This window comes from Dromiciops gliroides, chromosome 3, assembly GCF_019393635.1.
Source record: "Dromiciops gliroides isolate mDroGli1 chromosome 3, mDroGli1.pri, whole genome shotgun sequence".
NCBI lineage: Eukaryota > Metazoa > Chordata > Mammalia > Microbiotheria > Microbiotheriidae > Dromiciops > Dromiciops gliroides.
This window is the reverse complement of record NC_057863.1, coordinates 669,854,846-669,907,209: the sequence shown is the minus strand read 5'-3', so window position 1 is coordinate 669,907,209 and position 52,364 is coordinate 669,854,846. Positions and strand designations below refer to the sequence as shown.

Genomic DNA, 52,364 nt, shown 5'->3' with positions numbered 1-52,364 from the left:
CAAATGGAAAATACGTGGATTTTGAATCCAGGCATTCACTGAACAGGAGAAGGATCATTTCTTTAACAGCCCCCTTCTCTCTTTAATTTTTTCAATTTTAATCCTCTCAAGTTTCTTTTTGCGTGTGATTTTGCTTATTTATTTAATATTTAACATTTTCTCCAATTACATGTAAAACATTTTCCTAGTATTCATTGTTGGTTTTGGTTGGGTTTTTTTTTTTGGTGGGGCAAGGAGGGTTAAGTGACTTGCCCAGGGTCACACAGCTAGTAAGTGTCAAGTGTCTGAGGCGGGATTGGAACTCAGGTACTCCTGAATCCAGGGCCAGCACTTTATCCTCTGAGCCACCTAGCTGCCCCAACAGCACTCTTCTCAAAAGCAAAGTTGCCCACTCCCAGGAGGAGCTAAGTCCTGCCTGGGCTGGCCAGCAGGGCTCAACCTGCAGCTCCACGAAACCCCTTTGCCTTGTGGGGAGGTGTGATGAGCCATTGCTGTTTCCTATTTGGCTCTTTGAGTCTTTTGTGTTTGATGCATTTTCTGTGATGGAAAATAGAGAGTTGTCTTGTACTTGACATCTCTGTTGTGCAAAGGCCACCAGGGAACCAGTGGAGAGAGTGCTGGACCAGGAGTCAGGAAGCCATGACGCAAAATCCTGCCCCAGACACAGCGCCTGAGATCTCGAGATGGGGCAGCTTGAGGAGTAGACGCATGTTCAAGTACAGGATGTTATTGAGAACCTCTGCGGCCCCTTCCCACTCAAAGAGTCTGTGATTCTGTGTGATATGCAGGGGGGAAGTGTTGGATTAAGCTGCATTATGGAAAGTGTAGTGACTGGTAGTAGGCGGCTGTGCAGGGGTAGCCCTGAAGGAAGAGCACCGAGAAACGGGGAATCCTACAGAGGAGAACAGGACGAGAAGGCGAAGGGCAGCAACAGCCCTCCACGTGAGACTCTTGGAGGAACTGTGGGTGATTAGTCTCCCAATACACTAGAGTCCTGGGTGAGAATCGCCCTCTCCAGTGTTACCAGTGGTCTCTCGACTGCCAGATCTAATGGACGTTTCCCTCCTCATCCTTTGGGGTCTCTCACAGACCAACACTGTTGATCACCTCTCTCCTGGATATTCTTTTCTCTTTGAGTTTTCATTACTTTGTTCTCTTGCTTCTCCCCACACCTGTCTGACCACTCCTCCTCAGTGTCCTTTTCAAGACCTGTCTTACCACCGGACTGATGACTCTGGAGGAGAGAGTGAGGCTGGTCACTTTGCACAGCCCTGCCTAACTTAATTGATTTTTCCCCAGTTATATGTAAAGGTAGTTTTCAACATTAATTTTTATAAAATTTAGAGTACCAAATTTTCCTCCCTCCCTCTCTTTCCTCTCCCCTCCACAAGACAGCAACCAATCTGATATAGGTTATATATGTACAATACACAAGTGCTCTTTTTTTTTTTTTAGTCTGTGTTCAATATCAGTTCTTTCTCTGGAGGTGGATAGTAGGCTTCATCATTAGCCTTTTGTAATTGTTTTGGATCATTGCATTGCTGAGAGTAGCTAAGTCATTCACAATTGCTCATAGAACACTACTGCTGTCACTGTGCACAATGTCCTCCTGGTTCTGCTCTCTTCACTATGCATCAGTTCATATGAGTCTTTCCAGTTTTTTCTGAAATCATCCTGCTTGTCATTTCTTAGAGCACAGTAATATTCCATTACAATCATATATCACAGCTTGCTTAGTCATTCCCCAATGAATGGACATTCCTTCGATGTCCAATTCTTAGCCACCACAAAGAGTTGCTATAAATATTTTTTGTACAATTTTTTTCCTTTTCTCTTTTTCATAATTCCTATGGTTAACTGTTTCCCTCCATCCTATTCCCTTCCTCATGATATTTACTCTATTATCTATCTTCTTTCACCCTATCCCTCCACAAAAGGGATTTGCTTCTGACTGCCCCTCCCCCAAAATGCCCTCCCTTCTTTTGCCCCTCCCTCCCTATCCCCTTCACCTCCTATTTTCCTACAAGCCTGGCCTCACTTAAATCCAATTCACTTGCAAGTCAAGACACCACCCCCCTGATGTCATTGGTCTTCTCTGAGATCGAAGGATAAACAACAACAGGAACAACAGACCTCCATCCCGCTCGTGCCAATTAACCACAAGTTCCAGACTCATTCCTGGACCCTTTTTTCTCCATATTGTCTCACTCGGTAATCTCCCTAGCTCCCACAAGTTCATCATCTTGATGCAGATTCCTGAATCTACATATATCCAAGGCTTTCACCTCTCCTGATCTCCAGTCCCACATTACTAACTGCCTTTTAGACATCTTGAACTAAATGTCCTACAGGGAAGGAGGAAAGTACTAGATCTATGATTGCATTAATATAAGGAACTCCGGGGTCGGCTAGGTGGCGCAGTGGATAAAGCACCGGCCCTGGATTCAGGAGTACCTGAGTTCAAATCCGGCCTCAGACACTTGACACTTACTAGCTGTGTGACCCTGGGCAAGTCACTTAACCCCCATTGCCCCGCAAAACAAAACAAAACAAAACAATATAAGGAACTCCAAGGTGAGGAAATTCCTTCTACCAAGTCAGGTTAGCACCTTCTTGGCATTTATATAGACTGAGAAATGAAATGATCTGCCTTGCTTGGGTCACACCGGCAAGCACAGGTGACCCAGTAGGCGTCAGAAGTGGGACTTCAAGCCAAGGCTTTGAGACTAGGCCTCTGTTCCCTGCCCCAAGCCAGCTGTCCCAGGCATGCCTTGTAGGTATCTTAAACTCAGCATCTCCACCTTCTCCTAAACTTCCCTCACTGTGAAGGACAGCACCATCCTCCCATTCAGGATCCCAGCCTCCATGCATCATGGTCCTCTCCTTTGTCCCACACAAACCAATCCACTTCCAAATCTTGTGGCTTTTATTTTCACAACACCTTTCCTAGGCACATAAGCCTCTCTACTCGTGTGGCCACTTTCCTAAGTGTGCTCCCCATTGCCTCCTTCCTGGACTGTTGCAGTAGCCTCCCAATTGGTCTCCTTGCCTCATCTTTCCTTACTTGAGCCCATCTTCCATACAGCCGTGAAAATTGTTTTCCTGAAAGAGAGGTCTGACCACATCATTCCCAACCCTCTTCCCTATAATGAGAAATGCAGCTGGAGGGAAATGAAAGGAGGGAAACGAAAGGAGGGCTGCCTCAGGTTCCCTCCCAAAATGGAGGTTGTGGGGGAAGTCCCTCACTCTCTAATCAGAGGGAGGGGCCCCAGGAGCAGAGGGTACTTCTTTAGGTTTGACTCAATGGCCAAGGAGATCCCTTCCAACCCTGAAATTTCGATTCTTGAGTCTAAGTATTCTACTTAACTCTCACCCTGCATAGGAATGAAACAAGAACTGGCCAATGAGTCATCTGGTGAATAAGCATTTATTAAGCACCTATCAAGTACCAGGTGCCGTGCTAAGTACTGGGTTTACAAAGGCAAAACCACGGATGCCTGCCCTCAGGGAGCTCACAGTCTAAAGGAGAAAGCATGCAAACGACTACAGACACAAATCAGACACAGACAGGACTGCTGCTGTTCCGACTCTTCATGGCCCCATGTGGGGTTTTCTTGGCGGAGACGTCGGAGGGCTTTCCAATCTCCTCCAGCTGAGCAGACAGGGTAAAGTGACTTGCCCAGGGTCACATGGCCAGTGTCTGAGGCTGGATAAGTTGGAGATAATCAACAGAGGGAAGCCACTAGCATTAAGGCTTCCTAGAAGAGGTGAGCTTTTAGCTGGGTCTTGAAGGAAGCAAGGGAAGGAGATGGAGATGAGGAAGGACAGAATTCTAAGGAGAGGATGGACAACCAGTGAAAATGCAGAGTCAGGAGATGGAGCGTCCTGACAAGGAACAGCAAGGAGGTCATCACTTCATCTAGTAGAACATGAAGGAGAATAAGGTGTAATTGGAATGGAAAGGGAGCTCCAGATTACGCAGAGCTTTACAAACCAAATAAAGAGTTTCCAATTTGATCTTGGAGACAATAAAAAGCCACTGGAGTTTGGGGTGGGGGTGACATGGTCAAACCTGCTCTTTAGGAAAATAACTTTGCAGGTTGAATGGAGGGTGGACAGGAGTGGGGGCAGACAAGGTAGGCAGAATAGTCCAGGCATGAGGTAATGGGGCTGCACCAGGGTGGGGCAACATCAGAGAAGAGAAGGGGGAGTATGAGAGATGCTCGAAGTGAAACTGAGAGGCCTTGGCAACAGATCAGATATGGGGGGGGGTAAGAGTAAGGTAGGATTGTTGTGGCCTCAACAGCAATAGGGAAGTCAGGAAGAGGGGAGGGTTTGGAGAGAAAGATGAGGAGTTCAGTTTTGGACAGGTTGACTTTAAGATGTCTATGGGACATCAGTTCAAGATATAGGATAGGCAGTTGGAGAGGTGAGACTGGAGATTAAGAGTGAGGTGAGAACTGGACAAGCAGATCTGAGAATCGTCTAAAAGAGATCATTGAATCCATGAGAGTTGAGATCACCAAGTGAAACAGGATAGAGGGAGAAGAGGGCTCAGGACAGGGCCCACAGTTAACAGTTTTGACTGGGATGAAGATAGAGCAAGGTAGATCAAGGAGGGGTCTGACAGGCAGGAGAACCAAGAAAGAACAGTGTCACAGAAACCAAGAGAAGACAGCATCAAGGAGAGGGTGATTGACAGAGGAGGTCAAAGGCTGCAGAGGTCAAGGATGAGGATTGAGAAAAGGCCACTGGATTTGGCCACAAAGAAAGCATTAACAGTTTTGGTGGAAGGATGAGGTCAGAAACCAGACTGCAGCCTTAAAAAATGAGAAGACGGAACTGGAGATTCCTACATACAGTAAGCATTTGGCCTTCGCAGGGAGTTTAGCCACAAAAGGAGGCTATGGGACAATGGTGAGTGGAGATGGAGGGAGTGTTTTGGGGGAATGTTTGTAAGCAGTAGGGAATCAGCCAGTGGGCAAGAGAAGTTGAAGATGAGTGAGAATAGGAATGACAAGGGGCGAAGACATCTGGACAAGAAAGGATGGAATGGGATCACTCACTGATGTGAAGGACCTGGCCTGGCAAGAAGGGTGGAGGAGATGGTGGCGGATGGCCTCTCTGCAATGTGAGATGGAAGGGTGGCCTACGGCCTGGTTTTTCAGTGAAATAGGAGATAAGGTTCTTAGCTGAGGCGGGCAGATCTGAGGGGTAAAAAGGCTGGGAAGATCTGCTGCGGTGTTGAGACAAGCTCATCAGGGAGGTGTAAATGGATTGTCTGCAGAACTCCAATCTGCAGTGGCCCCAGCCCCTCTTATCCTACTCCACCCTGGGAAAATGTCCATCGTCAGGAAGGTTTTCCTGAGAACAAACCTAAATCTGTCTCTTCCTACTTCTACTTCCACAGAGCTCGTTTTCTTCCCATAATCCTTTGGGCCATTCTGCTCTCTGGGTGCTTTCTTTGCCTTCCTGCGACAGTCTTCAGAGAGATTGCAGCAAGGGACCAGGGCTTTCATGTCCAAATGAATGGGAAAAGAAGCAATCACTGGGATATTCAACACACAAATGAGTAACTGGGGAACTCGGTGCTCTTCAGGTGGCAGCTGGCAGTCCCGCCCAGAATCATCATTCAGTCCATGCTTCGAGGCTCAGGATGATGTCACTGGCCCATTAGAGACAATTTGGAAGGCCCTACAAGGTTTGGGGAACCTCTCCTCATTACTTTTGTTCATTTGAAAATTCAGGGTGTCACAGTGAAGTTTATTAATTACATTTAACTAGAAGATTCTTTCTTTATTCCAAACTTAATAATCAATGAAAATACTCCAATACACATGAGCCAGTCCTCCCTACCATGTTCTTTACACTTCCATTATGTAACTTTGTTTTTTTCCTTTAAGTGTGCACCAAATTGAACAGTCATCACACACAAGTCATCTACTGCTTTTTTCGGGTTATTATTTGCAGTCAGCATACGTTACATTCTTCACTCCATCACTTTCTAGACATTTTCACGTCTGTCTGTATTTTTGCCGGGGCCATCATATCCCATCATCAGCCTCACCCATCACCATCTGCTCAAGAATCCCCTCCATCCTTGGATACTCCTAAGTTGTTGCTCTCCCTTCTCTAGCCTACCTTTCACAGAGCTGCCAGATAGTCCCAAAGTGCTGGGCTGATCATCTGCTCACCAGTAAGGCTTCAGTGGGTCCCTCAAAGGACAAAATGGCAACTCCTCTTTGGCATTTGAAGGCTCCCCCTGTACTTTTCCAGTAGATGACACGACTCCCTCCTCTATCTGCCCCCGCCACCATGTTCCAGCTAAGCTGGTCTAGTCACTGTTCTCTGAACATTCCATCTCCCCCTTCCTGACTCATCTCCCTCCTCACCTCTGTCTCTTTGAACTACTGACTCCCTCCAAAGCTCAGCTCAATGGCCACCTCCTTCCAGAAGTGGTTTTTCCTCATTTCCCAGTTGGGAGTGCCTCCCCGACCTGAGACCTTGTACTTGCTTCTCTGTGCACAGGTTGTAAAGCTACCTGAGGGCAAGGGTGCTAACACTTCTTCGCATGCCTCACCAGGGCCTGGCACACAGGAGCCTCAGAAGCCTGTAGACTGGCCCCTGTGCCCCTGAACAGGAATCCCCTTCACAGGGGCCTGACAAGTACTCCACAAGCTGTGCTTGAGGGTTCACTGCCACCACTGCTTCACGTGGTGGCCCACTGCACCTTGGGCCAGCTCTGACATTCAGCTGAAACTGGCCTCTTTGCTACTTCCCCTGCTATTCCTGCCCTCCAAGAGGCAGGCAAAGAGTGTAGTGTTTCTGAAATTAAAGGAGGAGAGTATCCCAAAGGACAGAGAGGGGGCAGCTAGGTGGGCAGTGGATAAAGCATTGGCCTTGGATTCAGGAGGACCTAAGTTCAAATCCGGCCTCAGACACTTGACACATATTAGCTGCGTGACCCTGGGCAAGTCACTTAACCCTCATTGCTCTGCAAAAAAATAAAATGATAAATAAAATCAGTGGACCAAAGGAAAGGGAAAACAACATTGCCAAGAACCTGATAAAGGTAAGGCAGGAATTAGACTGAATAAAAATCTCCTAGAGTGCATCCAAATGCCATCCTTTCAAACATATGGGAGACAGCAATCAGGAAGAGATGACACTTAATGCCAAGTCAGAGCTGGATTTAGAGGGATATTTGGGACTTCTAGTCCACTCCATCCCCATTTTATTTTATTTTTATAGTGACGCAATTGGGGTTAAGTGACTTGCCCAGGGTCACACAGCTAGTAAGTGTTAAGTGTCTGAGGCTGGATTTGAACTCAGGTACTCCTGACTCCAGGGCTGGTGCTCTATCCACTGCGCCATCTAGCTGCCCCAGACCATCCCCATTTTCAAAAGAGGAAACAGGCATACAGAAGATGACTTGCCCAATGAAACAGCTAGTAAGTGGAAAGGGGTGACTTGGTCCCTGTTCCTCTAATACCAATGAAGCCCTATCCACTGGGCCACACTGCTTTTCTACTTAAACCCTGGGAATGAGATCTCCAATGGAAGTGATCATAAAAAAGAAAAAAGTCAAGGGTAGGTCTTTGGAGAACACCCAGATTTCCCTCTCAGAGTTGGGAAAAGATCAAGGATCCAACCAAGGTGGTTGTTTGTCCTTCATTCTTGAAGAGGACCATGACAGATGTCATGACTTGCAATGAGTTAGATTTAAATGAGGCAGGGTTGTGCAAAGTCACCAGCCTCAATCTCTCCTCCTGAATCATCTGGGTCCAGTGGCAAGATATATTATCAGGACAACTGGAAATGGCCCTGGATGTTTGAGGCAATTGAGGTTTAGTGACTTGCCCAGGGTCACACAGCTAGTGTTTGAGGTCAGATTTGACCTTAGATCCTCCCAATTTCAGCACCAGAACTCTATCCATTGTGCCACCTAGATGGAGATAAAGAAGGAAAAATAAAGAAGGAAATACCAGCATGATATAGTGAAAAGAATGCCAGGCTGAGAGTCAGGAGACCTGGATTTGAATTCCACCTTAGCAGTAAATAGCTCCTGGACCACAGGCAAATCTTTCAATGCCTCCCCTGACCTCATCTACAAAATGGGGATGCTTGCCCCTACTTACCTTATAGGTTTGTTAGAAAGGGATTTGATGGGCCATGCTCTTTATTTATAATATTGTTTAGCTAAGAGAGCTAAGCTCAGCTTCTCATCCCTGAAGATGAGATTATCAAAATGGTGACCGTCACTGTCAAATACATGCTAAAGGCAAATGAGAATTTGGATTGAACAGCAATAAAGAGGTTCCCTAGTGAGCTCTGAGAGATCAGAGAGGGTGGGAAAGAAAGGAGACTGCAAGGCATTGAGATGCTGAAGATGTAACATTAATCTGGTTACCATGGACAAGTCATAATCTCCCTCCGCTTTGACTTCCTCGTCTACAAAGTGGCAATACTAACACCAGGAGATACAAAGATAAGGTATGGGTTGGTGTTGGATAGGCTGGAGTGCCAAGGATTAGGGTTTTTATTCATTTGATTAGTGGAGAGATTAGAGGAGGCATCTGGGAATGGTCTGGCACCTGATTCTGCCCTTGTCAGAGCCCATCTGGAGAACTCTGTTCAGTTTTGTTGTTGGGGAATCAGTGTAAAGACACTGGAAAGCTGGAGATCATGCAGAGAACAGGCAGGTCACTGGCTACTGGGTTGGGAGAGATAGAAAAGGATCAATACCTTCAAGTCCTTGAGCAATGGGAGAACATGACAGACATGGTCATGTATCTGAAAGACCCTGTTTGGCCCCCGAGGACAGAATCCAAAGGAACAGGAGGAAACTGCACAGCAATGGAGTGCATCAAGAGAAAATGCTCCCCACTCCAGCCCCCCAGAAGTCTTCTAGCAAAGCATAAATGGCCATTTCATTTTGTGGTAGTGGGTATTCTTGTTCAGGTAGAGGTTGGACCTCCAAGGCCCTTTACAGCTCTAACCATGGGACTCTGATAGGGAAAGTGTTTTCATCTTGTTGTATGTATTCTAGCTAAATCTTTTCTAAGGATAAAGACTGGACAAGATGACCAAAAGGGCATGTCTCTACTCAGCTGATTCTGTGACTTTCTGTCGCTATAAGGCCTAAGAGAAAGCAATGGACATTTTCAAGAACTGTACAGATGTGGAATTGGGGAAATCAGTTCAAGTTAGATAGACTTCATTGGTCATGGGGGAGAGGGGGAATGTGGCAAAGTCATCTAATGTAAGTGTAGACACTGGGGGAAAATGGATGGCTTGAGACTTAAGAAAGGAAATGATCTGGAATGGCCACTGTGGGAAGTGTGATATTGACTTGTTAATCTATAAGATTTCCTTTGGTATAAGTTCTCTACAATAAAGTATAGTGTGTACTCTGGCTGAAATCCTCATGTTTGTTACATTCATAACGTTTTTACCTCCCTAAGGCTTCTCTCCAATTTGTGTAGTGTACTGTTGAGTAAGCTGTTTATTCAAGCAGAGGGCATTCTCACAGACGTTGCACTCATAAGGTTTCTCTCCAGTGTGAATTCTCTGATGTCGAATAAGCTGTGAGCTCTGGCGAAAGGTCTTCCCACACACACTGCACCCATAAGGCTTCTCTCCAGTGTGAATCCTCTGGTGCTGTATAAGTCCTGCACTCTGGCGGAAGGCCTTCCCACACTCATTACATTCATAAGGCTTCTCTTCAGTGTGAATTCTCACATGTTCAGTAAGTCTTGTTCTTAGGCGGAAAGCTTTCCCACACTCATTACATTCGAAAGGTTTCCCTCCACTATGAATCGTCTGATGTCTGGTAAGTTCTATGCTCCGGCGAAAGGCCTTCCCACATTCATTGCATTCATAGGGTTTCTCTCCAGTATGAATTATCTCATGTCGAGTAAGGTGTTTGCTCTGTCGGAAAGCCTTCCCACACTGATTACATATATAAGGTTTCTCTCCAGTGTGAATTATCTGATGTCGAATAAGCTGAGATGTCTGGTGGAAAGTCTTCCCACAATCATGACATTCATAAGGTTTTTCTCTGGTATGAATTATCTGATGTTGAGTCAGCTGTGAGCTCCGGCGGAAGGCCTTTCCACATTCCTTACATCCATAAGGTTTCTCTCCAGTGTGAATTCTCTGATGGACAGTAAGCCAAGACTTCTGCAAGAACGTTTTCCCACATTCATTACATTCATAAGGTTTCTCTCCAGTGTGACTTCTCTGGTGTTGTGTAAGTCCTGTGCTTCGATGAAAAGCCTTCCCACATTCTTTACATTCATAAGGTTTCTCCCCTGTATGAATTCTCTGGTGTACAAGGAGTTGTGAGCTCTGGCGAAAGGCTTTCCCACAGTCATTACATTCATAAGGTTTCTCCCCAGTATGGATTCTCTGGTGTTGTGTGAGCCGTGAACTCCAGTGAAAGGCCTTCCCACATTCCTTACATACATATGGTTTCTCTCCAGTGTGAATTCTCTGATGTACAGTAAGCTGTGAGCTCTGATGAAAGGCCTTCCCACATTCATTACACTCATAAGGTTTCTCTCCCGTATGAATTTTCTGATGTTGCATGAGTCCTGCACTTTGGTGGAAGGCCTTCCCACATCCATGACATTCATAAGGCTTCTCTCCAGTGTGAATTCTCTTGTGTATAGTAAGCTGTGAACTTTGTCGGAAGTCTTTCCCACATTCGCTACATTTATATGGTTTCTCTCCGGTATGAATTCTCTGGTGTCCCGTAAGCTGTGAGCTCCGGCGGAAGGTTTTCCCACATTCATTACATTCAAAAGGTTTCTCTCCGGAATGAATTGCCTGATGCTGTGTAAGTCCTGCGCTCTGGTGGAAGGCCTTCCCACATTCATGACATTCATAAGGTTTCTCCCCAGTGTGAATTCTCTTATGTATGGTCAGTTGCGAGCTCTGGCGGAAGGCCTTCCCACAGTCATTACATTCATAAGGTTTTTCTCCAGTATGAATTCTCTGATGGACAGTAAGTTCCGTGCTCCAGCGGAAGCCTTTGCCACATTCATTACATTCAAAAGGTTTCTCTGCAGCATGAATTAACTGATAGTCAATAAGACCTGAATTATAATCAAAGGGTTTCCCACATTCATTGTACTTGGAAAATATCTTCTTTAAGCAGATTCGATGATATCGTCTTCGGCCCGGCTGGAGCCTGAAACCCTTTCTATGGTTATCACGTTTCTGAAGAGTCTGTTCCTTACTGTCCTGTTGCCCCTCTAACCTTGAAGCACAGGCTCCAGCTTTTCTGAAACTAGGGATACAGGGACCATCCTTTGTGAGTTGTTCAAAAGATGCTTCTTCCACAGAAAGGCCCAATTTTGGAGCTGACTCACTGGTTTCAGTCCTAGTGTGGCCATCTGAAAGAAAATGCAAAATATGAATATTCCCCATTCTTCCAGGGAGGTGTCCAAGGATTCACCTTGGACAACTGAGACAACTCTTGGACAACTCTTTCCAAGGGAAAGTGGGAGTAGAGTCACAGAAGAGGAGAAATTGTGCAGAGGCTTCTCCCTCATCTCTTCTCCCCCACCCAAATCCTGAGAAAAATTATTATTAAACTTTACAGGGTAGAATAAGTCATCATGCTTTTAGGGTGGCTATGAGGAACATTTCTCCCAAATAACCCTAACCCTAACCCTTCAAATTGCAAATATAAAAATTATTATTATAGACATAAACACCACTTTGCACAATAATTCAGTTAGCTTATAAAAGCTTTCACATTCAAAGTCTCCACACCTTGTGTGGTGGGCAGGTTTGTCATTCTCTTTTCCAAAGCAGAAATAAGCTCAGCTTCATTTAATGACTTGCCCAAGGCCATAATGATAATACACTTCAAAACTGAACTGAAAACCACATCTTTGGACTCCAGCCCCAGTGCCCTTTTGTCAGTCCAAATGGCTGATCCAGGAGAAGAGGCCAAAGATCCAGGGAGACTACTCAAATTCAAGGTGAAGAATGAATATTTGATCATTAGGACCAAAGATTTAAAGGCAGTAAGGGATTCTGAGGTCACCTAGTCCAATCCCTTCATTTTACAGATAGAAAAACTGAGAATGCCCAGTGAGGCCGGAGCTTCATCAGTGTATATATTTCTATGCATGGAAACTCCCTTAACAATGCAGAAGGGTAACTGCACTCCATTGCACAGTCTGAGAATGGCCTGGACATACTGAGAAGTCACATAATTTGCCCAGAGTCACATAGGCAATTAGTCACAGGCCAGGACTTGAAAACCCAGGTCTTTCCAATGACAAGGCTAGCTTCACACTGCATTTCTGAATTATAATTAGGGCCATGGACATATGGAAAATAATCTTGTCCTTTTAAAATATCTCCAGTGCTTAACAGAATGCCTGGCACATAGTAGGTGCTTTATAAACAAATGCTTGTTGACTAATTTGTAAGTGCTGAAATGAAAATATGAGAATGATCCCCCCAGAATGTGACTAAACTGGCCCTGTGACCTAGCACTCTCATTACAGGGCCTATGCCACCAAGGGAGTCAAACACAGAAAGAATGGTCGCACATATACCAAGACACACATTGCAATTTCTTCTGTGTCTTAGCCAAGAACTGGTGCCCATGGAGTGGCAAACAGGGACACATGTTGTGGTATGTGAACATAATAGGACGACGCCTTAAGAATGAACAAAGGAAGGGGGCAGCTAGGTGGCGCAGTGGATAAAGCACTGGCCCTGGATTCAGGAGGACCTGAGTTCAAATCCGGCCTCAGACACTTGACACTTACTAGCTGTGTGACCCTGGGCAAATCACTTAACCCCCATTGCCCCGCCCCCCCCAAAAAGAATGAACAAAGAAGGGGCAGCTAGGTGGCACAGTGGATAAAGCACTGGCCCTGGATTCAGGAGGACCTGAGTTCAAATCCGGCCTCAGATACTTGACATTTAATAGCTGTGTGACCCCAGGGAAGTCACTTAACCCCAATTGCCTCACCAAAAAAAAAAACAAAAACCCAAGAAAAATAAAGAAGAAGAAGAACAAAGAAGCATGAGAAGCTTTGTATGAATGAAGAGTGAATAGAACCAGGAAAACAATTTCGCTGTTCTCCAGGGAAATGGACAACCGCGTAAGAGAAAGGCCTAGGGAAAGATAAGGAAGCGCGCCACCTTTCACCAGGAATGCTGAGCAGACCCTCAGATGCAGTAGACGAGTTGGTTTTAAGAGTACTTAAGAAGGAAGAGTGTTTCCAGAATTAAATGATAAAATTTTAAATATTAATAAATTTTTTAAATAACCTTACAAAATACCACCTATATTGGCACCTGCCTGGGGGTTTATGTACAAGTGGATGGCCCATAGGCACACCAAATTTAACATGTCTAAAACAGATCCCCAGGACTTCTGGTGAGGAAGGACCTACTGTCTCTCAAGCAACCTAGTTTCACTTTGAGAATATTCTAAGTTAGGCATTAATGACTTAGATCAAGCCCCAATGTTCCTTTTGAAACTTCCAACCATCCCTCGGGTTCCTGTCTTCTGAGGCCAAGCAGTATTGTCTAATACCAATTGCTTTAAGAAACAGAAGAGTCCTATCCTGCAAAAAGTCTTCTCTTCTCCACACTCATGCACTGGAGTTCTGCTAACGAATACTCAAGGAGCATGACCTCAAAGACCATGGCCATCCCAGCTGTCTCAACTACCTCATGTCATGGGCCAAATGCCTAGTGAGTCCTTCCTGGATACTGGGCCTCCTTACCTGCAGCAGTCCGAAGCCATATTCTCATTGCACCCTGTTCATTTCTGGTCAGATTCTGGTCTTGAAAGTCCTCAGAGCCAAGTGGCCTTGGCTTCTCTGCAGGACGACACTGCCGGAGGAGGCCTCGAGGTGTCCCCAGTCTCCATCACTATGCTGTCATCCGTGTTCTGTCCTGTTTGTGGGCATCCCCTAAGGCTCAGTGTTTTGAGTTCTCTCTTTTCTCTGGATTATCAGCTCCGGTGTATGCTGGTGATCCTGAATTCTACATGTCTAGCCCTTACCCCTCTCTTAAGAAGTACCCCTACATCACTACCTGCCTGGGGTGATCTGCTCCTGGACGCCCACAGGTGTATCAGACTCGGCATGTCTAAAATGTATCCCTCCCCTTTCCACCGCACCCCACCCCACCCTCTTGCTAACCTCCCCTCTCCCTCATCTTTCACATCCAATCTATTGCTAAGCCCTGTCAAGCCTACTTTGCTCTACCCTCTCTTCATTCAAATGGCTACCACCCTGAGCACAGGACCATGTCACCTCTCACCTGCCTGCTGTAGCAGCCTCCTCAATGGTGTCCCCAAGGAGAGGTGAAGGTTTATACAAAGCAATCACAATCACTCCCCTCTCAGTGTGGTCTGGGGCCACACTGGCCTCCGGGATAAACCGCAAACTCGGCGTAATTCGGCTGATCCACCTTTCTAGGCTCATGCACAGGTCGATCTCCGTGAACCTGGACAGGCTGTCCCCAGATCTGGCACGGACTCCGACCCCCCTGCCTCCATCACCTACACGAGGCCTTGTGTGATGCCGCTCCTCCCCAGTCAGCAAATTAAGTCAACGAGCCTTTGTTAAGGCCCTACCATGTGCAGGCTCCCAGAGAAGCACTGGTGATACACAACTGTTCGAACGAGCCCTAGACAGGACAAACTGGAGACTCCGTCACACGGGAAGAGGGGGAGGCTTCCTGCACAACGTGGCAGTCTAGCTGGAGCTTGAACCGCTGCAGGGAAACCCTCAGGTGGCAATGTGGAAGATGCTGGGGGTACAGGAGCCACTGACGATGCCCTGTGTGCTGTGGCAGGAGCAGCCAGGAGCACAGCCTCCCTGGAGGGCAGGATGGCCCAAGAAGACTGCTGGGCTTTGAGGCCACCAGGATTTTGTATCTGAGCCTGGAAGGGAAGGGGAGATGGGGGGAGAGTGACATGGCCAGACCTGTGCTTCAGAAGGGTCATGGGATGGAGGCTGGGCTTCCCACAGCTGCCGTGACAGTCCAGATGCCACTCACGGATGGGCAAGGCAACCGAGCCCGAGAGACCAGCAGCAGCACGTGTCAGGCAAGTCAAACCACCCCCTCCCACCCCCCCACCCCCCGCCGACCACCATCTCCCCTCAGACCCCGAGCCCAAGAGCCTTGTGAACGGCCAGGCATCCAGCCATCATCCTGGGAGGCAGCCCTTGGGGAGAGGTGGCCTGGGGATGGACCGCTCCTGAGGGGGGCTGGAGCCACAGCGACGAAGAACCCAGGAAGGAAAGTCCTGGCCGCCGCCGTCCTTGGCTGTGTCCAGTGATTCCACAGCAGGAATGCCAGGAGGAAGGGGCCTGCCCATCTGCTGTTCTGCTCTGCCCTGAGGCCCAGGGGACCTCTCCCTCCTACTTGTGGCTGGAGCCTTCCCTGGGTGTCATCACCCCATCGGAACAGGAGGGTCTATCTAACTGTTGTTTGTGTCCTCAGTGCTTGGCATACAGTAAGTACTTAATTGATGCTTTTTTCACTCCAGACACAAAGTGCCAGGGGCCAGCACCGGCCTGGTAACAGTGTCTGAGGAGAGAAGGGGCCTATTGAGAGATGTAACAACAGGACTCGGCCACAGAATGAGAGCCTGTTGCTTCCTCTGTGTCCCCAGTGCTGGTGGGGTCTCGCACACAGCTGGTGCTGGATAAATGCTTACTGGGCTGATGAGAAGTCAGATGAGGTAAAGTGAGTCCAGCTTTCCTTCAATGCCTCGAATGTGTCAAAGCCCAATATCTAGATGGCCTTGGAGGAGAAGCAAGGATTAAGCACCTACTATGTGCCAGGCACTGCACTAAGCACTTTACAGATGTCCCTTGATCCTCACCATAGCCCTGCCAGGTGGGTGCTGCCATTATCCCCCTTTGACAGCTGGGAACACTGAGGCAGGCAGTGGTGACATGACTTGCCCAGGGTCACCCAGAGAGGGTCCTCCTGAGTCTAGCACTGGGGTGGCCCTGGACAAGATCTTCTACCCTCCTTCCGAAAGGGGCCTCCCGATGCTCTCCCTACCCCCCTCGCAGCCCCGACCAGACTGCCTGAGCCGCTGGGCTGGGATGTCAGAGCAGGCAGAAAATGCATTTCTGCTCAAGAGCAGACACTCAGGCGGCAGCCAAAGCAACTCTTCTAAGTGACGGACCCCCCTTCAGCTCCCACCCTCTGAGACCAGCCCCGGGTGGGAGCTGAGAATCCTTAGGAAGCTATCTGCCCTTTGACCTGCAACAAAAGAAATGCCTCCCAGCTGGCAGCTGCTTGGAGCTGTAGGGAGAGGAGGGTAGACCTGTGTCTACTTGCAGGTGACCCCAAGCAGAGGCATAACTGCAGAGAAAAGCCAGAGAACATAGAATGACTGACTGACTGAACAAATGCATGCATGAATGAATGAATAAATGAATGAATGCATGTTTGAATGCCCAGTGCAAACCCTGGGGAGGTGAACAGAAAATACAGCAGCTCCTGCGGTCACCATGACAGAGGAGGCAGGCCCTTGGCCCAATCCAGGCCTGGTCATGGCAGTCTCTGGATGTGGGGGTGGGAAGGGGGAAGGCGTGGCAGCAGGAGCAGTAACAATGGGAGAAGCAGCCCAGCACCCCAACAGGCCTTCCCTCTCTACCTCGTGCCCCCACCAGCCAGGCCAGGTTCGCGCCCTGCCCTGGCTGGATGCCCACCCTATTTCTTGGACATCCATCGGAGTCTGGGAAGCACCTCTCCCCTTTAATCTGACCACCTGCCAACCCGACACCTTGGGCCAGAGTTGAGCAGGACCTCATAAAACCGCACCCTTGCCCTCCACCCTGGCAGAGGCTCCTGGAGGTTTTGTCTTCTTTTGTTATTATTTAATCTGGAAGCAGAAAGATGCGGATTCTGGCAAAGTGTCTTTCCCCTCCCAACTCTCCTCCCATCAGCCGTCAAAGTGATTTTCCCTCCTCAATACACTCCGGGGTCTCCCTCCCAGCCCCAGGGCCCAAAGTCCTTCCTAGTGCCCCCACGCGCCAGGCCTGGAGCCTGGAACACTCTCCCTCCTCTGCTCCCTGCCTTCCCTTAAGTCCCGTGACGGAAGTGCTTTACAAACATGATTTCATCCTCACAACCCTAAAAGGCAGATGCTGTTAGAATCCCCATCTTATAGAGGAGGAAAGGGAGGTTGAGGGAGGGTTAAGGCCTTGCCCAGGGTCTCCCCACTACTGTCTGAGAAGGGATTCGAATTCAAGTCTTCCTGACTCCAGGTGCAGAGCTCTGTGCACCGTGACCCTCCCTAGATGCCGACTATTCAAAATCTATAATGAATTGACACCATGAGGGGAAGATAGAGTTCTTGAGTGTGACAACTGGAGTGACACCCCCTGCTGGAGAGATACTGTAGGAAAGCTTTGCCAGGAGAAGGCGCCATGCGGCTTGGAAGGTCAGCTCCTTGGCGTCAGGAAGTGACGTTTGATGTTTCTGGTTTAGACAGGAGGCTTGTGGGACAAAGAAGGGGTGAAGCTCTCTCTCATTCTCTCTCTCTCTCTCTCTCATTCTCTCTCTCTCTCTCTCTCTCTCTCTCTCATTCTCTTTCATCAGGACCTCATGGGGAATGGAGCTAGAAATGCGTGCTCCCTGAGATAGATAGATGTAGGCATCTAGGCCTCTTTCTCTCTCTTCACCAAATTCTTATTCTCATTAATAAATGCTTAGAAGTCTAAACTCTTGCTAAAGCTTCTAATTTACTGGCGACCACTCATTAGAATTTTAGACAGACTAGCTAGAATTTTAGTCCCTTACATGAGAGACTGGTTGAGACAGGACACAGCCCCTGCAGGACTGCAGAAGAAGAGCCCCAGATCAATCCCAGAAGCATCTCCAGGGGGTCATTTGCCCAGCCCAGGGAGGTGGACTTGGTGGGGAGAGGTGATGGGTTGCCATACTGCCCCATGGGGCCATCACAGATAGGGAGCTGTGTCAGAAGCCACCTACAGTTGTCTTGTTCTGACCCTGCTCATGGGCTTGGGCAGAAACCTGTGGCCAACAAGCCATGGATGGGGGGCTCCCGGATCCAGCAAAGACCTGGCCTGAAACCGTGTTCTGGGCAAGAAGCGGCAGCCATGTGGCTCTGACTTCAGAGGGCGGTCCCCAATTTGGTCCCAGGTCCGGTCTGCAGCTGAGTGACCGAGGGAGCTCGGACCACAGGTGAGCTGGCCACTCTGGCTCTGAGCCTGCAGTGTCTTCCAGCTGGCTGACAGAAGGGGCACAGCAGCAGTCTCTTGGAGCTCCAAGCAAGGGAAAGCCTGTGGTTGTAATGCCCAGACCTAGGCTCAGATCAGGGGGCAGCAACCCAGCTTGGCCCTCTATTACACTGCTTAGGGCACAGTGCAAATCCACGTCCCCAACCCAAGCCAGCCAGAAGAACCCAACGCTAAAGGCCCAGAGAAAGCTGCAGCGCACGGGCCCAAACAAGGTCCTGACCCAGACCCGACGTAAACCCCCATTTCAGGAATAAGGCCAGAAGCAGGAGCTGTTACGGTTCCAGAAATTCCTGAGACACAAACCCAGAAAGAGAAAAGCTTCAAAACATCTCTAAGAAGCAAAGAAATGAAGGATGTAACATGATTTTATAGAAGAGAATCAGAGTAACTAAAAGCATCAGAGCTGAGCAAAGACTGAAATATAAGCACTGAGAGCCACTGGTAAGTGTGGGCTGGCTGGGACCACACCAGCCGGACCTGTCTGCGCTCCACTCAGGGAGGTCACCGGGAGCAGCTCTGTCAGGAGAGGACGACCTTCGGCAGGGAAGGGCAGAGCGGGGCACGGCGAGTGAAGGCAGAGCTGGCCGAGGGGACAGGGCAGGGACCTCACCTTCATCTGAATCCGCCCAGAGAGAGGGCCACCCCGCCACGCACTGAACTCCAAAGGGAAACAAGAGCGGCTGGGGAGAGGGGGAGATTCCGGGAACGTTAGGGGCAAGCCAAACAGACTTCCCCTGAGAAGAAAACAGGGAGAAGGCAAGAAGCTATGACTGGGTCAGGGCTAGGGAAGATGACAGGCATGGGGAGCAGAAGCAGAATGCCTCCAGTTTATATAACGGAGGGGGGATGAGGATCCTCCTGTCTCACTGGCAGCCGGGGGCGCCACAGTGCACAGAGTCAGCACGACTCATCTCCCTGAGTTCAAATCCGGCCTCAGACTCTTGCTAGCTGGGTGACCCTGGGCCAGTCGCCTCACCTCTGTTTGCCCATGTCCTCATCTGTAGAGCAGTACCTACCTCACAGGACTGTTGTGAGGATCCAATGAGAAGAGGTCAGTAGAAAGCACTTTGGCCAGTGCCTGGCACATAGTAGGCACTATACAAATTGCTCATCTCCTTGCCCTTCACTTTATACTGTTCTTTGTCACCAGGGAGACAAGGGGTAAAGAGAAAGTCGAAGAAAACAGGATGGAGGCAAATATCTGATTCACACTCACAACTGTGAATCTGAATATGATGGCTGTTTTTGTCTTGCAATGAACAGGATTGAAGGGAGGGGGGCTGTGCAGGGTCAGCAGCCTCACTCTCTCCTCCAGAGCCCCCTGGGTCCAAGGGCAGGATACATATCAGGGTGACTGGAGATGGCCTCAGATGTTTAAGGCAATTGGGGTTAAGTGACTTGCCCAGGGTCACACAGCTAGTGCATGTCTGAAGTAAGATTTGAACTCAGGTCCTCCCAACTTCAGGGTTGTGCTCTACCCACTGTTCCACCTGTCTGCCCCATCTGAATGTGATAAAATGAAAGGATGGCAGAAGGTATTAGAAATTAGACTCCAACAAGATGCTATTTACAGGAAAGATGCTTGAAAGATAATGACTCATACAGCATAAAAAGAAGGGGAAGGAGTACATCTGTCATGCTTCAGAAGAACTCAAAACAAGCAGGAGCAGCAGCCGTGACCTCAAGGTGACAGCAAAAACAGACGACTAAAAGAAGTCAACAGGGAAAGAATAGCTTGTGGAAGGACAATGGACATTCACTAAACATATACTTCTTCTTTTTTTTTTTAGTGAGGCAATTGGGGTTAAGAGACTTGTCCAGGGTCACACAGCTGGTAAGTGTTAAGTGTCTGAGGCCGGATTTGAACTCAGGTACTCCTGACTCCAGGGCTGGTGCTCTATCCACTGCACCGCCTAGCTGCCTGGTACATGCTTCTTTAAAAGGTTAAATGAGACAATGTAAAATTCTAATGGTAAGGGCTGTAAATTCACCCCTTTCAGCCCTAGACAAATCTAAGAAAAAATGAATAAGTTCAGAACTGGAACAGAATTCTAAAAAAGTCAGAGTAGATCTATGACAATTCAGTCATTTCAATTGTGTCCGTTTCTTCGCAACTCAATGTGGAGTTTTCTTGGCAAAGAAACTGGAGTGTTTTGCCATTCCTTTTCCAGCTCACTTTTTACAGATGAAGAAACTGAGGCAAACAGGGTGAATGAAGTGACTTGCCCAGGGTCACCCAGCTAGAAAGAGTTTGAGACCAGATTTGAACTCAGGGAGATGAGTCTCTCTGACTTCGGGCCTGGCACTCTATCTACTGCACCACCAAGCTGTAAATGACTGAATGGGAAAAGAGAAAGTCAGAGGGAATAAGCATTTATGAAGCATCTACTATATGTTAAGCACTCTACAAATATTATCCCATCTGATTCTCAAAATAATCCTGTGAGGTAGGTGCTATTATTATCCCCATGTTATAGTTAAGGAAACTGAGGAGATGAAGGTTAAGTGACTTGCTCAGAGTCCCATGGCTAGGAAGCATCTGAGGCCACATTTGAACTCAGGTCTTCCTGACTCCAGGCCCAACATTCTATCCACTGTGCCACCAAACTGCCCAATGTGCATACATATTTCTCAGCTGTCAAAGGCACCACAGATTAGAGCATGAAAACCTCACAAACAAATGCAAAAAAGCAGAAACATTAAACACATCCTCTACTGACCACAATGAAATAAGAATTATATTCGATTAGGGCAGCTATAGAAAGATTCAAAAAATTTATTGTAGTCTAAATAAATTAATCCTAAAGAATTGGTGGGGCAAAGAACAAATCATAGAAATAGGTAACTTTATTAAAGATAATGACAATGAGACAACCTATCCAAATTTGGGAAACAGGGTCAAAGCAATCCTTAGGGGAAAGTGTGTATTTCTTGTTACTTTGATCAACAAGAGATAAAGAACAGATCAATAAATTGGGCACAAACCTAAAAAAAAACCCCATTAGTCAACACATTTTCTAAAACTCCAAATATCAAAATAGAAATCCAGAAAATCAAAGCAAAGGTGAACAAAACTAAAAGCTAAAAACAAAACACTGAGTTCATGAATAAAATGAGGACCTGGTTTTTCAGGTGGAGAAATGAAATACATAAACCGTAAGCTAACTTGATTAAATGGAAGGAGCAAGTCCAGAAGCTGGGAGAGGCTGAAGGCTCAGGCCCCAGCAGCATAGCCCGGTCTTAGTTTTAGCCTCCAGCCTAGATTGAGCCCTATAGAGGAAAAACCAAGGCTTCTCAATGGGCTGACAGTGGCTGCATCCAGCAGAAGTCTACTGGATTTCCACACTGGGGCAAGCTCACAGTTGTGCTGTTCAGACTTCAGACTTTGCCTTGGAGCAAACCACTCTTGGGAGCACTGAAGCTTATAGATCTCCAGCCCAAACTCTCCCTGAGATCCTGGAATAACAGAACCCTCGATATCCAAGAAAGTAGCAGCAGAGCCCAGGAAAACATAAACTCAGCCCAGACATTCCCTTTGGAAGTACCCAGAGCTTGGCCAGATCATAAAGTAGAATTTAAAAAAGAATCCCATCATAAAGACTTATTATCTCACAACTGCAGTATGCAAATAGACATCTCTATAAAGGAGGAGGAAGGGTAGGAAAAACCCCTCACTCTTACCTGAACTAGGCCAAGGAGGGAAGAATACACACTTACACCTACACCCACCCTCCCATACACACATACTCTCACACACCTACACACACACACACACACACACACACACACACACACACACACACATGGCCTCCACATATCCAGACACACTCACACGCCCATATAAACACACATACAAAGTTGGGTATAGAAATACACATGATTCAAGAGAAGCAGGAGGACAACGAGAAGGGAAAGGAGTAAATAAGAGGGGAGACTAAAGGGAGGGTTAGTTCTGGCCAAGAGGAGCCCTAACTAGGCCGGGATAAAAAGGAAAAGGGTTTAAAAGAAAAGGCTCAGAATCTTGGGCTGGACTCCACACGAGTCAAAGCAGAGCAGGACAGGGGAGCAGAACCAGACTGGCCCCACCATCACGCCCTGCAGCTGAGACCACCCTTCTCAGCACCTCCTTTACAAAGAGCAGAGAAAGTGCAGAACAGAGTGGATTCTTGATCCTAACTGTCCATGTGAATGGGATAAATTCACTGAGAAGGGCAGAAAGGATCCAACAAAATAAAGGCCAGTATGTTTTAGCCAAAGCAAAGATGTCAGAATTCTGATCAACCCAGGGACTAACTAGGATTCCAAGGGCCCAACAGGGTGTGATGCTACCTGCCTCCCTCCAGAGGAGTGGTAGACTCAGGTGTAGACTGGGAAGTGGCCAAAAGGAGAATTAATTTTACTTGATTATGCATATGTGTTGACAGTTTTATTTTTGTTTTCCACAGGGCTGGGGGATGGAGGTGGGGGCTTGATGGGGGGTAGAGAAGGTGGAAGAGAAAAATCAATGCCTATTTACTGAACAAAGGAAAATTAAATGAGCCACATTAAAACAAAACGTTAAAAATTGAAAACACAGGAATAAATAGATCTTTTCTTCCCAGGGTAACTCATATCTAAAACCAAAAGCCAGCATGATCTATAATGGGGATAAACTGAAGGCCTTTCCAAAATGGTGAGGGGTAAAGCAAAGGTGTCTATTATCACCATTATTATTTGATATAGCACTACTATAGTAATAAGACAATGAAAAGAAACTGAGGTAACAACAATGAGCAAAGAAAACAAAATGATCAACGTTTGTTTGTTTGTTTTTCAGGGCAATGAGGGCTAAGTGACTTGCCCAGGGTCACACAGCTAGGAAGGGTCAAGTGTCTGAGGCCGGATTTGAACTCAGGTCCTCCTGAATCCAGGGCTGGCGCTTTATCCACTGCACCACCTAGCTGCCCCCCCCAAATGATCAATGTTTACCAGCAATATGAAGATTTACTTAAGAGAACCTTTAAAACCTTAAAGTCAGCTATAAATTAGCTGAAATAAGAATTCCAGTGAAGTTGCAGGCTATAAAATCAATCCACATCCACCATCAGCATTTCTTCCTATTAACAAAAGCAAAAAAACCCAAACCCCAATCCCAGCAGGTAGAGTTAAAAAGAGAAATTTCAGATAACAGAATGAGAGAATCCGCAGGAATCTACCTGCCAACACACACAGCAACTGTGCTAATACAATTATAGAACATTTTATGTAAAGACCTAAATCATAAAGATGAATATTAAGTGAACATAGGTAGGCTGAGCCAGCATAATAAAAATTAGGGTACTACCTAAACTGATGAACTTGTTCAGTGCTACACCAATCAAACTATCAAAGGATTACTTTATAGAGTTAGGGGAAAAAACTCAAAAGTTCTTGATAAAATGGGAAACGGGGTGAGGGTGGGGGAGATCTCACACCCCACTACAAAGAAGTCATCATCAAAATGATTTGGGACTGATTAAAAAATGGAGTTCAATCAGGGAAGCAAATGGGCACAGTAGCCTAGAGATTAATAAACTCCCAGTACCAAGCAACTAGAGGAAGAATTCGATATTGGACAAAATGCTGGGAAAACTGGACAGCAATCTGGCAGAAATCTGGGTTTTTACAATACCTCACCCCATGTACAAGTACGATACTCAGGTACCAAAAGTCTCATCGTAAACAAACTAGACGAACAAGGGAGAGCTCTCCCTCCCAATCTCCAGACGGGAAAGTTTGTGACCAAAGGAGGGACAGAGAGGTCACAGAAGACAAAATGGACCCTTTCAATGACACAGTTTTCAAGGTTTTGCCCAAACAAATCAAATGCTGCTAAGATTGGAAGGGAAATAACTCTGGAAGTAAATTTCTCTGACCAAGGTCTGCTCTCCAAGACAGGCAGGAAGCTGATTTAAATCTGAGGCTGAGAGCCGCCCTCCATCCACATCACAGCAACCAAGGAGGCTGTGACAAGGCCGTGAATCAGACCCACCCCAGTGAGGAGAAACCTGGACCGAGCTCCAGCGTGTCTGACCGGGACCACCCTCGGCTCGGCACCCTCCCGAGAGCGAAGAAAGAAGCATGGGGGGGGCGAGGGGGCTTCCCCAGGCACCTGAGCTGATGAGGAGGGAAGAGAGGGACTCAGGGAACAACACAGAAGCAAGTACCCGGCCCTGCAGGCCAGGTGACAGACACAAGTCACTTAAAGATGGCCCAGGAAGGACAGCGGCTGCCAAACATCTGGCCCTGGTACCCCAGCCTTGGGCGTCCTCCCTCCTAGCACCCAGTGCTGGCTGGAAGAATGACCCCCCACGTGGATCACAAGGGTAGTGGTCAGGCACACCCATCGGGGAGATGGGGCCCCTTCCGCCAGGCCGCTCAGCTGGGCCTTCGGGCGCCCAGAGCCCACCTACCATCTCCTCAGCCTCTGCTCCCTCTGACAGCAGGGGTGAGCGTGAGGGTCTCTGTCAGCAGCAGCACCACAGGAAGCCACAGTGAACAAAAGCGGGGAGAACAAAGCCAACCTCCAAGACACGGCCCCCTTAAGACCTCCAGGAGCTGGGCCACAGTCTTGCCCTGAACTCCATCAGATGAAGGTCTTCCCCGCTCTGTAGGCAGGCTGGTGGGCTTCAACCTGTTCTCCCACTGACACCTTGTCAGCCATAATGACATCTTCTATCTCCCTCAGCTGAGCCAGAAGCCCATCCCCCCCAAAGAGCCACCAATTGATGGTCACCACTCTGACTCAGCTACTGGGGCAGGGGGTGACACTGCCTGGCTGCCCACCCAGCAGTGCAGAGGATGGGGGGGGGGAAGGAGGAGGGGGAAGGAGCAAGAGGAGGAGGGGGAGGAGGGGGAAGGAGGAAGAGGAAGAAGGGGAAGGAGGAGGGAGGAGGGGGAGGGGAGGAGGGGGAAGGAGGGGGGAGAAGGAGGGGGAAGAGGGGGAAGGAGGGGGGAGAAGAGGAGGAGGAGGGGGAAGGAAGAGGGGGAGAAGGAGCAAGAGGAGGAAGGGAAGGAGGAGGGAGGAGGGGGAGGGGAGGAGGGGGAGGAGGGAGGAAGAGGGGGGAGGAAGAGGAAGGAGAAGAGGAGGAGGGAAAAAGAGGAGGAAGAAGAAAAGGGGAGCTCGCCCCTGTGGGCCCCCAGTAAATGCCTTGGGGCTCACTCACCTGGCCGGCTTCTCAGGGGATCTCTGGCCGCTGTCCAGGGAGCCTCCCCCCGCTCCAGCTGACCGATCACGTCGGGGCTGGACACGGCAAGTCCTGCGGGTGAGGAATGGGAGCAGGGAGCAGGAGTTGGGAAGGTGAGCACCCCCTGAGGGTCCCAAAGGCCAGGGGGGGCAGAGGGGGAATCTTAGAGGTCCTGGGGGCGGGCACGGGTGGGGGGAGGGGCAGAGCCCTGCCCAGGGCACCCCAAAGGAGAGCATTGGCTGGGGGGGGGCGTGAACCCCACCCTGGGGCGGGTCCTGGCTTGCTGGGGGCGGATGGGGGGTCCTCACCCAGGCAGACCAGGTGCCCGTAGTTCTCCAGCATCACCTCCCGGTACAGCTTCTTCTGGGCAGGGGCCAGGCGCCCCCACTCCTCCGGGGTGAAGTCCACGGCCACGTCCTGGAAGCTCACGGGGGCCTGAAAGACCACGGACACTAGGCCCTGCCCAGGGACCCCCACACACATAGGGACTGCCCCCCAGCACGGGTCATAGGTCTTCTGCGTCTGCTCATTGCTTGCAGGGGTGCGGGAAGGGGGGGCGGGGCCCTGGTCATCCCCCCCTCCCCGCCCCAAGGGCTCCCATTCCTCACCAGACCTCACCCTTCCCCTGAAATAAGCACTGATTAAGCGCCTCCTGTTTGCCCCGCTTTGTGCTAAGTGCTCGGCCAAAGCCTGGGGGCCACGCCCCCGTCCTCCTTTACAAGGCTTTTCGGATGAGGAAACTGAGGCAGGCGGAGGCCAGACCCCACCCACTTCTCGGCTGCCTCCCCCTGGCCCGGGGCTGCCCCGACTGTCCAGGGGGCCAGTGGAGACGCCCTGCCTGCGGCCAGGTCCCTAGGACCTCGGGCTCCTCTTCTGTCCCCTCCGGCTCACCTGGGGGCCGCCAGGCATCTGGAGCACGGGGGCCATTCTCATCTCCTCCGCCCGGGCCAGGGAACCTGCAGCCTCCTGGGGGCACAAAGGGGACCCGGGAGAGCGGGGGAGTCAGACTGGGGGAGGGGGTCATGGCAGGTCGGGGCAGGGCACCCCGAGAGATGTAAAAGGGGGCACAGCGAACCTGGAAGGGTGGATCACAGGGGTGGGGGCGGGACACCTGCCCCTCCCCCTCCCCGGGCCTCAGTTTCCTGCCCATAGGCCCTCAATACTAGGAGGCAGGGGGCGGGCAATAGGGAGCCCCAGCAGGAGAAGGAGAGGAGGGCCGCTCAGGTTCATCCGCCACTCCCACCCTCAGGAGGGTCTCTGGCCGCCCCCCCCATTGGAGGTAGGAGCCCTGGCCCCGCCCAGCTATGGAGGGGCGGTGTTTGAGAGACATAGGAGCCAATGGGACCCCGTACGCGGCAGAAGAGGCGGGGCTCGGGAAGTGCGCAGGCGCAGGCCCTCCCCCAGACACTCCACTCCACTCCTAGGGCGTCCTCCCTCCCCCGGAGGCTCCGACAGCCGACGTCGGACGTCACGCCCCCTGCGCGCTCCCGTCTCCGCCCGGTTCCTGGCCCCCGGTTCCCACTCACCCGGACCTGGAACGCGGGCTCGGACCCCAGCGGTGGCGGCTGAGGAAGGAGCCGAGACGGTCACGAGCGCGCGCGTCCAGGACGCGGCGAGAGGTCGGAACCGGAAGTTAAGTCACGAGCCCCTCCTTCCTTCGGCCCCGACTAAGGGAGTATCGGCGTCGCGCGAAAACGCTTCTGGGAAACGTAGTCCATCTGTACCGCGCACGCAGTAAGGAGGTGGAGCCAACGAGCACGATCCCGACTCCGAGCCCCGCCCGCGAGCGCGCGCCCGCTTGGATCCGCACTGCGCGCGTGCGAAGAGAGACCGCGGGTGTTGGAGTCCACAAGCATTGATTAAATACCTACTGTGTGCCCTCCCTCGAGGAGCTCAAAGTCCGGTGGGGAGGAGGAAGAACATGCAAACAACCCTGTTCAAACCAGACATGGAGGGGATAAAAAGGAGGCCATCGGCAGAGGGGGAGGGACTGGCGCTTAGGGGGATGGGCAAGGCGAGACTTGAAGGAAGCGGAGGTGGTGGGTATGGAGGACGGCCAGAGCAAAGGCCTGGCGTCTGGAGCAGCCAATGGGACGTACAGGGCAGTAAAGGCTGGGAAGCGCTCTGAACGCCTAGAAGGCAGGGTCCTGTTGGAGCCTTTATTCACGGGCCGCCAGGGGGCGCTGCGGCGCACGGTGGGGGGGGCGTGGAAGGGCCAGCTCCCTGTGCGGCCGCCAGGGGGCGCTGAGGCCGCCACACTGGGCACGGACTCCGCGCAGCTCCTCGTGCGAAGCGCAGACTTCTGCTGTCTTCAGCGTCCTTAGACGCGATCTTTTTGCTGATGATTGACATACTAAGTGGGGAGAACCCCTTTTAAGTGACTGGGGACACGAAAGGCTGTTGACAGACTTGGAGCGCCCTTTTCACCTGCTCACCCTTCACTGTGCTCTCAGCTCTCCTGGGATTGAATTCGAGATCCGCACCAGAGAAATAGACCCCATGCAGCAGGAGTGGGATGGGGAGGGGGTGATGTGCAGGGAAAACTTACCCGGAGAGTCCCAAGAGAGGACTTGTCTGGGTAAGCCAACAACAGGGGGAAGGGTAGTTAGGGGCAGGCTGTTGTGGCCAGAGGTTCTACGGAAGCCCATGTGGCAGAGGCCTGCCAACCTGGACAGCCCCAAACCCCAGTGCTCTGGACTGGGGTTCATTGAGTTATCCCAAGATCAAGAACCCTGGAAGCTTATGGGTAGCAAGGAGGAATTTCTTGGATCATGTGCTCACAGAATGCAGGGCAATTTCGAGGGTAGCTCCAGCCTTGGCTGTCACCTGAGTCCCAAAGCCCGGGTCTGGGTCTCTCTCCTCATTGGTAGAGATCAGTGCCCTACACCTGCATGAAAAGGGGGGGAGAGAGGAGAGAGCTGGATTCTTCAGCTGCTTGGGAGGTCTTCTGACTCCCAGCCTTGGGAAAATGCCAACATATAGAACTTCAATCACCTCATTACTCTCAGGGCACACCAGAGATCCTGCGCTTCCTTTGGCTGAGATCCAGGACACTTGACTGAGCTGAGTTCTATCACTCTCTTCCAAGAAGGCGTTTTGTTCTTGAGACCAATCCATCTTCCCTCTTGAGGCTTCACATGTAGTCAATTTGGGAGTATTGTCCTCATCTGAGTTTGTGTTTGCCTCTTCCCTGGTGATACTGAAGCTCTCAATGGTGAGAGCTCTTTTTTGTTTCTTACTAATAATTCAGCTTTTTTTTTTTAAAGTTGAGGTCAGTTCTGGGGGCACCAGAGTCCCTGTTTCAAGCTTCTTGTGCTGGGGTATAGGAGCTGTGTCACTGGCTTTCTACACTGAGACCTCTATGGCTTATGGATTTCTCACTGCCCTGGGCTTGCTGGCTGCGAGCTAGGATCAGTAGGCCTGGTTGCACCTGTCCTATGGGTTGCTGTCCAGCTGGCAACCTGCCCTCCCAGCTGGTGCAGGTGGGTTTCACCACTGTCCTGCTGCGCCACCAGCTTGTTGAGCCAGGATCCAGGGGCCTCAGTTGCTCAGTTGTGGCCCACAGCTTCCTGCTGACTTGGCCAACCCCCTCGGGGTGTTCTCTATGCCTCCCTTTTGCCCCAGTGAGACCGACCTTTCCTGAAGTCTTCTAAATTATCTCTGGTTGGAAGACTGTCTCTCTGTTTCTTTGCAGGTTCTGGAGTTTCAGAATCCGTCCAGAGGCTTGATTTAATGTTCTTTTTTGAGGGAATAGAAGAAGATCTCAAGTGATTTGCTGGTTACTCTCTACCATCTTGGCTCTGTCCCCACTCCATCACTCTCAGTGGGCATGCTCCTTCACTCTGTGTTGTCTAGTACATATACTTTTTTTTTTTTTTTTTTGCAGAGCAATGAGGGTTAAGTGACTTGCCCAGGGTCACACAGCTAGTAAGTGTCAAGTGTCTGAGGCTGGATTTGAACTCAGGTACTCCTGAATACAGGGCCGGTGCTTTATCCACTACGCCACCTAGCTGCCCCAGTACATATACTCTTATGGATGTTTTTTTTCTGATTTCTGTTTTACTATAGACTTGGACACATGGACTTTGCTATTTGCTCTGTGTGTAATGCTGTGGAATTGGTGTTTGTTGGGTAGTGAAATTTTGAATATAAAGCTTGGAGTTCCCCATTCCTCACTAAGAAACAGTGATCAGGAATGACTCTGGACCTGGGCCACGTGGTCCTTACCTTCTGCTGGTCCCTGTGGCCCGTGGGCAGTGTGGGAGGCTTCCTGTAGGAGGGGACATGGAAGCTGAAGTGAGGAGGGAGTGCCTGCCTGGTGTGGGGCACAGCCTTGCAAAGGCATGGAGGTGGGAGCTGGGAAGTAGTAAAGGCAATGTGATTAAATGACTTTTTTTTTTTTAGGGAGACAATTGGGGTCAAGTGACTTGCCCAGGATCACACAGCTAGTAAGTGTTAAGTGTCTGAGGCCGGATTTGAACTCAGGTACTCCTGACTCCAGGTCCGGTGCTCTATCCACTGCGCCACCTAGCTGCCCCAATGTGATTAAATGGAGGCCGAGAAAGGAGGTTGGACAGTTAGACACTTGCCCCCTCTAGGGTCTGAGCCCTTCGTGACTGCCCCCACCCTGTGCCTGGAAGGCGCCCCCTCCTCTGTCCAAACCACTGACCTCCCCAGTCTCCCACTATGGGGAGCCTTCCCTGTCTGTGGCTCTGCCCATCCGTCCTTTCCTCACCCCGTTGGGGTTTTCTTGGCAGGGTCCTGGAGCTGTTGGCCATGATCATTTTACAGATGGAGAAACTGAGGCAAACAGGGTGACTTGACTGGCCCAGGGTCACGTAGCCAGGAAGCGCCTGAGGCTGGATTTGAACTCGGGTCCTCCTGACTCTGGACCCCTCACTCCATCAGTTGTGCCTCCCAGCTGCCCAAACCTTCCACAAGCGCCTTCCCCCCATTCATTATTGCCCATTGATCCTGTGCACAGCTTGTTTGTATGTGTTTGTTGACTGGTCTCCCCCATTAGACCCCTAGCCGCTTGTGCCTCTTGTCACTATGGATTGACTGGCCTTGGGAAGGCTTTAAAGGACAAGCTGAGGGGTTGGAGGTTCTAGGCAGGGAGTGATGACAAAGCTTCAGAGTTGTCTTATAGAGAAGTGGTAGTGGAAATCCTAGGAGTGCAGAGGATTCACTTTAATCCTAGAAGATGAAATTTAAGAAATAGTGATCAGAAGTTTAGCTTGAACCTGAAAACTATATCCCATAGGCTAACTATTTTAGGGCAGTGAGTTGGCACAGTAGATAGAGCACTGAGCATGGAATCAGGAAGACTTGAGTTCAAATCTAGGCTCAGACACTTCCTAGTGTGTGACCCTGGGCAAGTCACTTAATGCAGTTTGCTTCAGTTTCCTCACCTGTACAATGCACTGCAGAAGGAAATGCCTGCTATTTCTATTGTTTTTGTTATTTGAGGTTTTTCCTTTTTGCTCTGATTCTTCTCTCATAACATGACTAATGCAGAAATATGTTTAATGTGATTGTACATATATAACCTATATCAGATTACTTGCTGTCTTGGGGCGCGGGGGAGGGAGGGAAGGGAGGGAGAAAAATTTGAAACTAGAAATCTTATAAAAACAATTGTTGAAAACTATCTCTAAATGTAACTGGAAAATAATAAAATATTTATATGGGAAAAAAGAAGGAAATGGCTGACCAACCCAGTTTTTTGCCCAAAACAAACCAACCCAAATGGGGTCCTCTTAAAAATGAAGAACAACCAGCAGCACCTCACATGTGAATGGGGCACAGGCAGAGGCAGGGAGTCGTCAGCTCTGACAGGGCTTTTGAAAAGGCTCCAAAGTGGGGGCAGCTAGATGGCGCAGTGGATAGAGCACTGGCCCTGGAGTCAGGAGTACCTGAGTTCAAATCCAGTCTCAGACCCTTAACACACTAGCTGTGTGGCCCTGGGCAAGTCACTTAACCCCAATTGCCTCACTTAAAAAAAAAAAAAAAGAAAGAAAGAAAAAGCTCCAAAGCTAAGCAAAAAGCCAATTGGTGTCATTCACAGAATGTCCCCGTGCATGCTCCAGTATTCCACTTCTGAAGTGGAAGGATGCCCTCTCGAGGTCTAGGCACGCACTAACAGCCCCAGGTGCAGGTGAAAAGTAGGGCTCACCAGAGATGGGAAATTACTTGTTATTTTAAGGCCCTGGATGCGTTTTCTACTTTAGTTTATGGACTTGATGCCTTTGTGTCTTTGCATTTTATGTCTGGTGAGATAAAAGCTGTCCTGTACCCAACATGTATTTGTTACTTTGAGTGCTTGTCCAGGAGCTGGGGATGCTGCTACCCACAGTTGTGAAACCCAGGAAACAAGACTGATCCTAATCAAAGAAAGGCTTTATCCTCCCTATGGCTCAAGGAAGAGCTCACGACCAAATGAGAGACAGAGAGGAGAGACGGTGAATTGGACAATGGACATTACAAACATTTTTATAGTTTTGCAGAAACAAAGGTAATTAATAAAGTTAAAAATGAGAAGAGAAATGACATGGGGGAAATCTTTATAGCAAGTTTCTGTGCTCAGGGTCTCATCTGAGATACAAAAGGTGCCAGTTCAAATTTATAAGCATAAGAGCCTTTCCCCAAGAGATAACATGGGCATTGCTTAAAGTAAGACACCCAAGCTCTCAACAGATGTAGGAGGGAATGCTCCAAAGTGCTGATGATTAGAGAAATGTAAATTAAAGCATCTATGAGGTTCTCCCTCACACTCTTCAGGAGGCAACATTGACCAAAAGAGGGACAATGAGAATCGGTGGAGGGACTCTAGGGAAACTGGGACGTGTGTGCTATGGTAGGGAACTCATGAACCAATCTGGCCAGTCTGGAGAGCAATTTGGGACATGTCCCCAAAGTCAACAAGATGTGGATACAAGCATGGGATTATGAATGTCTTTTTTTTTTTAATGAATGTCTTTTCTTTAACGTTTTTAGCCTAAAGAATACATGATTGCAATAGGTAAAAGAATTATTTCTCATCACAGACATAATTTTATCTTTTTTTTTTTTTTTTTTTTTTGCGGGGCAATGGGGGTTAAGTGACTTGCCCAGGGTCACACAGCTAGTAAGTGTCAAGTGTCTGAGGCCGGATTTGAACTCAGGTACTCCTGAATCCAGGGCCGGTGCTTTATCCACTGCGCCACCTAGCCGCCCCCTCATAATTTTATCTTTAAAAGCCTCTTTAGGATCCTAATCTTTGTTCATTTTTAAATCCTGAACCTATGGTTAAGTATAATAAAAACTAGGTTTTTATCCCTGTGTTAAAATTGTATCTTGTTCAGAGACCTGCCTTGTGAGTCAGGACGATTGCAAAAGGAAACCTGGAAGTCACATACAAACTGTCCCCAAGATCAAAGGAGCATAATTTCAAAATTGTATCATATATTAACCAGAATCCACATCCTGGTACTATGTGCCTGTTAATATGAATGTATGGATCAGGGGCAGCTAGTTGGCGCAGTGAATAGAGCACCGGCCCTGGATTCAGGAGGACCTGAGTTCAAATCCGGCCTCAGACACTTAACACTTACTAGCTGTGTGACCCTGGGCAAGTCACTTAACCCCAATTGCCTCACCAAAAAAAAAAAAATGAATGTATGGATCACCTGGATTTGATGGAGCTGCCTTGTTATCCAAATGGACTTTATGAGATCCCGGAGGACTAAGGCCTTTATTGACTTTGGCTGAGTTAAGAACAAGTAATCAATCAAAGCCATCAAGCGAACAAAGTCTTCACTAATTGATCAATTAGTCCAACTTCCCGCCCCCACCAGCTCCGGCTCCTCTCTTGGATGCCCAGCAGGGCGGGTGGTCTCGGCGGACCCTCCCCGTGGGCACTGTACGGTCCCTGCCCAGCGTGGGTGGACAGTGCTGGTGGAGGCAAGGGAGAAGAGGGAACGGGGGCCCGGGAGAGGGAGGGGCCCAGCTGGGGGCGGGCCCCGGAAAGCGCTCCGAACATGTGCCCATGTTGCACCGGCCCGCAGACTACGTTTCCCAGAAGGCTGTGCGAACAAAGGCTCTTTCCGCCCCCCCCCCAGGGCGGGGTTCCGGCGCGGAATCACGTGGCGTCACTTCCCCTCTCCGTCCTCCACTGCCGCCTCCTGTGTCCCGGACCCAGGTGAGTTCGGGCTGGAGGTCAGGAGCGGTCGCGGGGAGCCCCGAAGCCTGCTTTCGGGTCCTCGAGAAAGGGCGAAGAGCGAGGAGAAGGCGCGGTGTGGGCGGTGGCCGGAACGTGAGAGCGGGGGCGCCCATTGGTTAGCGTGGGGTGGGATTCGGCCACTGAGCCAATCAGCGGGCAGCTTCTGCCCCGTCCCTCCTGATCTGGTGAAGGGCGGAATGAACCGGCCAGGTCGCCCCGCCCCCTGCGCGTGGCCTGCCCCATGCCCCGCCCCTTGGCCGGGTCCTCTCCCTCTCCTGTCACCTCCACCTTCCTGAGCTGAGCAAGGAGAGGGGGCGGGGCCATCAGGCTGGGATTCCATGGGAGCCCCTGGGTCAGAGGCAGGACTTGAACCCATGGCTTTCTCTCCCGGGGTGTTGAAGCCCCTGCTTTCCCTAGGCTGACTGGCCCCACCAGTACGTTTGTTGATTGACTGATTGAGCGTGGGCGGGTTTTCTCTGTCCTAGGCCTGCTGCAGAATGAAGGAGTGAGTGACCTCCCTGTGGTGACCCCAGCTGCCCACCGGGGGAGGGGGGGCCGAGGAGGAGGGCATGGCCCCCCCAGGGGCTCCCCAGGTGAGCGGCCCCCCTCCCCTGGGGACACCCTTGTCCAGTCTGGGCTCAGTAGTGAGCTCACCATGCCGAGAGGTATGCCACAGAAGTGGGCCAGGAGTTCCAGCGCTGGTCTTCCAGGGAGGGTGGGCACCCCTGACACTTCCCTCCTTGCTTCCGTCCCCTCCTACCTTGGGGGTCCGGGCCACCAGGGGGTCAGTGAGTGACCGCTTGGCCTCTGTGTTTACGAGGATCTGTAGGGGTGTCTCCCAGTCTGGGGCTGACCCCTGGGCTCCCCTACCCGGGGAGGGGGTGCCCCACAGTGCCCTTGGGGGGGCTCCCCCGCTGGGCAGCTCTGAGGCCTGGCCACCCTTAGCCTTGGCACGGGCTTTAGAGGTTGTCAGTATCCAGTTCTTTTTAAATCAGAGTTGGGGGGGTATCTCATCCTCACGTTGCCCGAACTCTCCCTCGCACCGGCTCCTTCCAGAGCCGTCCCAGAGCAGAGAATATAGAGAGAGAAAGGAGGAAGGAATTGGAGCAAGTCAGGAAGATGAACAATAGGTAGGGAAGGCAGGAACATCTGCTTCTGAGGGTCAGCTGGAGAGGCCCTTTACCCCGAGGGCTCCAGGGTGACCCCGACCCTGAGCCCCCCAGGAGAAGCTTTGTTGTGAGGGTTTCACTTTGCATTTTTCAGTAGGGGGTGGTGGGAGCCAGAGACAATTCATGCTCATTTAAAGCATTTTTTTTGGTAGGTATTCAATATATATTTATTGAAAGATCATAAAAAGTCCCAGTTGTTTGTTTTGTTTTAATAAAAGTATTTTATTATTTTCCAGTTACATGTAGAGATAATTTTCAACATTTGTTTTTATAAGATTTCCAATTTCAAATTTTTCTCCCTCCCCCCTTCCCCTAGACAGCAGGTAATATGATATAGGTAATTATATATATATATATATATATATATATATATATATTCATAATAACATTAAACATATTTCTGCATTAGTCATGTTATAAGAGAAGAATCAGAGCAAAAAGGAAAAACATCAAAAAAGAAAACCAACAGCACCAAAACCAAAAGAAATAGTATGGTTCAATCAGCATCCATATTCCACAGTTTTTTTTCTGGATTTGGAGAGCCTTTTCCATCATGAGTCCTTTGGGACTTTCTTGTACCGTTGTATTGGTGAGAAGAATCTAGTCTATCACAGTTGATCAACACACAATGTTGATGATGCTGTGTACAATGTTCTGGTTCTGCTCTTCTCACTCGTCATTAGTTCATGCAAATCAGGTTTCTCTGAACTCCTCCTGCTCATCATTTCTTACAGCACAAGAGAATTCCATTGCATTCATGTACCACAACCTGTTTAGCCATTCCCCAATTGATGGGCAACCCCTCAGTTTCCAATTCCTTGCTACCACAAAAAGAGCAGCTATAAATATTTTTGTACATGTGGGTCCTTTTCCCTTTTTTATGATCTCTTTGGGAAAAAGACCTAATAGTGGTATTCCTGAGTCAAAGGGTATACCCTTTGGGCATAATTCCAAATTGCTCTCCAGAATGGTTGGACCAGTTCACAGCTCCACCAACAATGCATTAGTGTTTCAATTTTCCCACAGTTTCTCCAACATTTATTATTTTCCCTTTTTGTCATATTAGCCAATCTGATAGGTGTGAGGAGGTACCTCAGAATTGTTTTAATTTGCATTTCTCTAATCAATAGTGATTTAGAGCATTTTTTCACATGGCAATAGATTGCTTTGATTTCTTCATCAGAAAACTGCCTGTTCATATCCTTTGACCATTTCTCAATTGGGGAATGACTTGGATTCTTATAAATTTGATTTAGTCTCTGATATATTTTAGAAATGAGGCCTTTATCAGAAGTACTGGCCATAAAAATTGTTTCCCAGCTTTCTGCATCCCTTCTAATTTGGGGTGCATTGCTTCTGTTTGTACAAACCCTTTTTAATTTAATGTAATCAAAATCATCCATTATGCATTTCATAATATTCTCTATCTCTTGTTTGGTCATAAACTGCTCTCCTTTCCAAAGATCTGAAAGGTAGACTATTCCTTCCTCTCCTAATTTACCTATGGTATCACCTCTTATGTCTAAATCATGTACCCATTTTGACCTTATTTTAGTATAGGGTATAAGATGTTGGTCTATGCCTAGTTTCTGCAATACCATCTTCCAGTTTTCCCAGCAGGTTTTGTCAAATACTGAGTTCCTATCCCAGAAGCTGGAGTCTTTGGGTTTTTCAAACAGTACATTACTAATGTCATTACTACTGTGTCTCCTGTGCTTATTCCATCAATCCTCCCCTCTATTTCTTAGCCAGGACCAGATAGTTTTGATGACGGCCCCTTTATAGTAGATCATTCAAAGCATTTTTAAGAGAAAAAATGGCATTTTTTGGACAAAGGACATCAGTCTGGGGAGGAAAAGAAAAGAAGCATCAGCGGTGTCTGGTGAGGGCAGCCAAAGCCCAAGGGCCTAGGGCCTGAATGAGGGTCTCAGGCCAGGAACAACAGGCATGGGAGAGGAGAACAGACAAGATGGGAGTGACAATCGGGAGCCGCAGCAGGTTACTGAGTGAGGGAGTGACAAGTCGCACCTGCTCCTTAGGAAAAGCACTTTGGAGGCCGAGTAGAGGATCAGTGGGAGGGAGGAGAGACTTGAAGCAGACAGGACCCCCCACCCCCCAGAGGCTATTGTAGGAGTGCAGGCAGGAGGAAACAGGATCTGCCCCAGGCTGGGGCAGTGTTGGAGGAGGAGAGAAGGGGGCATTTTGGACTGACCCGGGGAGGGTAGAAACAACTTGGCCGCGGACTAGAGGGGGGTATGGGGGGGTGAGTATCAGCGGACAAGGATGACCCCGGTCAGGAGCCCGGGGACGGGGAGATGAGGGAGGGTGTCCTCAACAGTGATGGGGGAGTGTGGGGCAAACAATAATAATACCAATAATCACAATCATGATGGCTAAAATTTCTATGGCACTCACCACGTGGCAGGCACTGCGCTAAGGGCTTTCCGGTGATTATCTCCTGTGATCCTCACGACAACCCTGGGGGGAGGTGCTGTTATCCCCGTTTTCCAGATGAGGAAACTGAGGCAAACAGGCAAAGTAGCTTGCCCGAGATAACGCAGATCGCGTGTGAGGCTGGATTCGAACTCCTCTTCCGGGCCCCACGTGGTGCTGCACCCACTGCCCCACCAGCTGCCCCCCAGAAGTGAAAGGGAGCGAGCTCTGTTGTAGACGGCTTGCTGTCAGATGTCCGGGGGACGCCCAGTGCGGGCTGCCCGCTGGGTGGTGGGCGGCGTGGGGCGGGGAGGAAGGTCCTGGGCAGAACCTTGGGGCACCAGGAGGGCGACGATTGCCCAGGGCACATTGACCCAGGCCGTCCTCTGCAGGGCCCCGTGACGTTCCGGGACGTGGCTGTGCCCTTCACCCAGGAGGAGTGGGGGCGGCTCTCCGCCTCTCAGAAGGAGCTGTACCGGGAGGTGATGCTGGAGAACTACCGGAACCTGGTGTGCCTGGGTGAGGCCCCACCTGCCCCGGAGGGCGCAGGGCGGGCAGGGGTTTGGGGGCTCCTCCCTTCCTCCCCCGACTGATCCCCAGAGACAGGCTGGGGGCTCAGGGCGGCCCCTCCCCCGCACATGACGAGGAGCCTCCTGAGGCCCCCGCAGCCCCCCCCCCCCTTCCTGGCGTGCCCACTGTTCCTGCCCGCCCCCATCCTCACCTGTCCCATTTCCAATAAGCAGGACTCGAACTCTCCACACAAGCCGTGACTGAGCATCTGGAGAGAGGGGAAGCGCCCTGGATGCTGGACAGAGACATCCCGGGACCCCCAGGTGAGGAGGTGGGTGGGTCCCGGTGCCACTGGAGCCCCGTCTGCCTGGGCCTGGCCTGCCGGCTGCTGGGGGGGGGGTCTCTTCATGGATATGTTTGCACAGATTCACTGTCGGATTCCTGCAGAATCGGCCATGTCAGGTTCTTCTCACACCGCCCCCCCCCCCCCCAGTCTGCTCTTTCCTCTTCATTCTGGGCACAGTCACTTAACTGAACCTCTTGTCCAGACTCAGGCTGACCAGTACAGAGGAGCACCAGGCTCTGGCTCCCTCTTCCGGGTTCAGCCTCTTCTAATGTCTTAGCTAGACTGGTGGATACATCCCTCTGCTGCCTTGGTCCACTGAAACACCAAGATCCTCTTCAGACTTGCCGTGGGCTGATAGTGCCTCTCCGTCTCCCACATTTAGACCCACATTGGCATCGACATTTATCCCTATTACATTTCTCAGTGTCCCATTCACCCCAGTGCTCCAGCAGGCTGAGACCTTTCTGGATCCTGGCTCCTTCTTCCCTCTGTGTCGCTGGCAGACTTGATGAAGCCTGCTGCCCAAGCCTCCTTCCAAGTCATTAATAAACTGAGGCCCAACCTCAGTTCCTGGGGCTGTCCCTTAGACCTCCAGACCCTGACTGGCTCCTCTTCTGGGGCCCTGGATCCAGGGCATTGCCCTGTGGTCTAGCAGAGACTTGGCCAAAACCTGGACCAAGATCCTGGTGAACTCTCTGAGCAGCATAGCCCTTGTTGGCCGGACAATTGGAGCCGCCTGTTCTGGGCTCTTCTGGATGAAGCCAGGCCAGCACTCAGCAATGGCTGTATCCTTTTCTGGACGCCCAGCCCATGTCTTTATTTGTTTTGTTTTTTGTTTTGTTTTTTGTTTTTTTAGTGAGTCAATTGGGGTTAAGTGACTTGCCCAGGGTCACACAGCCAGTAAGTGTTAAGTGTCTGAGGCTGGATTTGAACTCAGGTACTCCTGACTCCAGGGCCGGTGCTCTATCCACTGCGCCACCGAGCTGCCCCCCATGTCTTTAAAGATACGTTCTAGGGACAACTAGGCGGTGCAGTGGATAGAACACCGGCCCTGGAGTCAGGAGGATCTGAGTTCAAATCCGGCCTTAGACACTTAACACTTACTGGCTGTGTGACCCTGGGCAAGTCACTTAACCCCAATTGCCTCACCAAAAAACCAAAACAAAACAAAGATACGTTCTAGAGCCTCATAGGAACTAGCACTTTTTTTTTTTTTGCAGGGCAATGGGGGTTAAATGACTTGCCCAGGGTCACACAGCCAGTAAGTGTCAAGTGTCTGAGGCTGGATTTGAACTCAGGTACTCCTGAATCCAGGGCTGGTGCTTTATCCACTATACCACCTAGCTGCAGGAACTAGCACTTTTTAAGAAGCATGTTCCTCTCATATTCTTTTTTTTTTTTTTTTTGCAGGGCAGTGAGGGTTAAGTGACTTGCCCAGGGTCATACAGCTAGTAAGTGTCAAGTGTCTGAGGCCGGATTTGAACTCAGGTCCTCCTGAATCCAGGGCCAGCGCTCTATCCACTGTGCCACCTAGCTGCCCCATATTCCTTTTTTTTTTTTTTTTTTGCCCCATATTCTTTTAACTTAAAGCCTGTTCATCAGAGAATGAAGTGCTCTTAATTCAAAAGTTTCCAGGATATTTGGCAAATGCCTTTTCAACTTGTGAGTCCTTATTGTAATTCTGTCAATCATGGCCTGATCCCTTTCGTGTTACATGAATAAAGACATGCTCAGGCCGTGATAAGTATATCAATTGAAATAATATATTTAAGGTGCTTTGCAAGTCTTAAAGTACTACATACATGTTAGTTGTTATTAATTATTATTTTTATTGTTAGCTGCTCATGTTAACTGCTGAGGTTTGAGAACCAACCTGAAATGGAATTCCATTGAACGGAAAGATTCTTTGAGAATATCAGATGAAATGGGAAAAATAAATATCCTTTAGATGTTGAACAGAAAACGTTCTAGAATTTCACAAGGAGTCCGAGCCAGTCCCATTGGCCTGTGCTTTTCGCATTCTGTTCTTTCCTTCTTCACTGAACCCTGGGGCCAGGGTGGGCCCCTCTGGAGGCCTTCTCCCTGGGAGCCCCTTCAGGCATCCCTGGGCCAGGGGGCTCCAGCTCATCCAGGGCCCTTCTCCATCTCCTTACTTGTCTGAGCATCTCTTCCCTTCCAGCCCTTTCTGTGGCACCATCTCCTGGGCAAGGAGAACAAACAGCAGCACCTGGAGCAGCTCTGCCTTCCTGCTGCGGTCAGTTTTCACTGTCCCGTCCACCCTGAACATGGCTCCCATCTCCTCTTGGGTCCTCTTGTCTCTCAGAGGAGAGCCTTTCATCGTCCTTGGCTTCCCTTGACACCTTGGACTCCTCTCAGGCTTTGGCCTTGTCCCAGGACTGTGTCATCCGCTCCATCTTCATCTTCTCCCACCTGTTTTTGCTTGGGAAATAATAATAACTGCTAACATTTCTAGAGCACTTGTAGGTTTGCTAGGAGCTCGACCAATAGGATCTCCCTTAGTTACTCTACAGTGGCTCCCCATCACCTGCAGGACCAAAGAGAACATCTTCATACCCAGCTGTCCCCGCTGTCCTTGTTGAGGGAGTCATCATCCTTGCAGTTTCCAGGTTCTTAGCTCATTCTCACTCATCTCCTATGGACTGAACATTGGCCTGAATCCTTTGGGGAAATGTGGGGGGCCCTCGGCAAAGGGACCCAAAGGAAATGTATTTCTGAACCTTCGGTAGATTGTCTGGACATCCAGTGGGGTGGCCCCTTGGTGCTGAAGGGAATCCCTAGGAAGTGTCCCCCCAACAACTTCTGACTTTCCCTTGGGCTCAGGCCCTTAGTTCATGAGGATGGAGAGGAAAGCCCGCCATGACCTAGGAGTTTTCTCTCCAAGGGTGGGTGGCTCTGCTTTCTGTTCCTCTTTCCTCTCATTGTCACCTTTGGGTTGGGACAGGCACCAAGACAGCCTGTAATCCATGAGGATTTTATAACACGAGGTCTGTGTTTTAGACGAATACTCTGCGTTGGGAGGAATAGAAAGACAGGAATTGTGCTACAAAGGTTTTCCCCCAGGGATTCTTTAGTATGAGTCAAGTCCAGAAGCATTTATTAAGTGACTGCTGTGTGCGAGGCACTGCGCTAAGTACTAGGGAAAGACAAGGCCTTGGAAAAGGACGGTGCTTGTCAGAGTTTGGGACAGAAACCCTCACTTGTCCAAGAACCTGCAGGTGTTGAACTGGGAACGGGGAGGAGATCATAAGGGTGGGAGTTTCTAATTTGGCTTTAGATCCAGAAGGCCCAGACAAGTGACTCCGTCAGGCGATCCAGAGTCATTTCCAGAGTCAACTGGAGATGATGAAATCCTTAATTTGAGAGGAATAAAGCACTTTGGTTATTGGGAGGAAGACCGATGAGCCTCACGGGGAACAGCTTGTGATTGGTTGAAAGAACCAGGTACAGGCCAGACTGGTAGGGGTGGGGGAGGGGGTCCAGCCAAGCCCCTACTTAGGGAAGAGTTTCTGTCCTTCTCCCTCTCCACCTCTCCCCCCAGCAACCATGTGAATTAGGGGATCTTAAGGTCCCATTAGACAACCAGATGCCTCCCAGGGTCAGGAGCAGTCTGCCAGAGGGGTAGTGCATGCTGATGAGAGAGTAAGTATCCGCAGATGGTTGTGGAAAGACAGTCACCAGAGGATGGTGGCAGTTTTGAGGATCTGACCCCTTGGATGGATCCTCCAAAGTCTCTGACTCTCCAAGCCCAGCAGAGAGCTGTACTTTTTTTTTTTTAGTGAGGCAATTGGGGCTAAGTGACTTTCCCAGGGTCACACAGCTAGTAAGCGTTTAGTGTCTAAGGCCAGATTTGAACTCAGGTAGTCCTGACTCCAGGGCCGGTGCTCTATCCACTGTGCCACCTAGCTGCCCCTAGAGAGCTGTACTTAAGGGGAACCAATGAGTATTTGAAAACAAGGATTGAGGTAGCCAGGAGTTGGGAGGTAGCCCCTTGTGACAAGGCAGCTGGGGGCACCATCAGGCATAGGGTACCAGCCCCGGAGTCAGCCCCGAGTTCAAATCTGACCTCACATACCAACTAGCTGTGTGACCCTGGGTAAGTCACCTCTGTTTACCTCAGTTTTCTCATCTGTAAAATGAGGATTAATAGCGCCCATCTCCCAAAGTTATCATGAGGCCCAATTGAGATCACGTTGGTAAAGCTCTATAGAAATTCAAGTGATGATGCTGAAGTTGTGTTCCCCACACATGCATCTTACTCTAAGTCTGAGCCTGCCCTCCCCAGGGTTCTCATGTATAAAAGGAAAGGGGCCTCCAGCTTCTGGGGGATGTCTGCTACTAGCTGATCTACTGTACCTGGTGAATAAGTGATTTGCTAAAAAGCGATTGAAGCTCCTAGGTGGGTATCAGTGGGATATAGATGCTAGTGTCTCAGGGTAACCCCCAGAACCTTGAGGGGCATGGTAGCCAACTTCCTTCTGGAGACAGTCTACCCAGGTGAGGGCGGGTTGGAATGGTTCAGAGGGTGTCATACTGTGATCATGAAGGCAAGAAGTGAGAATAAATGGTCAAAGAATTGTGATGGACATTTATGGGGAAGTAACTGGGGGGAAAAGTTCTTATATTTATAGAGTGAAATTCATTCACTTACAGTTACTAAGCAAACTAGCTGTTTGTATCAACATTCAACATTAAGTTTCTCATGGGTATTTAATTTTTGTTTTGGGTTTTGGGGGTTTTTTGTGAGGCAATTGGGGTTAAGTGACTTGCCCAGGGTCACACAGCTAGTTAAGTGTCAAGTGTCTGAGGCTGGATTTGAACTCAGGTCCTCCTGAATCCAGGGCCAGTACTCTATCTCCACCTAGCTGTTCCATGGGTATTTATTTATTTATTTATTTTTTTAGTGAGGCAATTGGGGTTAAGTGACTTGCCCAGGGTCACACAGCTAGTTAAGTATTAAGTGTCTGAGGCCGGATTTGAACTCAGGTACTCCTGACTCCAGGGCCGGTGCTCCATGGGTATTTAATTTTAAAGAAAGCAGATTTGGGGGCAGCTAGGTGGTGCAGTGGATAGAGCACTGGCTCTGGATTCAGGAAGACCTGAGTTCAAATCCAGCCTTAGACACTTGACACTTAACTAGCTGTGTGACCCTGGACAAGTCACTTAACCCCAATTGCCTCACCAAAAAAAAAAAGAAAGAAAGAAAGAAAGAAAGCAGATTGGTCTTAGAGCCAAAAGATTTGTATGATTATGGCAAAGGGCATAAAGAGGAAATATTTACATTTTTTTCCCCTTTCTTTCAGTTTGGGAGATGAGGCCTGAAACCACAGTGTCAACTCCAGAGCCGAGCCTTTCTGTGGCAACAGCCAATCGCAGATTACCAAAGGATAGTCCTCATATCTCCAATTCAAGGAGATTCTGGGAATGGCATGATAGGGTAGAAAGAGAGCCAAGCAATAAGCAGAGTAATCTCCATAGATGTAATAGACATAGGAAGAGCTTCAGGCTGAATGCAACCAGGCAAAAATGTAATCGCATCTACTCAAAGAAGGTAATTTATAAGTATCTTGCACAGGGAAAATGCTCTGAGTATAAGTCAGATTTCCTTCAGGGTCAGAGGCTTAATGCTGCAGAAAAATCTTTTGAATGTAATGAATGTGGAAAAGTCTTCCGGGGGAGCACAGGGCTTACTGGACACCAGAGAATTCACAGAGGAGAGAAACCTTATGAATGCATTGAATGTGGGAAGGCCTTCCGATGGAGCACACAACTTACTATACACCAGAGAATTCACACTGGAGAAAAACCATATGAATGTAATGTATGTGGGAAATCCTTCTGTCGAAGTTCACAGCTTGCTGAACATCATCGAATTCATACTGGAGAAAAACCTTATGGATGTAATGAATGCGGAAAGGCCTTCCGCCGGAGCACACAGCTTACTGTACATAAGAGAATTCATACCGGTAAGAAGCCTTATGAATGTAATGGGTGTGGGAAGTCCTTCCACCAGAGAAAGGGACTTACTCAGCATGAGATAATTCATACTCGAGATAAAGCTCATAAATGTAATGAATGTGGGAAGGGTTTTCGAAGGAGCTCACAGCTTTCTGAACATCAGAAAGTCCATACTGGAGAGAAACCTTTTGGATGTGATGAATGTGGGAAAGCCTTTAGCCGGAGTACACAACTTGCTATTCATCAGAGAATTCACACTGGAGAGAAACCTTATGAATGTAGCGAATGTGGGAAGACCTTCTGCTGGAGCACACAGCTGACTGTACATCAGAGAACTCATACTAGAGAGAAACTTTTTGAATGTAATGAATGTGGGAAGACTTTCCACCAGAGTGCATTGCTTTCTCGACATCAGATAATTCATACTAGAGAGAAATCTTATGAATGTTCTGTATGTGGGAAGTGCTTCCGCCGAAACATAGAACTTACCCGACATCAGTCAGTTCATACTGGAGAAAAACCTTATGAATGTAATGAATGTGGAAAGACTTTCCGTCTGAACACAGGACTACATCTACATCAGAGAATTCATACTGGAGAAAAACCTTATGAATGTAATGAATGTGGGAAAGCCTTCCGTCGGAACACAGAATTTACTCGTCATCAAAGAGTTCATACTGGAGAGAAACGTTATGAATGCAATGAATGTGGAAAGGCCTTCAGCAGAAACACAGGACTCACTGAACATCTGACAATTCACACAGGAGAGAAACCTCATGAATGTAAGGAATGTGGGAGGGCCTTCCGTCTGAGCAAGCACCTTACTCAACATTACCGAATTCACAATGGAGAGAAGCCTTATGAGGGAAAAATCTAATAAATATAATAATCAGAAGGCATTTAGCTAGAGTGTGTTTTCCTAGAAATTAGAGAATTCATATCACCTGTGAATTTCTTGGCTGAACATATATGCAGTGGAGAACTGTTGTGCAGTAAGAAATGATATGTGCAAGGAATTCAAAGAAACTTGAGAAGACTAATATGAACTGACTCTGAAGTAGGCAGAACCAGAAGATTTGTATACACTGTGAATACCATGATACAAATGTCAACACTATGCAGAAGTTGAAATTTGCGTCATTATAGTGGTTAAGCTTGGTCCCAGAGAACAGATAATGAAACATATCTTCCTCCTCTTGGCAGAAAGGTGAAGGGTTACAGTGGCAGAATGTTGCATATGTTGTTCGAGTCGATCACTGTGTCTGCTGCTTTTTACAAGAGAGTTCAGCTCTGGGATAGGGGAATGTATCTGGATGTGACTGATGTAAAAACAAAAATCACCATCGTTTTTAAAAGAAATCAGAAAATTTAAACGTAAGGGAAATCTCAAAATAGATGGAGCAAATCCCTGTTAAACTTCACACAGGGAGAACTCCAACTTTCCTTTAAGTCCCATTTCCTTCTTCCAGCTCTTCCCCCTTCTAGCTGATGATTTAGACTGATGGGCATTTTCTCCTTTGACTCCATTCATCAAAACCTAGAATCCTCAACTTGTATCTCTTTGGCCCTTTTCCTGTGTCTCTAATTTCACCCCCTTCTGTTCATCATAAGGGCTCTCTCTAGCAAGCATCCTGTGCCTCTCCAGAATCTTAAATCTGTCCTTGGCTGAATCTTTCCCAGCTGTCTGCTCAGATGTCCTCAATTCAAATTCACATATATATGTGCACACCAAACAACCACCCCACAGACCTATCCATAAACTCACTACCTCATCCAATTCTCTTTCCCTTCACTGTCAAACTTTCAAAAGAGCTGCCTATATCCAATGACAAGATGAGCTTGCATTTACGTCCCTTTTAAAAGTTTACAAAGAAGAAAAAGGTTTACAAAGGACTTTACTTGTCTGATTTCATCCTCACAAAGACTTTGTGGCATAACTTCTACAAGTATTATTATCCCCAATTTATAGATGAGGAAACAGGCTAAGAGAAGTTGAGAGTTGCCCATGGTTATGTGAGTGCCCTGCCTCCAATGTATCACCACTGACCATATCTTCTACAACTTGTGATCCATGTCACAACTCCTTTACTGAAATTGTTCTCTCAAAAGTAGCAATGGTCTTCTAAAAGCCAAGTCCCATGGCCTCCTCAGAAAGTCTTCATCCTCTTTGGAGAATATGACACTGTTAACCACACCTTCCTTTCCCATTGCCTTTGCTACATCTTGTGCTTTCCTCTCAATGGCCCCAGAGGTAGAACAAAGATTGTCACCCCCATTTTATAGATTAGGGACCTGGAACACTTGAATGGCATGCCCATGGTCTCATAGCTAGTGATTGTCAGCTGTAAAACTCAAACCCTGTTCTCCTGATTCCAAGTTCAACATAATTTCCACTCTGCTGTGTTGGTTCTCTTTCATCTTTGCTGCCCCTTGGCCTTTTCCCAAAGCCGTACCTTGTGCCTTTGATTTCATCTTCTCTCCATAATTTTAGGAATCTCATTTATCCCTAAGGGTGAAAGTATCACCTCTAATGAAGCAGATTAACTTTATTTCCAGACATCTTTGTACTAGAGAGCACCAGATGGATGCCACCAATTCAGTAGTACCGTCTATTTACTCAGTCTCTTAACTATTCATAATAACTGCTTTCAAGAGTTATAAGGGGAAAGGGGCTAAGACTTATTCTGCTTGGCTTCAAAGGCCTGAGATAGCACTGTACTGGGTTGCAGAAGCAGATCTAGGATTGGTGTCCAGAAAATACTTCCCAGTAATTAGAGCTATGCAAAAATGGAATAGGTTGTTTCCAGGGGTTCTGTCTATTGAAAGTGTTCATGCAGGGGCAGCTAGGTGGCAATGGATAGAGCACCGGCCCTGGAGTCAGGACTACCTGAGTTCAAATCCGGCCTCAGACACTTGACGCTTACAAGCTGTGTGACCCTGGGCAAGTCACTTAACCCCAATTGCCTCCCTAAAAAAAAAAAAGTGTTCATGCCAAGGCTGGTTGGCTAAATCAGGGGTGTTATAGAGGGGACTACTGTTCTGGTACAGGTTGGACAAAATGCTCCCAAGGTCCCTTCTAACTCACCATCAGTGAGAGGTGTGTTGTTTAAAATCTAAATTGTGTGGTCGCCTTAAATGAGAAGTTTGAGTACCAGTCTTTGGGCATTAAGCATTTATTAAAGCCTACCAGTTATCCACATGGAATTCAGAAAACTAAGAAAAGGCTTATTTAGCCTAGAGTTCCAGCCTGGTCAGATTCTTCCTCAAGTCCTCCACCAGGAGCCTGCTTCAATCATGAACTCAAACTGAGTGTGGAAGCTTTTTATAGGTCCAGAGCATGGGCGGGCCTTACACACTGCTTCAAGCTGATTGGTTAACGTCATTTAAATCCATTGGTTCACTGGACTAGAAGGTGGTCTCAAGTTAAGTTCAAAGTCTTTAGTTTCTGAGAACAATAACTTCTTTTTTTTTTTAAGGGATTTGAGGGATGGGTTACCACAAGTCTTATTTATTTATTTTGGTTTGGTTTTTTGTGGGGCAATGGGGGTTAAGTGACTTGCCCAAGGTCACACAGCTAGTAAGTGTCAAGTGTCTGAGGCCGGATTTGAACTCAGGAACTCCTGAATCCAGGGCCGGTGTTTTATCCACTGCGCCACCTAGCCACCCCCCCCCCAACAATACCTTCTTAAAGGCTAGTCAGGTGTGCTTACAATCTAGTTAACTTGAAGTAGGCTAATCAGCAGTCAATCACTCTCACTTAATTGAATCAGTTTAGATTAATCTCTAGGTGGGCCTTTGAGTATCTGCTAAATCCCATTATATTATCACAGAGGGGGAAACATTTTAATTTTGTTGTGTTAAACTCTCTTAGCAGCCTGGACCCCAGGGTCAGCTGAGCAGTGTGTTGGTTGTCTGGACCTCAGATCATTCCATTTGGCCTTTTTCATTTAGGCTTGTTCTCTTTGAGAAGAGAAAGAGAAAAGGACACTTCAAAGGTGCTTGGGCATGTGCTGGCAAGATTACTGTGGGATTGGGGCTTCAGGAGTAAAGCAGAGCCTGGAGAGAATAGGGAGAATGAGGAATCCTTAGGGAGACTGAAGCATGTCATTTTGAAGTCTGGGCTAGATGGGCTCTTCCTCACTGTTGGAGGACTTGGTCAGGGATCCCCTTCTTGCTCTAGCTTCCTGCCTTCTCCATTCTATGACTCTAGGGTCTGCCCTGCATGGCCCTCGGCATGGAGAAGTATTGGGGGACCGTGTCAGAGAAGTAGATCCTCAGCCACTACCCAAGTTATTGATGGGAGGAGGAGATTCCTCAGAACGTCTTCATTTCAGTTCTGTTGAAAATGTGCCATGGAGCCAATAGAGGGAACCAACACATTGATGTGAGTGTTAGTTCCCTCCTCTCAAGTCAAAAGGTGGCAACAGCTAAGTACCGATTGGCAATAACCCACCTGAGAAATTGAATCTCCTATAATTAGAAAATAGTTGTCCCTTTCCTCCAGCACTTGCCCCACTCTTATCTTCTCCCCTTTTTATCTATTGACTTCTTTCTCACTTGATAGAAATGTGATGAGATCTTGAAGGGCAGCTAGGTGGCGCAGTGAATAAAGCACTGGCCTTGGATTCAGGAGGACCTGAGTTCAAATCCAGCTTCAGACACTTGACACTTACTAGCTGTGTGACCCTGGGCAAGTCACTTAACCCTCATCACCTCACAAAAAAAAAATGTGATTAGATCTCACATAGCTTTTGCTTGTCTCCTGGAGGTCAGCTCCTCTTAGCCAGGCTTAAAGAAAACACCATTCACACTTGGTACTTCCATTTTGTCATCTGCCATTTACTTTAAGCTGCCTCATGACCCCATCACTTCACTGAACCTGTTGTGCCCAAGGTCACCAATGATTTAGTCATTGTTCTAGTAGAATGGCCTCTGCAGTCCTTGTCCCCTGGATACTTCCCTGGGTCTTCTCCTGCCTGTCTCTCTCAGTCTTTGTGGCATCCTGGACCCTCTTCTGTACACTCTCTCTCAGTTTGTGTCACTGGCCATGGATTGAGTTCTGCCTGTGCAGGTTACTCTCTTCCATGCCAAGCCCAGTTCTTTTCCCTTAGCTCCAGGCTTGCATCACCCCATACTGTATGGGCATCTCAAACTCAGCATCTCCCAAAACCAAACAAACCCTCATTCTCCTCCAAATTTCCCTATTACTGTCATGACCACCATCCTTCCAGTTAGCCAGGTTCACAACACCTGCCTCATCTTTCTCCCTTAATCCTCTGCCACTCGCACTTAGTGGCTGAGCAGGGCCTATTCTGCCTCCACGACCTCTCACATACCATCACTTCAGGTGCTCATCAGCTCTTCTTTGATTGCTGAAGTCTTCTCCTTGGGTCCCTGCTTCCAAGCACCTCTCCCATCCATGTAGCTGCCACAACAACTTGAAAACCACATCTAACTGCAACTCCCTTGTTCAGGAAGCCTGGAGTTTGAAGCCGTTCTCTCATTTTCCAGATTTATTTCATATACTGGTTGTTTCAGCCAAACTGGCCTCCACGCTGTTGCCTGAACTCCCACCTCCATGCCTTTGATGAGATGGCCCCCTCTACCTGCAATGCAGTCCCTGCTCACCTCTGCCTCTAAGAATCCCGGTGCCATCTCCTATGCAATGCTCCCTTGATGTCACCTGTCATTAGGACTCGCCTCAGACTATTCTGTACTTACTGACCTGTGCACCTGTTGTATCTATTGAGTGCAAGGTAAGCTGTTGGAGGGCAGGGACTCTTCCATTTGGTCTTTGTCTCCTCCATGCTCAGGAAAGTGCCTGGAACATAACAGTTGCTTAATATTTGTTGAATCCAAAACTGTCGATGTACTTTGGCCCAGTGATCTGCTTCTAAGACCTGGCAGCTCTGAAAATGCGATTGTTTGGGAATGAAAATTTTATTGTTTTGTGAATAAAAATATTCCTGGTTGTGAGAAAATAATCATTAATAATGAGTTTCGGGGGCAGCTAGGTAGTGCAGTGTATAAAGCACTGGCCCTGGATTCAGGAGGACCTGAGTTCAAATCCAGCCTCAGATACTTGACACTTACTAGCTGTGTGACCCTGGGCAAGTCACTTAACCTTCATTGCCCCCCACAAAAAATAAATAATGAGTTTCTTGGGGGTCCCCAGATCAGTTTAGGTTGCTTTCTTCCCTGCCCCCTTCCCACCTCCCCCACACTTCAGAAAGTTCAGTACTTACACCCAGGAGCTGAAAGAGGATTTAGGCTATACACCAGAGGTCAGTGCACTAGCTGCAATTACTTTCACCCAGAACTTTTTTGTTGTTTGTTTTGTTTTGGGGTTGTTTTGGGTTTTTTTGTGAGGCAATTGGGGTTAAGTGACTTGCCCAGGGTCACACAGCCAGTAAGTGTTAAGTGTCTGAGGCTGGATTTGAACTCAGGTACTCCTGACTCCAGGGCCGGTGCTCTATCCACTGAGCCGTCTAGCTGCCCCCACGTAGAACTTTTTGCAAATACTTAGTCATGAGCCTGCAAACACAAGGTGACCAAATGTCTGGAGGACCCCAGACTTTTGTCACTTCTCATGGTTTTTAGACTCATGATAAAATCAACCCCATTGTCTTCTTTCATTGCCTCTCCAAGGGAGATTTCTTAGTTGCCCTTCCCTTGAGCTGTAACAACTCCCTCCTATCTCTGGGTTTCATTTATAGAAGAGGACACCAGGATGGATACAGTTTCTTTCCTCTAGCACTACATCTGGTATTGGTCATTGGACAAGGGTTTTGCATTTAGGGAACCGAGAACTAGGCTAAAGCTTACTGACAATCTAAAATGTGTGTGCTTGTTGCATGCAGAGCCTCCAGGGTGCAATAATCACTCCTGAGAGGCTGGCCTAGCCACCCACACAAGCTAAGCTAAATAGATGAATGACTGTTGTCCAGGCTATGACATGGCTGGTGTATGGATATATATACGTGTATGCATGTGTGGCGTGTGTGTATGTATTATGTGTATATGTATTTTGGAAGGACAGCACAAATGGATGGTGAGCTGGGTTCAGAATTAATTGGGAGGAGAGCAGGCTGGAAGATCTATGGGAAAGTGTAGTGGGTTTTTTTTGGGGGGGAGGGTTGGGTTTTTTTTGTGTGTACAGTGTTTTTAAGGATCCTGAGCTTTTCCCAGGAACAAAACCTGATATCGTTAATAGCAACACTCTAGGGGAGCTACTATATGGCATCGATCCTTCAGAGGCTGATGAAGAGGGACACAATAAGCCTACCTCAAGCATATCAGATCATCCAAGAAATACAAGATTGAAAAGAACAACATGTGGGTGCCAGGAGGAGAGTGAGGCTTGGCCACCGGATGACCCATGTGCTTCTGTAGTGCTCTTCAGGTGATGGGGGACACGATGAGTCACACAATGAGGTGGCTTGGAGGGATTAAACCCCAGTCTTTGGGGAGAGTGGCTCACTCTAACATAGAACTGGTCCCACCAAGCTCATGCCCAAAGGTGGCATCTCTACCAGATGAGTTGTTTCAGCTACTACTGGGCTAGGGTTCTGGAGGTGGTCACTCCTTGCTCCTTGGGGCTCTCTGGAATGCTGTGACCCTCCTGACATTTTAAAAGTCACAAGATCAGAGGCTTTACCCCACTCCCCAACCAGCCTGAAGGAGTAACAGCCAGGGCTATTCTGACCCTGCCTAGTTCCCTCCTACCCCCATCTATCCCAAGGAAAGGGGACACCCCTGGCTCTTGCCTGACAATACCACCACATTACAATTCATTAGCCACCAGCTACTACCCTTATGGCTAACAAACTCCCACCACCTGTGGCTTGCTCTATGTATCTATTACCCAATCACTATCTAAGCATAAATCATCCCTAGCCCCCCCACCCTCCATGCCAGCACCCTCCTCCTATCAGCCCTTCCTTCACATGTCCCGCTGCGACCCTGCCCAACCCTTGCTCTGTCTCCGGAATTCCTATCCCACAGTGAGCAGGAGCTGCCTTCCCCAAGGATGTGTATTGCTAGCTCCTCTCTAGCACTGTCTGTGTCACCACTCACCTATAGACACATTGGTCTTGTTCCCCACTGTCACTTCTTCCACCATCACTCACCAATCTCTCCTTTGCTGTTCACTCTAATAACAAACTTCTACCCATTTGGGTTGGGAGTGAGAAGGGGGTATGAGAAAAGGTCACAGTCAGAGAAATGTCCGTTTTCAAATGAGAAAGGGGAATA

The 52,364-nt window shown here is 48.7% G+C and overlaps 2 protein-coding genes across 5 annotated transcripts; one reads left to right on the top strand and one right to left on the bottom strand.

The window, feature by feature from the left end:
• Window positions 1-7,928: 7,928 nt before the first annotated feature.
• On the bottom strand, window positions 7,929-27,433 carry LOC122746397 (zinc finger protein 345-like). Of its 2 annotated transcripts, XM_043991970.1 has the most exons (5): window positions 27,004-27,433; window positions 26,369-26,443; window positions 25,786-25,912; window positions 25,457-25,549; window positions 7,929-11,399 (listed from the first exon to the last, which is right to left on the bottom strand). In XM_043991970.1, the coding sequence occupies exons 2-5, from the start codon at window positions 26,408-26,410 to the stop codon at window positions 9,460-9,462; spliced, it is 2,202 nt and encodes a 733-aa protein (XP_043847905.1). In that variant the 5' UTR covers window positions 26,411-26,443; window positions 27,004-27,433; the 3' UTR covers window positions 7,929-9,459. The 2 variants fall into 2 exon arrangements, with proteins under 2 accessions (XP_043847905.1, XP_043847906.1); XM_043991971.1 differs by lacking the exon at window positions 26,369-26,443.
• Window positions 27,434-33,595: 6,162 nt separating this feature from the next.
• Window positions 33,596-47,463, top strand: LOC122746402 (zinc finger protein 883-like). 3 transcript variants are annotated; one of them, XM_043991977.1, is made up of 5 exons: window positions 33,596-33,656; window positions 34,163-34,270; window positions 37,672-37,798; window positions 38,023-38,112; window positions 43,457-47,463. In XM_043991977.1, exons 2-5 carry the CDS (start codon window positions 34,247-34,249, stop codon window positions 44,986-44,988), a joined length of 1,773 nt encoding a protein of 590 aa, XP_043847912.1. In that variant the 5' UTR covers window positions 33,596-33,656; window positions 34,163-34,246; the 3' UTR covers window positions 44,989-47,463. The 3 variants fall into 3 exon arrangements, with proteins under 3 accessions (XP_043847912.1, XP_043847910.1, XP_043847911.1); XM_043991975.1 differs by having other exon boundaries at window positions 34,163-34,342; XM_043991976.1 differs by having other exon boundaries at window positions 33,618-33,770; window positions 34,163-34,342.
• Window positions 47,464-52,364: the final 4,901 nt, after the last annotated feature.

Bases quoted from the DNA above. Each gene is read 5' to 3' on its own strand.
- LOC122746397 (XM_043991970.1), bottom strand. From the start codon at position 26,410: ATGAGAATGGCCCCCGTGCTCCAGATGCCTGGCGGCCCCCAG. The intron at 25,913-26,368 runs GTGAGCCGGAGG...GTGGTCTTTCAG, and splicing joins AGATGCCTGGCGGCCCCCAG to GCCCCCGTGAGCTTCCAGGA. The intron at 11,400-25,456 runs GTGAGTGAGCCC...ATTTTCTTTCAG, and splicing joins TCCCCTGAGAAGCCGGCCAG to ATGGCCACACTAGGACTGAA.
- LOC122746402 (XM_043991975.1), top strand. From the start codon at position 34,247: ATGGCCCCCCCAGGGGCTCCCCAGGTGAGCGGCCCCCCTCCCCTGGGG. The intron at 34,343-37,671 runs GTATGCCACAGA...CGTCCTCTGCAG, and splicing joins TGAGCTCACCATGCCGAGAG to GGCCCCGTGACGTTCCGGGA. The intron at 37,799-38,022 runs GTGAGGCCCCAC...TCCAATAAGCAG, and splicing joins CCGGAACCTGGTGTGCCTGG to GACTCGAACTCTCCACACAA.